This window comes from Camellia sinensis, chromosome 9 (genome assembly GCF_055761805.1).
Source record: "Camellia sinensis isolate YWXY chromosome 9, ASM5576180v1, whole genome shotgun sequence".
Lineage (NCBI taxonomy): Eukaryota > Viridiplantae > Streptophyta > Magnoliopsida > Ericales > Theaceae > Camellia > Camellia sinensis.
The window spans coordinates 91868092-91940180 of NC_138969.1; the positions used below are offsets into that span (position 1 = coordinate 91868092).

The 72089-nt window shown below is 37.5% G+C and overlaps 1 protein-coding gene across 2 annotated transcripts; it reads left to right on the forward strand.

Annotated features, from left to right (window-relative positions):
- Positions 1 to 29202: 29202 nt before the first annotated feature.
- Positions 29203 to 49453, forward strand: LOC114294317 (putative casein kinase II subunit beta-4). Of its 2 annotated transcripts, none has more exons than XM_082887289.1 (5): positions 29203 to 29797; positions 43215 to 43433; positions 47542 to 47651; positions 47761 to 47926; positions 48825 to 49453. In XM_082887289.1, exons 1-5 carry the CDS (start codon positions 29578 to 29580, stop codon positions 48953 to 48955), a joined length of 846 nt encoding a protein of 281 aa, XP_082743415.1. In that variant the 5' UTR covers positions 29203 to 29577; the 3' UTR covers positions 48956 to 49453. The 2 variants fall into 2 exon arrangements, with proteins under 2 accessions (XP_082743415.1, XP_082743416.1); XM_082887290.1 differs by having other exon boundaries at positions 29205 to 29797; positions 48105 to 49453.
- The last annotated feature ends 22636 nt before the right edge of the window (positions 49454 to 72089 follow it).

Sequence of the window (72089 nt, forward strand, 5' to 3'; positions counted from 1 at the left end):
TGCATCAACTTCGGCTAAAAATTGCGCATAATCATCCGAATCTGGTCTTTGTCTGTAGGCCTTAAGGTCATCATCGAAGCCTTGGCCCTCCATCTGGTCACGAATTCTGAGAAACTCTCTTTAGGCTCTTGCCTTGTTGTCTCGAGATCACGAGTTGTAATCTCGATTTGTGTATTGTATGAGTATTGCGTAATGAAGGCCTCGGCCATCTCGTCCCAGTTTCTCTTGACATCATCTTCTAATTTGGCATACCATATGGCCGCCACACCCAATAGGGTTCGGCCGAACAGAGACAGCTTCTGAAGTCTGCTGAGGCCCATTGGCCTTAAGATGTCTGAAAACAATCTCAAGTGCACCATGGGGTCCCCGGACCCATTAAATCGATCAATGTGCGGCATTTTGAATCTGTCAGGCAGCGTCACAACTGCGTCGGTATATCCATCTTCGATGTCAGGGATGGTCTTGACTCCTTGGGATCTCTTGAACAGCTTTTCGAGCTTGCTCAACTTCAATGCCGTGGGGTCTGTCTCGAACTCAAAGGGAGAGTCCGGTAGGTTGGTGGGTGTTTTGGATAATTGGGGTTGGATTTGGGGTAGGATCGGGGGTAGAGGTGGCCCCGTGGGAATGTCCGTATCATTCTGAACATTAGCTGTCTCCCCGGGGGTTGAAATTCCTGGCGGGAGAGGAACTTGCTGCGAAGCAGATGCTCCGGTTTGCTGCTGTAACCTCATGATTAACTCTGCTTGTTCATTCATAACCGTAGCCTGCTGCTTGGCGAACTCTGCCTGTCGGACAGCATCCTGCTGCATCATTTTCATACTCTCTTAGAGCTAGCGCACCATCTCCTCTAAATTGGCCATACTGTTCTACTCTGACTGAATTATCGGTATATGTTCCCTTTCTATGGGAGAAGCAGAATCCTGATCCCTACTATACACAGGTGGGGTAGACAAAGCCCTCTGTACTGACTGTTGAACTGATGCCCTCTGCCTAGCTGTCCTCCGTCTAGTAACCAGGGGTAGAGAGTGGTACACTGGTTGTTCGTCTACCAGATCCTCAGAACGATGGAGTCGACGACCTCTAATCCAGAGTGCTTGGGGAATATCTACTGGGTCAGAAGCAATTGTGCTCGACTACCTAGTAAAAAGATAAATAAAGCGTATAAATAAACAGACAATTGGACAGCATAACAACGTAAAATAAACACAACACACAGCTGGGTATCACAACAAATTGCCAACAAGCTGAATGCATTGTTCCTTAATCACTAATCACTGTTTCCAAATCGTTGCCCCTAAGTCTGAATCTGATAACCGTAGATGACTGATTCCCAAAAACACTGATGCCCGCAGGCCTGACACTCAAACTTGCGAACTGATATGTGTGTTCCCTGCATAGATACACTCACATAGCAAGTAAAGAGAGCCAAAACACCCCTATGGAGGGGTAGGGTTTTCCTGTCCTATTTTTGTCAGGAGCTAGGGTTTCACTATGCACGCAGCAGTTTTCAAACAACCTAACATCGGGTAAACAACCTGTCCTAGCTTGGAATAGTCACTATGGATTTCGATATGCACTAGGTCGAATGGTCGAAAAGGGTGCCCCGGTAAAACCGGGGTTTGTGTTCCCATACTGTCAGAGCCCACAATCGGTCAGCCTTATGGCATGCTTTGAAAAAGTCAAGCCTCCGGCAAACCGTTCAGGAATGGCAGATGGCAAACACGGTGTCCTAGGCGCACCAATGCACATGCAATGCAAAGAGACACATAAATGAAATCAAAACAGGATATCACGAGTTCGAGTCAAGCTCTCTAACTCCCCAGCAGAGTCGCCAGAAACTGTAGACGCGCCCTCGGGCCTCATGCTACAGTTCGGACTCAATTGGTGTCACGGTCTTGTATCTAATCTCGCAGAGTGCAATGCAAGACCGATGAATCATCAAAGAGTCCAAATCTGACAAATCGTTTTTGAAAACAAATGTTTTTTGAAAGAAGTGCCAAACATGGACTGCTTTGCCAGATACAGAGTCGCCACCTAAATATTTTTTATGGGGAATTTAGGAAACCCTAACTCGGTGCCAAAGGCCACGCGCCCGTCATCACCAAAGTTGCCTCGGCTCAGGAGCTTGGGTACGATTGGAGAAGGCCCGCTATGAGCACCCCCTCTCGCCTGATCCGAAGATCGGCCTCTACTAACCGTGATATCCGTTTTTGAAAACGTTATGTGTTCTTATTCCGGTTATTAGCCTAGAATTACTATGTTATGCGCACAGCAAACAAGTATAGACCAAATCGCCTAAATTGGAACAAAACATTTCGTGCTTGTTTCGAAAATGGTTTGCTACTCATAAGTAGGCTAAAATGCAGGTTTTGCCACCCTCAAGTGGGCTTTAGAAAAGATGGTTTTGCCACTATCTAGCGAGCTTAAAACTCACAGTTTTAATGCATTATTCCAATTTAGGTAATTCGGCCTCCACCCACAGGCACTCAAGCAGTTATATCACATAAGCAGCTAGCCTCATGGTAATCATGTTATTATGGCAACACTCACACGCATGCGGTATGCTAAAGCGTAAATGCTTACCTAGTACTCCGAGCCAAAACAAAAGCTAGTTAGTAATCAATGCATGATCCTAGCTCATGTTAAGATGGCTAATGCAACACATACAAGATGCAACTACAATAGGCTCGGCTATTCTAAGATGGCATGTGATGATGCTACAACTAACATGTATTCAACTTTGGAATTGAAATACAAATGCAGTTAGTATGATGCGCCGAGCCCGGTGCATGTAAGACAAATGTATGGATGCACGCATGCTATCATACTGTATGCTAATTGAAACATGCCCTAGGCTAACCATCGAAAGCTAGTAAATAAAAGGGAAGAAAGACGTGGGGTTGGGAGACATACACCACACTCACGCACACTTATTAGACAATTGCCCTCACTCGGAGGGTCCGAATAAATATTACAGTCCGAATAAATAATACTAAATTAATTATTACAGAATTTCTAATTAATTAACAAATTAAATGCAGAAAGAAGGTGGCCTCAACCCCGTCTCGAGGGGCGTGAATGATGCGTGCTTCACTCGTCTCGCCCGAAAACTCACTGCCATAGCACTACTGCCTCTGTTAACACTGCCTTGCTCCTCTGAGGACTGCCAAAGTCCAAGGGTATGCTCTTTGGATGCTAGGGGATACCACCAACCAAGTAGAAACACTACCGGCCGAAGGGGATGATCACCGGCCACTGAATAAGCTATCGGCCACAAATTCCTGGCCGGTCGGCACTGTATTTAGCCGACCGGCCAGGACTTCCTGCAGATCCTGCAGTTGACAGCAGCAGAGGGCAAGCAGTGTATGGCATGGAATTTTTAGGCAAATGTATGCATGGACACACTCCCTGTCATGTGATGGACTCAAGGGAGCATGGCCCTCGATCCTCGGGCTATCAATTATGCATTTTGATGCATGATGGCCTAAGAGACCAAGTTAGCAACTTAATGTAAATGCATGCAAACAAAACACATGAATGTCAACACCCTATCATGTTGAGGTCAAGGGGGGTCGGTGACCGAGGGTTGAGATGTGTTTCGTCACTTAGAGTACGAACACTCATCACCCCTCAAGTTTGGTTTGACACCCCAAACCAAACAATGCAATGTATGTATACAAACTTGGCTCAAAGATGCAACATGAGGCTAAGATGCAAAACATGACAAATGTGATGCAAGCTAAACATGCAAATGTACAATGCTAGGCATGTAAGATGCAATGCAATGCAATCAAACGTGTAAGCTAAGACATGAAATGCAACTAGCTAATAATATGTAAGCATGCAAGTATAATACAATGCAAACATGAAACCAATGCAACATGATCATGCAATGGTGGACCTAAGACACAGAGGGCAGCCCTCAACCCACTCCCAAAACAGTAACCAAAAATGCCAAAAAGGATGGATGAATGTTCACGCAAACATGCATACTAATAGGCCCAAAACAAGGAGTATTCTACTATAACTACCCCAAACACTCATGACATGCACTTTTCAATACAAATCAGAGTTTCAATATGTAAAATGAGCCCCCAAAATCCACTGGTATGGCAGCCTAAGTGACTTAAACAAAATGCATGCACCAAAGCTCATTTCTAGGCATAAAAGGACACATCCTCAAAACATGAAAGAGGTGATGAATGCAAGCATATAAGCATGGTTTGAGGACTGAAATGACATATAAAATGACTCCAAATCATTGAAACAACCCAACTAAAGCATGCTAGTGACTCACATGCTCAAGGCTCACAAGCCAAAATGCAAGGAGGCTACCCTAAACATGGCAAATATGATTAAATCAGTACCCCACAGACCTTAAACATGGTAAAATATGACCAAGGACTTCACAAAGCAAGGCCAAAATATTAGAGCATGGTGGTCTAATGGTATGATGCGCTTTTAGACAACATGGAGGAATGTAAAGCAAGTATAATATGCATGCAATGGGTCATTAATCCGACCAAGACAGAGGCAACATATGACCTAAACAACACCCAAAACATCTGATATGGAACAAAAAACAAACCAAACATGCATGTTACCCTTATGAGCCAAAACATGAACAAAATGAAAGACCAAGAGAGAGGGGTGTCCCTCCCCTATGTAGGACCTCAAACCCTCTTCTTCACCACTGGAAATCTACTAGATTTCAGTGGTGAGAAGGCTAATACACCAAAGAAATCAAAACTTAATAAAGGAAGCACAAAAAGGGGCCAAACAAGGCCTAAGAGGGGGAGGTCGACCCCCAATGACCAAGACAAGTAAGAGTCTAGTGCAAGATTGGGGAATCTAAAGTAAAAGAGTTACCCTTGAAGAACCCTTGATGAACAGCAAGTTCAGCCTTCTTCTTTTGATCAAAACCAGTCCAAGACCTCAAAAACAAACCCCCAAAGCCCCTCAAATTCGAAGTAAGGTGTAATGCTATGTGTTTTAGTGCAAAATTAAGAACAAACACACACTTTAGGCCCTCAAAGACACACAAAATGAAGAGAGATGAGGAGATATAGAGAGAGAGGATGATATATATCAGATATATATGTGTATAGCTCTGGTTTTTTGCTAAACCAAACAAAGGAGGAGGAGGGGCTCTTGTATAGGCAAGGTAATTGGTCAAAGCTTCTAAGGGAAGTTACTCAAAAGGGTCAAGGCTTACAAGGGAAGCCAAGCTAAGGGTGCAAGGCTTCTTGAGGAAGCTAGAACAGCTGGCAAGCTTCTTGAGGAAGCTTTGGCAAAGGGTCAAGCTTCCTCAAGAAGCTTTGACCAAAAGGGTGCAAAAAGGGAAAAACAGCCACAAACATGCCCCGGGGCAGGTTTGGTGCATTCCAGCTGGCACAGCTGGCATGCACCATGCCTGAAAAAGGTAAAAAGGTGCTACCGGCCAGAAAAGGAGGTCACCGGCCAAACAGATGTCCGACCGGCCATACTGAGTGCCGACTGGCCAATGGTATAATTCACCAATGGCCGGTAGCCTCAAAACATGGCCGATGGCCTCAAACCAAGGCCGGTGGGTGTCAAGGGTAGCTAACAAGCTACTTTCTACCCTCAGAAGCAAAAACACAAGTGTTTGGTGCAAAACCAAACACAGATCAGTCGAGTTGAGAGATCCTGAGGCAAGGCGCGTAGCCGAGACCTCCGGGAACTCAAAACGAAACACAAACATGAGTAATCATCGAGTGTTCGAGCGGTGACGTCCAAGTCTTGAGGACGGTCAAAAATAGGGTGTCTACAATAACATTGTTGCTCTTATGATGTTGTTGTGAATTGAACAAACCTTAGGGAAATTGAATTTGAAAACTCATGCATCATATGCATTATAATTTTCTCATGCGACTTTGCAATATTATGAATGTTCGGAGAAATGTCAAAGGGGGTAAATAGCGTATGAGTTTGAATTTGTGAGTCAGGTCTTGGTTTGAGTTGTGTGTCGTATTTGGTACCTACACAGGGAGTCAAGGTGCACAATTGCCCTGTCTTGTGCATATCGCCAAACGAATGTGGGAACGGTTTTAGGGTGTCCACGAGCCTACTATTTTTAGAGTCAGGGAATGTGAAAAACATGATTTTGGGTGTCCATGAGTCCACTGTTTCTAGAATCAGCAAATGTGGGATTATCTTATATGTGTGTGTGTGTGTGTATTTGTAGCATACGACTCTATATCGGGATGTCATAATGTATTTATACCCCATGTTTTGGACGAGAATTTGTTATTGACATTACGTAGTTTGGCATCATGGTTTTACAAACGAACAGACAAGGTTTTTTCTTATCTCTTGCATGGCATGATCATATGTATCTCAATTAATTATATAATTTGTTAATGGTATTTCCTACTGGGCGATTGCTCACCCTAAAACTAACAACCTTTCAAGGGATGATATGGACTTGCTACCTAAGTATTTGGTATTGAGATGTATTTTTGGATGAGAGCACAGAGGCTCTTTTGTGTGCTATGTGTTGCAGTGTTGAAGCCTTGAGCTATTCTTTTGTGATGGAGATTACAATCCTTTTTTCTTTTTCTTTTTTTGTATCCAAGGGTACTCCTTGAGAAGATATTTGCCTTGGGGCATTTATATTTTGTATTAAATCTTATCCAGTGAACTGTTATTATTATTTGAAAAATGTAACCGTACAATGATGTAAGCATATGAATGGTTCAAGGGGGAAGAGATAATTTTTGAGCCATGTAATAGATATTTAATGCTTTAACCTGATGCCATTAGTTATAATTATGGGAGCCAAAAAATATATATATATATATATCAGCTTATTGGGACTAACCCAAACAAGGCTTGACAATGGGCCCAGTCCAAACAAGCAAGCCCACCAAACAAATATCACATCCCCCATCTATATAAATAGAGGACATCCCAAGTAGTAAGGGATACCTCAACTCTCTCTGCCATACAGCACACAAACATTCTTCATTTTCCTCATCTTCTTTCTCTGAATCCAGTGACTAACTTTATCATCAGACTGTCTCTGACCGACAACCCCGGTTGGGTGGCGCTGACTATGTTCATCTTTGCAGATCTATAGAGGCAAAGCTCATCTCTGCGTTGGATCTCTATAATCCATGTGAGAGGATTTTCCTAGTCTCACAAATCAGCTTATTGGGACTAGCCCAAACAAGGCCTGACAATGGGCCCAGCCTAAACAAGCAAGCCCACCAAACATATATCACATCCCCCATCTATATAAATGAAGGACATCCCAAGGAGTAAGGGATACCTCAACTCTCTCTGTCATACAACACACAAACATTCTTGTAGACGCGCTCTCGGGAACTCCCCGACATCCGCGCTCGCGAGGGCGCAAATCTCGTTTTGTTCGAAGCTACTACTACAGTTCAGACTCAATGTCATGATTCTGAATCTAATCTCGCAAAGTGCAATGTAAGATCGATAAATCACCAAAGAGTCCAAATCCGGCAAATCGTTTTGAAAAACTGATTTTTATAAGGAAGTGCCAAACATGGACTGCTTTGCCAGATATAGAGTCGCCACCTAAATATTTTATTTTGGGGGAATTTAGGAAACCCTAACTCGTGCCTAAGGCCATATGTCCATCATCACCAAAGTTGCCTCTGTTCGGGAACTTGGATACAAGAGGGGAAGGTCATGCAATGAGCACCCCCACTCGCCTGATCAAAGATCGGCCTGTACTAAGCATGATATCTTGTTTTTGAAAACACATGTGCTCTTATTCTGGTTATTAAACCTAGAATTACTATGTGATGCGCACAACATACAAGTATAGACTAGATCGCCTAAGTTGGAACAAAACATTGGATATTTGTTTGTTTGAAAATAGTTTGAAGTTTGCTACTCGCAAGTAGGCTAAATCGAGGATTTCAATGAATTGTTCTAATTTAAGTAATCCAACCTTCACCCACAGGCATTTAGGCAGTTAAATCAGATAAGCAGTTAGCCTCATGGCAAGCATGCTTTCATGGCAATCAATAACACACATGTGGTATGCTAAAGCGTAAACACTCACAGTATACTCCGAGCCAAAACAAAGAACTAGTTAGTAATCAATGCATGATCCTAGTTCATGTTAAGATGGCTAATGCAACACATGCGAAAATGCATCTAAAATAGGCTCGGCTATTCTAAGATGGCATATGAAATGCAACAATTCGATACATGTATTCAACTTGGAATTGAAATACAATGCAGTTAGTATGATGCACCGAGCCTGGTGCATGCAAGACAGGCAAATGAATGCACGCATTTGAAGCATAAGGATGCTAATTGAAAAATATGCCCTAAAACTAACCATCGTAAGCGGTTAAGTAAAAGAGAGAAAGGCGTGGGGTTGAAAGACATGCACACACTCACGCACACTTATTACAAAATTCGCCCTCTCGATGGAGGGTCTGAATGAATAATACAAACCAACTAATTAACTAACTAACAAGCTAATTAATTATTACACAACCAAATTGAATAATAAGCAATCTACTTACTAATTATTACAACACTTAATTAATTAACAAATTAACTAATTAAATTACAAATTAAAGCTAACTAACAAGTAAAGCATTTAAAATATGTAGGCTAGGTCGCCTCAGCTCTTCCTTGAAGAAGTTGAAGATGCATGCTCGATTCCCGTCCCGAAAAGCTCTCCAAATGCTCTTTAGAGGCTCCGTCTGCAGGGTGTTCTTGAGAACTAGTTGCTGGATCTTACCAAAAACAAGCTGGGGAGTGTACCAGTGGCCTGCCGGCCATAAGGAGCTTCTGCCGACCACCCAGCCGGCCAAGAGTGCACACTGCCGGCCAAGGATGAGGGGGGTGCCAGCCAAGGATGAGAGGCTACCGACCACTAGTGTGCTGTGACACCAAGCTGCAACAGAGCACAAAACAAAGGAAATTGAGGGTCTCCCAAGGATATATACGCACTATGCCACCCCATATCACCTCAAAACATCAAGGGAGAAGCATAATCGGATCCAAGACCATCAATCACGCATCTCGATGCATGATGGTCAAATATCCAACTTCTGCAAATCAATGTATAATGAATGCACAAGAAACACATAAATGCCTAGAACTCTATCATGCATCGTCAAGAGCGTCGGTGACCGAGAATTGAGGCACGTTTCATCACTTGAAGTATGAAACATCCCTCGTTTTTCATGCTCGGATTAATACTTAATCCAAACAACAATGTAACACAAGCATGGCAAACATGCAATATGACTTAAGCATGCAATCATCTAACTACATGGCATACTTAATGCAATATGATATGATTAACTTAACAAAGCTAATGATATGCGGACAATGCTAATGCATGCATGCACAATGCAATGCTACAAGGACAAATTAGCAATGTTAGGGACACACATACTCAATGCAAGGAAAAATAACTTGGCATACACAATGCAAATAACTACGTGGCATGCACAACGCAATGTAGGATGGCATACTAAATGCAATGAACAATATGGCATACTCAATGCAATATACATAGCATACACAATGGACTTAAACCAAAAGGGTAGACCTCAGTCATGCCCCAAATCAGTGGCCATTAGTGTTGAAATGATGATATGAAAAGCATGAAAATGCAAGGTAAACATGCATGCCAATTGGCTCAAGGATCAAAGCACAGAGATGCGACTCCTAAAAACACTTAAAGAGTGACATGGCGGATATGTGACAGCACCATAAGTTCTGAAAACATGCATGGAATGGTGCCAAACCACTCTAGCGAGACAGACATAGCAAGCAAGAGAGCACAAAGCTCGAAACTAGCAAAGGGACTTAAGCCATGGCCATGCAAAGCAAGCCTCAAAGGGGAAAGGGCATCAAAAATAGTCCCAAGGTAGGTCGAGGTGAGTCTAAAAACATGCTTGAACCTAGCCATTACAAGCTAGAACAAAAGGCCGAAAACATGGAGCATGCAAGGCTACAAAGGGGTATTACACTACACCTATTAAAACCAAACATGGCATGACTTGGACAACATAAAACAGAGTTACATCATGTCAAAATAAGCCCAAAAACCTAATGAGATGGCATCCCAAAGACCTAAGCATAGAGGCATGCACAATGATCCATTCATGAGGCATAAAATACCGACTCTTCAAGGCATTGAAAGCATGACAAAGGCAAGTGTATGACCATGAAATATGCACTGATATAACATTTCAAATGATGCCAAAGCATGCAAACATCACAAGTATAGCATGGTAGGGGCCTCAAAACTCAAGACTAGCCAAAGCATTTGCACTATAGCTATACAAAACATGAGTGATATGACCATGGCAGCCCAAAATAGTTCTAGAACAGCCCGAAATATGAATAAAAATATGTTGGAGCATAGCTAAAATATGCTAGAATGATGAGCCAAAAAACATCATGCACACAAGGCTAGTAAGTAAGATTTTCACTACAAGTACATGAGCCACTCAAGAGACAACCAAACTAGCTTTAGATAGAGTTATGACATACCAAATTATGATAAAAAAAAACCCACTGAAATGGGGCCAATACATGCTAGCAAGAAATGCTACTTTGATGAGCTACAAATGGGATTACACTACACATACAAGATGCATGCACAAGGTGACCAAACCAGCCATGGATAGAGTTAAGGAAGGCCCTAAAAGTCACAAAAAAGCGCCTGAACTAGGCCTCGAAAGTATATAGATACATGCTCCTTTGATAGGCCAATAACTCAAGCAAACAAAACAAAAAGAGAGGGGGTCAACCCCCTCTGATTTTAGGCCTCAAAACCACATGCCTACTACTAAAAATCTACTGGATTTTAGTGGCTAAAATGCCAAACAAAGACTAACTCAAAGGCCTTAAAGCATAGCACAAAACAAGGCCAAACAAGGCATACAAGAGAGTAGAACGCCCTAAACAGCAAAGAGGCCTTAAACAATCATCAAAAGCACTTAAATACAGAACTTTTTTCAATTGAAAGCAAGGCCTAAAACAATATGCAAGGATGGCCAAAATGAGATACAAACAAAGGCTTAAAAGGGGAATATACTCACCCTTGAAATTCAACTTCGAAACCTCAGGGGCCAAAAACCAACTTTCAGAGCTCAAATAACACTACCAAAAACCTCAGCTCAAAGGTGGTGGTGTATCACTATGTGTTGTAGTGCAAAAGTGAAAGAAAAAATGGAATTTAGAGCACAAACAAACACAATATAGAGAGAGAAAATGAAAAATATATATAGAGAGAGAGATACAACTCTTCAAAATGTACTGACCCTCTGTAAGGGAGGGAGAGCCTCTCTTTATATAGAGGAAAACAATGCAAAGCTTGTTCAACAAGCTTGGAAAGGGCTTCATCCCTCCATACGGAGGAGTGATAAGTGAAAACCAGCTGGCTCAAAAGATCTGGCGTGAAATCTGCTGAGACAAAGGGTTCTGCCGGCCATCAGAGGTGGCCGGCAGTGCCTCATTGATGGCCAGCAGGCTTCATCAGTAGCAAGCAGGGAAGAATCCATGGCCGACAGTGCCAAACAGTGGCCGGCAGTGACCCATGAGAATCATGCTGAAAAGACCAACACATGGTCCAAAAATGGGGCAAAAAGGATACAGGGTTTGGAAAGCTCAAACTTGTGACGTTCTGCCGCGAAAGTCGAGTACTCGACGAGCAATCGAACTTGTAGTTGGATGTACCTGCAAGCACAACCAAGTCTTGAGGACGGTCAAAAATGGGGTGTCTACAATTCTTCATTTTCTTCATCTTCTTTCTCTGAATTCAGTGACTAACTTTATCATCGTCTTCGACTGACAACCCCGGTTGGGTGGCGCTAACTATGTTCATCTTTACAGATCTATAGGGGCAAAGCTCATCTCTTCGTTGAATCTCTATAATCCATACGAGAGGATTTTCCTAGTCTCACAATAATGTTCTTAGATTATCATTGTGAATTAAGGATGAAATACTGGGCGTTACAAGGGTGGCTAGCCATGTGCATGCTAAGACCTAGGATTTTTATTATTTTTTTGTACACTTACTTACATATATACGTGTGTAGATATTTTGTGGAAAAAAGAATATTATAATGGATTTTATATATAAAGAATGATTTGAGGCTAAAGTGAAATTTTAATAAAGTGAGAGGGCATGGGCACAATTAAAATATCTATTTCAAATATAGAATTAATAAAAAATAGTTAGGGAAAATAATTTGACTTGAGTTGCTTTGTTTTGAATTAAAAGGCGAGTAATCAAACGAAAATGGCAACATCGAAAACTAGGGTTTAGAGTAATAAATTTATAATTAGAGAGTTACATAATTAATATTAGAGTATTATAAATGATTACTAAGTTACCGAGTTCAATTAGGGTTTGTACGGGTTCATACGTGATGCATTTTCAATAAATGGGGAATTGAGGGCTTTTATTATAATAATTTGAAAGTGAGGGCCTTACTAGGATTTACAAAAGTTATGGGTCTCACACTTTGCCTACAACTTAGAGGAGTGTCTAGTGCTTCAAAGTCTAGGCAAGCTCAGAGTTTCCAGTCTAGGCAAAGTCTGGGGCAGTTTCAACAGCAAGCTCACTCGAGGCAGTCTTCTAGAGCTATTTATGGGGCCACTTCTATACAACTTGTGGACTAGGCCTATGCACCGAAGAAGCAGTAGCCCAGAGCCCACAGCGGCGTGTGTATGTTGTTAGCATGCTAGAGCAGTCTTCAAGGCCTTTAGTGGTGAGAGGTAATTTTATATTATTCAATCCTTAGGTTTGTTTGTCGATAGATATGAATGAATTTCTAATATTTAATTCTAGGACATGTGTGTTGATAGATTTGGGTGTATTTCATTCATTTATTTCATTAACTTTTGCATTTGCTTTGGGATTGGAGATTGACTTGCAAGAGTCTCCATTGTTGGTTGAATAACTAGTTGGGAGTAAAGTGGTGCTGGGGCAAGTATCCTCACCTCTTTTTTTATTTAATCCTTCTAGATATGGCTAGTTTTGACGTCATATTGAATATGGATTGGGTGGCCTGTATCATGCGATGATAGATTGTCATCATAGAAGAATATCGGTGTGTACTCTAGATTGAGATAGATTTTATTTTCTAGGTGATCGGGGTAATAGCTTATTTCCTCCATTATATGCCCTTAAGGGTCAAGGCGAGCTTAGTTTCCTATTTGCCATCACCTTAGCCAAGGAGGGTAGCATGGTTGGCGGTGTCTTTCTGAGAGTAGTTTGTGAGTATCTGAATGTTTTTCCAGAAGATCTTACAGAGTTACCTCCGTACCAAGAGATTGAATTCTCCATTGATAATGTGCTAGAGATAACATTGATTTCCATGGCACCGTATAAATTTGTGCCTATCGAGTTACGTGAGTTATAGATGCAGTTACATGAATTGTTAGATAAGGGCTTTATTCACCCTAGCATGTCGTCTTGGGGAGCACCGACTCTCTTTGAAAAGAAGAATGATGGGTCGTTACAGTTGTGCATTGATTATCGCAAGTTAAATTGGGTCACAGTTGAGAATAAATACCCATTATCTAGAATAGATGACTTGTTTGACTAACTCAATGTATAGACACCCTATTTTAATTGACCTTAAGATTTTGGGCACTTGCAAGCTTTCTGATAATGAAATAGTAACTACTTCATCCCTAGAAATATTTGAGGTTGTTATAAGTTGATGTACTACCCCATTTTGGTCGAAAATCATCTTTTTGCAAAAATGAGCATTTTACCCTTGAATTCATTTTTAGCCAAAAACCAACTCTCTGGTCTTGAGGGAGAGAGGGAAAGTCTATTTGCCCTTGATTAATGATATTTTCCAAATCCGTGACCCATTTTATCAAAAACGTTGATTAAGAGGCAATTCGGGCTTACTTAGGCTATAAGCAAGCCAAAAGGCATGAAACCTTGCACCTAGGCATGCAAATTGACACCCAAAGCACGTGTGCTCGCATGTGCATTGTGCGGCTATAGCTTGGTTGTATGCCCATACCTTCTTTGTGTAGCTGCACAAGCTAGGTACGTCACACCTTCTTCTGACGCCCATAATTCGAATTTTAGCAAGATTGTAAGTGCGATTTTGTAGGGAGGCGCAAAGAGAAAGTGATGCTCTACCCTAGGATGCCCCTTTGGCTTGTTCCCTAAGTCTTTTAAGCTTATAAATACAACTCCTTCCCCCTTCTTTGAAAAAGTCCAAGCTTTGAGAAATTTTATTGAGTTTTGAGTGAAAAAGAGTTGCCTTCTCTCCCCCAAACCGTAAGCTCCAAAAATAACACACCCCACAGCAACTTTAACAACTTAAAAATCACCAAAGGCTTGAAGAACTTGAACATAATCAGAACCTAAGTGTGAGGAAAGCTTGCAAGTAAGAAAACTTGCATTTTTTTTGTGTTTTCTACGGTTTATTGCAAACCAGCGGATAAACTCTCTTTTTCTTCATATTTCAATAGTCTTTAATCCATATTTCTTAGTATTTAATCATGTTAGGGTGTTAGTTCATCATATCATCATGTAGGTTGCAACACTTCGTATTCCTTAGACTAGTAGGATTGCTCTTGAAACTTTTATTATTGTACTTGGAGCTTCTTTGATTCATTCTAAAGTACTGATTAGGGTAGTATCATAATGGTAAAGTATGATTGAGCCAAAAATATTGATTCGGATAATTGTCTTATGAGCAGTTTTCACTCTTTTACCTTTTTCTCTTTCCATACTTTAAATTTGAATGTGAGGCTAGAGCCATTGGAAAGTTTGTTTCCGGGGCTTTGATTTAGATACAAGAACGACCCAAAATGGAGTCCAGACGAGGGAGTTATGCCCGTTTGAAATTTGAGTATCTATGTTGGAAGCAAGTTCGCTCGAGTGAACTTTTGACCGCTTAGTTACAGAGATTCTGGGAGATTTCTTTCGCCACTCGAGCCAAGCTTTGACCGCTTGAGCGGTCTATTTGAAGTCAGCCACTTTAAAGTCACGTTTTGGTCCAAACTTTTCATTCTTTCTTCCTATCTTCTCTCCCTCTCCTCCATACTTGAAACCCTAGACCTCTAAACCTTGATTTCATCTATTTTTCACCAAGAATCCACCATATATCTTGCATTAAAAGGTGAAGAACAAATGAAGATCAACATTTTGACTGATTGGATTGCGATTTCTTCGAAGTTTCTCTTTGGGTTTGTATCTTTTGGTCTTCATTCTTGAGGTAGGGGTACTTTTAACTTAGTCTATCTATGTTTTGGGATACATGTGTGGTATTTTCCTAGATATAATTACATATGAGTTGATTTTTGTGAATTAAAGTGGGTTTGATGAATGAAAAAAGGGTTATACCCCATGTTTTGGACAAATCATAGTATATTATAGTTGATTATTGTTATTGGTGATATAAAGTGCAAAGGAATGGAAAGCCCCAAATTCTGATTTAATAATGGGTTTGGACAAATTGACTCTTAAATCTTGAAATTTGGTGAATAATTTTGACAATGGTATTAAGATACAAGGTTTTTAATTTTTCTTGGATATATATTAAGTTTCATAGATGTTGAGATTGTGAAAATTATGAGATTGGAAAAATTCCTTAGTTGTTGATATTATTAAATGTGGTTATGAATTGGACAAACCTTAGGGAATTTCGATTTGAAAACTCATGCATCATGTGCATTATAATTTTATCTTGTGACCTTACAATCTTGTGGATGATTGAAAAATGTTGAAAAGGGGTAAATAGAGTATGAGTCTAGGTAGTTGAGTCGGATTTTGGAAAATGGTTGTGTATTGAGTTGGCACCCGTGCAGGGAGTTAAGGTGGCCAATTGCCCTGTCTTGAATTTATCACCGAACAAATACAGAAAAATATTTTTTAGGTGTCCACTAGTCCTGCTGTATTGTAGTCAATAAAAATGGAAAAACAAATAATTTTAGATGCCCATTCCTTATCGTATTTGTCACGACCCAAACCAGCCCTTATAGGTTTAGCGTCATGATCGACTAGTAATCATAGATTACCTACAGCATCCATACCAATAATCCATTTAATATAAAGTACGGGGCTTAGTGGAAGTATAATATGACATAAAAATTATCCATTGAACTGTGCGTATATGAAAAGAACTTCGTATCATAAGCAAAAATTCATTCTTTATGTACATACACCACAATAGTTCCAAACATCCACATCTTATAGTTATACAAAACCCCCAAGATATACACAAATACAGAACCATATAACAAGCAAAAAAAAGAGGTTCAACTAGCACAGCTCCACTTGAGCCTAGTTACTTCACTTGGAAGCTCCTCAAAAGGCTGACTCGGGTAAACTCGAGGCTCTCTTAACTCTGATGTTCAGCTTGCCCACCTACATATATATAAATAAATAGTGAGCCAGGGCCTAGTGAGCAATAACAGAATAAAAAAGCAACATGAATGAAGTTCGATAACATTGCCAAACCACTTCTCAATAATCAATTCTCGTTAATCATTAAGTTTCATCATCGATATCTTTCAATATCAAATTAAATGGCACATCCATGAAGCGATAATATTCCAATAACAATGGACCATAAAGGTCAAGCCAATGGACCACGAAGGGTCAATCCAATGGATCACAAAGGGTCAAACCAATGGACCACAAAGTGTCAAACCAATGAACCATGAAGGGTCAATCCAATGGACCACGAAGGGTCAAACAAAAGATCTCTGTGTTTCAATTAATCCAGTAGCCATGGTATTGTTACCCCCAAGCAAGGGTCTATAATCAATGGATGCCACAATACAGTTTCAAAAGCAAACTTCATTCATCGATAGAAAGTAACATTTTAATAAACCAGTCAATCAATTGCATACCGATTTCGGGAGTAATAACAATTTCAAAAATAAATATTACATGAACATATCTTTGTAAAGTTACTACTCACAGTGGTTTGTGTTGCCACTAAGCCTCAGACGTCTACCTAAACAAAACACATAACAAAGGGGGTGTTTGGTGGGGCTTTTTTTAGCCAACTTATGGCTTCTGGCTTTTAAAAAGTTATTTTAGACTGTTTGGTTAAACTTATTTCAAATAGCTTCTGATTCTAACAACTTATTTTAAATCAAAAAAGCTGATTATGAGAAGCTGCTCATCCCTTGCTTCTGATTATCAACTTCTGTTGTGGACATGTTAATTCAAGGTTATACTCTTAAATTTTTTTATTTTTTATTTTTTAAAAAATAGAAAAAGACCCAAATGGACTATAAAATATTATTATTATTTTTTATGAGAAATGTAGACAAATAGTGAATAATAAAAAATAAAAATTAATTGAAAAAACTACTTCACAGCTTATTTAACAAATACTACTCAGCAACTTAAATCTATAATCCAACAGCTATACCAAACAGATTAACAGCTTCTGATTAAAGTCATAATCTATAATCTGTTAAGCTATAATCTATAATCTATTTTAACAGGTACACCAAACAGCACCAAAAGCTACTTAAAGCACCATTTCATTTTAATTCAATTCCTCTCATTTGTCTCTAACTCATTCTATGATTATATGAGTCCAATTGCTGCTTAAGGATGTTAGAAATGACATGAGAATGCAAGTATGCATTTTAAAAAGTTAGTCAAAATTTGCTGAAAATAAGGTCCTCGCTCGAGTGTAACTTTCTTCGCTCAAGCAGGGGTTCAAAAATAAGGGTCATCGCTCGCGCTCAACTTCGGTCGCTCGAGCGGTCTGTAAACTCTGCAAAAGTACTAGTTACTTGAATTTTACGCTCAACGGTCGCTTGAACCAAAGACTAAATGAAAGTGGGTTCGCTCGAGCATGCACTTTATCGCTTGAGCTACCACGCAAATGTCTGCAAAAATGCTAGGACCATGAAATTTATGCTCGGGCAAAGGTTTCCTCGCTTAAGCCAATTGGTCGAATTCTGGAATTTCCAAAATTGTATTTGAAGTTCAAACTTGATATTCAAAGGTCCAAAACTTGTGTTTTTGGTACCAAAACTTGGAAAAACATTGTATAACATGAAAATACTTCCAATTTGAAACCATTTTCAAAATCATGCTCCAATTGTCCAAATTCAAGCCTATACTATCAAGTTAAAACCATGCATGTTATGAATTGAGTCATCTTCTTTCAAAACACTACAAAGTGATATGAAATGCATGAATCCAAGGACGATCTTCAAGTTCATGCCTTCTAAGCTTCATGTATGTATGAATTTCAAGAAATCTTACCTCAAAATGAAAGATCAAGCATGCATGTGCATAATTCAACTCAAATTCATCATATTCATGGTAATTCATGCTCAACCTACTCAAATTCAAGCAAATGATCCTATAATTCCATGAACTTAGTTTCTACATGACTCAATTCCAAGAATTTAGGATGAATTTCATACCTAATGTGTGAATTCAAGTGTATTATGGCTCCAATCTTCAAATCTTCCATAATTCTCTACAATACTCCTTGTTCTCTCTCTCTCTAAATATTGAGTTCTCCTTCCTTCTCTCTCAAAATCTAAGCTCAAAGTTGTATATATTGTGAGTTTAAGAGATGAATTAGGCTTATATAGGGTGTAATTAGCTTAGCCTAATTAAGCTTGCTTATGATTAATTAATCCTACTCAATTTTGATTAATATTAATTATTTTATTCTAATTATTTTGGTCCGAATCAAATTTTGACAAAAGTTGCCATAAAATTCTAAATATTCTAATTAGCATATCGGGCTAAACAATTTTGGCTTTTGAAGCCGTTCGGGCATTCAATTTTTGATTCTAAGTCATTAAGTGAACAGATATTCCATGTAATAATAGATAACTACAAAATTGAGCATATAATTACATAATTAAACACACAATCATGCAATTAAGCTTATTGAAACAATATAATATAGTAGTACGGAGGTCTAGGTGGTCACAATCTTTCACTCTTAGAAAGTTTGGTCCTCCAAACTTAAGTTATCTTCGAACTGAAACAAATGCAGATTCGTTGTTGCATCTCATCATTTTTTTCCCAAGTGGCCTATTTCCCATAATGTTCTTTCCACTCGACTTTCACCATAGGGATAGTTTTGTTTCTCAATTGCTTCACTTGCTGATCAATGATTTGCACGGGCCATTCTTCATAAATCATATTCTCGTCTAACGCAATCCAATAGTGATCAATCACATGGAACGGATCTCTAAGATACCCACGAAGCATGGATACATGGAAAATATTATGCATTTGTTCCATTCCAGGTGGCCAAGCAATACGGTAAACAATAGGACCCAACCTCTCAAGAATCTGAAACAGCCCAATGTAGCGAGGAGTCAATTTCCTATTTTTGCCAAATCTCGTTTGCCCTTTCACCGGTGTTACTTTGATAAATACATGATCCCCCACTTCATACTCTAAGTCTCTTCTTCGTTGATCTGCATAATTTTTCTGTCGGCTCTACGCAGTTTTGAGCCTTTGCTGAATGGTTTTGATCTTCTCAGTTGTTTCTTACACAAGTTCGGTTCCACAAATAGCCCTATCACCAAACTCTATCCAACAAATTGGCGATCTACATTTTTGCCGTATAGTGCCTCATATGGTGCCATATCGATGCTAGCATGAAAACTGTTTTTATAAGCAAACTCAGCCAATGGAAAATAAGATTTCCAACTACCCTAAACGTCCAGAACACACATACGAAGCATGTCTTCTAAGGTCTGAATAGTCCTCTCAGTTTGCCTATCAGTTTGTGGATGAAATGCAGTACTAAATCTTAATTTTGTTCCCATTGCATCCTATACACTATGCCAAAATCTAGAAACAAATTTAGAATCTCTATCTGATACAATAGACACTGGAATCCCATGCAGTCGAATAATCTCATCAATGTAGATAGTAGCTAGTTTATATGCAGTAAAAGAAGTCTTTATAGCAAGAAAATGAGCAAACTTAGTCAGTCTATCAACTATAACCCAAATAGAGTCCATACCTGTGAGGCCCCTAAAAATTTTACTTTCTTAAAAGTCTCTTACTTTTAAATTATTTCCTTGAAATCCCTCAGTTTCTTAATTAATTGCAACTGTAGGATCAAAATACATATGCTAACAAAACCCGCAAACCCTAATCAATTTCGGTAACTTAGAAATCATTTATAATACCCTAATACTAATTAATTGACTCCCTAAATATGAAATTAACACTTGAAAACTCTAGGTTTTTTCGGTCTTTATCACGTTCATCGGTTGATCGCGTTTTTATTTGAAACAAGAAATTCAAACCGAATTAGGCTCTCTAAACCCAATTTAATTTAATTATACACTAAAATAAATGTTCCAATTCATAAATTAAACCCAAAGCCCTCACTTTTTTCTTGAATCACATTTTGACCCAAACTAGTACCATTACATACATATATACATATATATACTTGTACCATTCTTAAATAAATAATTTTGTACACAAATATCTTCATATATATATATATATATAATCAACAAAAATCTCCCCAAATCTAGCACATGGCCAGCCATCACCCTCTCTAGGCTACAATCATAGGTACTCTAGAGACATTTCTTAAATCATGAAAAAAATATCATTGGTACCCCCAAATCAACGAAAGTTACTTTGTACTTGTAACTATCTTGGTTCTACTTAAGCCTAACCCTAACTAGATCATACCTTCATACATGATTAGGCTCCCTAATGATCCCTCATTTCATTACATTCCAACTAAATACATCTCAATTCTATTACATTTCCACCAATGGGCATTTTGGACCTTTTGCACCAATTTTCCTATAAAAACAACCCCTCCCTTAGCATTTTATATACAAGAACACACACATAAACACTTCATTCAGCTGAGAGGGAGAGAAGAGAAGAGGGTGAGCTTGGTGGAGGATAGGAGAGAAAAAAAGTTTGCTAGCAATTCAATCAACCTTCAAGGAAGCCACAACACAATCCTCTCTTTCATTTTTCTTTTTCAAATACATGTTATTAGAAGTTTAAAATGGTATTTTCAGATGTGTTCTAATGGTGTTTTTGTGTTAAAAAAATGAAATGAGTTGAGCCTTGTTCTACCCTTCTTGTATTTTTCCTTAATCGGTACAAAACTATCTTTTTCCATACCAATCTCTCAAAATTTCCAAAGGCACACCTTCAATATAAATTTTTGAGTTTCATATATACTATTTATCATGTTTTCATCACAAAAGAAGTGGAAAATTTCCCTTAGTTGGCCTCCTTTCTTACAAATTTTCTTATTTTGAGTATTGTGCATGAAAAATCTGTTTTACAGCCAACTTTTGAAACTTCTAGAAAAATGTATGAAAATCTTTTGGACCTAGGTTTTACATCAAAATCTTCCTTAAGGAGTTAGCTTTTGGTGAAAATTTGGTTTCATTGAAAAAGAGTGAGCGATTTGTAAGAAAACCTGATTTTCGTAACAGTCTCGAATCTGACAGCGGTGGAGTATTTCTTAAATAACTAAAAATCTCGAAAGGATATAAAACTTCTAAAATATTTTTTGAAAACTAGATAAAATTATCTACAAATGATAGGAGCTCAAGTTCAGGAAAAATATGAAATGGTCTTTTTAATTTTAATCTTTAAATGATACTGAATCTGGAAATTCTATTTCACATTGGTGTTTTGTGCTCTTGTCTTCATGGATGTGCTTATTAATATATGATTATGTCCTGCTATGATATTGCATTTATTATGGTTATGTTCCTTATCTTCTTTATTTGATGATGTTCATGCTTATGTGGATATTACTACCTTTTTAGGTTGTTCTAACTTTAATTTAAAACGTTTAACTCAATGGGAAACTTAATTAGGTTGGTATTGGGTTTTCAATCACTTAAATAATGAAGAGATGATAATGTATTAAGTATGGATTGAAGGAATGTGCTCCCTAATTGAAAGTTAAGTCTTGCGCAAGCAATTATCGCGTAAACCCTAGAATGAGATGGACGTATTCGAACTCTTGCAATGATTTGATTTGGTGAGATAAGGTTGGGTCCAGATGGGACATTTAGGATGATAAACTTTTTTTTTTGGAATGATAAGGTTGGATTCAGGGTGATAAAAACCTTTATCTTTTCGCCGTCCCTTTTGAGGCCTTGTAGTTGGCGCTATGCGGTATATAACCGTTGGTAGGCATCCTAGATAAGTTCTACAACAAAGCAGCGAAATGGGGGGTTTTGAATAGTCTGGTGTCCAATTCTCGTGATTGAGAGAATGAAATCTCTTTGGGAGATTTCTAGAATACTAACATATAACCTTGTAATCCTTGTTATTGACTTGAATATCATACTTCATTACTTGCTTACTATAAATTTGATAGTGTATTGGATTGGGAAAAAGGGATGGGGTATGTGTGTGTTTATTGGGCATTCAAAGCTTGGCATTTCATGCTAGGTATTGAAGACTATTAGACCGATCGAAGGTAAAGCTAAAGCATTTGAGGACGTACGGCTACCCTAGGAGGACTAGAAACTAGTTTGTACACATGTTGTGAGATTACAAGTGATAGATCCCATGTTATATTTAAGACTTGATTTTGTAATTATTATATATCTATACATATCTTTTATATTACCTATTCCTTATTTTCCGTCAACTCATGTAGACCTTGTATTAATACCTTGATAAGATTTATCGAAAAGGTAACTTTGCTATCTAAGGAGATTGGACTTTGAAGGGAGGCTAGTTTGACTCCACTGATCTTTCCTGGGATCTTACGTAGTTATTAATCAAAGGACTCATTAGTGACGTTTCCTATTTTGTAATCTTAGAAAAACCCTATATTTATTTGTTATTATAATCTCTGATGTTCCCGATTTTTGGGGCGTCAAAATACCTCTAGGTGTTCGAGGTAGGCCAACAACGAAATCCATGGTGATATGTTCTCATTTCCATTTCGGAATAGGAAGAGACTAAAGCAAGCCTGCTGATTTCTGATGCTCCACTTTCACTTGTTGCCATTGTAAGCATTTAGAATTGAAGTTAGCAATCTCTCTCTTCATGTTGGGCCACCAATACACTAACTTCAAGTCTTGGTACATTTTGGCATTTCTTGGATGCATAGCAAACACTGACTTGTGAGCTTCCTCTAAAATTTTCCTTTTCAAATCTGTATCATTTGGAATACACGATCACCCTTGAAATTTCAACACAAAATCTTCAATCGTAAACCCTGGTTTAGGCTTGGTGTCAAGTTCATCACAAATCTTCTTCAAAAACTCATCATTCATTTGCTTTTGTTTGATTTCTTCAATAATGGCAGGTTGTACAGACATTGCAGCTATCAAGCTATCTTGTTCAAAAGGCACCACTTAAGTTTCTAGTTTTTCAAACTCTAGTAGCAACTCTCTCTGATTTGTGAGTAAACAGGCAAGATTCCCCACATTCTTTCTACTAAGTGCATCTGCCACAGTATTGGCTTTGCCCGGATGATAGTGGATTTGTAAATCATAATCTTTGATTAATTCAAGCCATCGCCTTTGACGCATGTTCAACTTCTTTTGTGTGAAAAAGTATTTCAAGCTCTTATGATCTGTGTACACTTCACATTTGGCCCCATACAAATAATGACGCCATATCTTTAATGCAAACACAACTGTAGCAAGCTCTAGGTCGTGTGTATGGTAGTTCTTCTCATGTGGTCTCAATTGTTGAGAGGCATATGCAATCACCTTGCCATTCTGCATTCAGATACAACCTAAACCCTTATAAGATGCATCACTAAAGATTACAAAACTTTTAGTACTTGAGGGAATGGTAAGGATTGGAGCTGTGGTTAATCTTGTTTTCAACTCTTAAAAAGTTGTTTCTCTCTGATCCGTCCACTCAAATGGTTCCCCTTTTTAAGTCAACTGAGTCAATGGCATAGCAATTTTCGAGAAGTCTCTAACAAATCTTCGATAATAACTTGCTAATCCCATAAAATTGCGAACTTCTGACACATTAGTCAGGGTAGGCCAATTGATAATTGCTTCTACTTAATGAGGATCAACAGATATACCATCCTTATTAATGATGTGTCCTAAAAACACAATTTCATCAAGTCAAAATTCACACTTTTTGAATTTCCCATACAACTGTTTTTCTCTAAATGTTTGGAGAGTCATTCTCAAGTGTTGTTCATGATCATCTCTATTTTTCGAATATATGAGAATATCATCAAAAAACACGACAATAAATTCATCTAAGAAGGGTTTAAAAATTCTATTCATCAGATCCATGAATGCTACAGGCGCATTTGTAACTCCGAAAGGCATGACCAAAAACTCGTAATGTCCATACCTGGTTCGGAATGTAGTCTTTTCAACGTCTTTAGCTTAACCTTCAGTTGATGATACCCCGATCTCAAGTCAATTTTTGAAAATATTTGTGCCCCCTGCAACTGATCAAACAAGTCATCAATACGTGGCAAATGATATTTATTTTTCACTGTTACCTTGTTGAGTTCTCGGTAATCAATGCATAGTCAGAGAGTGCCATCTTTCTTCTTTACAAAAAGTACCGGTGTACCCTATAGTGATGTACTTAGTCTGACAATCCCTTTATCAAGCAATTTGTGCAACTGAACTTTCAATTCTTCCATTTCAGTAGTAGACATACGGTAGGGAGTTTTAGAAATTGATTGTGTACCCAGTATCACATCAATTGTAAATTCAATTTCTCTATCTACCAGTTGTCTAGGTAATTCATCCGGAAACACATCAGAAAAGTCTCTCACTACTGGTATACTATCTAGGGTGACATCCATAGTTTATGTGAGACCCCTAACTTTTGTAAACCTTATTAGGTCCTAAAATTTTGAGTTACTATAACAAAGCCTTTAATTCGTTGATTGCTCGTAACCTAGAGCCGAAAACGTATCACGGACGAACCCATACAAACCCTAATCGACCCTGTAAGCTTAGAAATCATTTATAACACTCTAATATTAATTATTTAACTCTCAAATTTTAGATCAATTGCTCTAAACCCTAACTTCTGATTTTTACAGTCTTCATTCAGTTATTTACCTTTAAATTCAAAGCAAGATAATACAAACCGAATTATTTTTCCTAAACACTAATTTATTAACTCTTCACTTGAAATAGATATTTTAATTGAGCCCAAGCCTCACATTTTTATTAAATCACAAATTGACCTCAAACAAGTACCATCATATATTTATATATACACTTGTACCCTAAATCCTTTTTTTAACATTATGTTTTACAATTTCCAAGATTTGTACACAAAATAAATAGGCAAATCTCCCCAAATCTCGAGGACATGACTAGCCATCATCATTATACTTTAGTACAAACAAATCTCTTGAATCTTAGAGCAATAATGACTTTGGTACCAATAAAGATTTGCTATGAGTATTTAAATTAGCCCTAAACCTAACTAGATCATAAGTAAATACATAAATAAGGTTCCAATACATGAGTTTAATTCCAAGCCCTCATTTCTTTTATTAATTTCAAGAATTACCCCCAAAAAAAATAGTACTATTAGTACCATCAATCAATTGAAGTCTATATATATACATACATTGAGAACTGTGCCCCTAATACCTAAAATCATTAAAATAATAGCCCCTTCACCCTTCCCTATGGCTAGCCTTCCTAGGAGAAAGTGAGAAACCAATTTCCAAGGACCACCATCATGAAATTCTAGGAAAACACCAACCTAGTGGCCTAGACCTAGGTTGCTAATTTCAAAAACTAGTTTCATTACAACTAAGTGTTCCCTACACCAATGAGCAAGCCTCCCAAATCCCTTATATTCCTTTAGAATTCAAACAAATCCTAAACTTTCCATCCATTTTCAACTAGTGGGCTTTTAGGACTTTTTGCATCAAAACTTGTCTATAAATACCAACACACCCCCCCTAGCTTGCAAGCACAAACACCACACCCACATACACACATTAGGTTAGAGAGAGGGAGGAGAGCAAGAAAGGCAAGTCCAGAGGAGAAGAAGGAGAAAGAAGAGAGCTTCTTGTGCAAAGCTTTGTAGGTAAGCCACAACACAACCTTCTCTTCCATTTTCCTTTTTTAATACATATTCCTAAGTGTTCTAAATAATGTTTTCAGATATGTTGTTACTGAGTTCTTATGTTAAAAATGATAAGGGTTGAGTATTGATTCCATCTCTCTTGTATTTCCTCCATTTTGGCACAAAACCATCTCTTTTTATACCAATCTCTCAACTTTCCAAGGGCACTCTTTCAAGAAAACTTTCTGAGTTAAATATATGTTAGTTAGCATGTTTTCTTCACAAAATAAACGAAAACTTTCCCTCGGTGGAACCCTTTTTTCTTGTTTTGGACATTCCACCTTAGAATCTGTTTTTGCAGCCCACTTCCAGAAATTCTAGAAAAATGTACAAAATTATTCTGGACCTCTATTTTATATCAAAACCTTCCTCAAGATGTTATCTTTCAACTAAAATTAGTTTCATCGAAAAACATCAAGTGGTTTGCAAGAAAATCAAATTTTCGTAACGGTCGACGGATCTGGACAGATTCTGGACAGCGCTGGAGTATTTTCTAAATAACTTAAAATCTGGAAAAGCAATCCCATTTCCGAAAAATGTTCTAGAAACTAGATCAAATTCTGTACGAACTATAGGAAGACCGAGTCCGGTGAGGGATCTGAAATAGTCCTTTCATTTTAATCTTTATGTGATATTAAAACTGGAAATTTTGTTATGCATGAATGTTTTATGCCTTTGTATTCATGAAAATGTTTAATTGATTATGATCATATCTTGGCATGATATTGTATGTGTTATGTTATCTTCTTCAACTTCTTTACCTTGTTGATGCATGCTTGTGTGGATATTTTATCTTGTTAAGTTGTCTAACCTTGATGTAAAACATTTAACTTCAACGGGAAACCTAATTGGGAGGGTATTGGGTTTTCGAGCACTTGAGTAATGAAAAGATGAGAATATGTGATATATGGTTTGTTGGGATGCGTTCCCTATTTGGAAGTTAAAGTCTTGCGCAAGCAGTTGTCGCGTAAACCCTGGAATGGAACGGACGTATTCGGACTCCTTGCGACGGTTTGAATGGTGAGATAAGGTTGGGTCCGGATGGGACATTCAGGATGATAAAACTTTTTCTGGAAGGATGAGGTTGGATTCAGGAGATAAAACTTTTTCTTTTCGCTATCCCTTTTGAGGCCCTGCGGTTGGCGCTACGCGGTATATAACCGTTGGTAGGCATCCGAGGTTAGTTCTGCAACAAAGCAGCAAAAGGGGGAGTTCCGAATAGTCTGGTGTCCAATTCTTGTGGTTGGGAGGACGAAATCTCTTTGGGGGATTTCTAGTTTACTAACATCTAACTTGTAACCCTTTGTTTATTTGGTTGAGTATCATGCTTTACTATTTGATGTTATATTTGTGATTGTGTATTGGACTGGGAAAAAGGGATGGGGTGTGTGTGTGTTTACTGGGCATTCAAAGCTCACGGCGTGTCATGCCAGGTGCCGAAGAGGAGCTTATAGCTGGAGACGACAAACCTGAAACCTTCGAAGACTTTTGGCCATCTTAGGAAAGTTAGGAATCCCTTTTGATATTTTGTAAGGCTCCTGTGAAGATTTAAATTTTCCTTTTGGGATGTAATGTAATGGAACAAGCCTTTGGAATTAAGAATATTCGAGGTTGTTATGTACTTATGTTCTATATATTTATATGTATGAACCTTATCGTTGCTTATGAGACCTTGTGTCAATACCTTTTAAGATCTGTCAAAAGGGTAGTGCGCTGCCTAAGAAAGCCGGACTTAGAAGGGAGGCTAATTTGACTCATTCGGCAATCTGGGATCTTACTTGGTTATTGACCATAGGACTCACTAGTGACTCTCCCTTGACTGCAACCAATAGTGTAGATTCGGGGCGTCACAGTTTATGCAGTCATTACACAACACAAGTACCCTTGACATCCCTTCTTAAGTAATTTACAAGCTTTCATTGCAGAAATCAAATAAGGTGGAGGTACTACTCCATTACCCACAAATACAATTTCATCATGTCTTGGAGGTCTAAATAAAACTCGTTTCATTACACAATCAATAGTTGCATAATATTTAGACAATCAGTTCATTCCCAAAATTACATCAAAATAAAACTCGTTTCGTTACACACTTTAGCGTCTGACACTAACCCACACCACTAGTGCATAGTTTAGCAGCTCCATTTCATAGCATAAATGCACACAAGCCCACTAACTGATAACATTTGACACTAACAATGTATTTAACTTGTGCATTGTGGATGCTCTAAGGGACTTGCTGTTCCTCTACCAATGGGAGGTAGTTGTAGATCTACAACATTGGTGAACACGTCTACTCATTCCTTTTAAAAGTGCAATTGCAGACAGAACAAATAAGGACAATGAAGGAGAATAAGGCAAGACTACATATATAAGGTAACCCTTTTCTTCCTTGAAAGTGATCGGGTTTTAATTCCAATCTCTCTACATACATTGGCCTTGTTTGACAAAGGCTTTTTTTTTTTTTTTTTTTTAGGGTTAAAATTTACAAAAAGACAAAATAGGCTAAAATTGCCAATAAGATAAAATATCACATCAAACTCATAATCATTTCACTTTTTTTTCTCAAAAATATCATATTAAACTATAAAAAAAAATCATTCTTATTCTCAAACATAACTATTTTAGCCTACTAAAATAACCAAAAATTAAAATAGCATACTAGAATAACCAACTTTCCAAACGAGGCCATCCTCTCAACATTTGCTCTCTTCATTCTCTCTAAGTTTCTGACTTTAACATTTGAGTGATTTTTTGATCAAACCTTTGTCGGGCAGCTCTCATAGTGTTCTTTGTTTTGTAGAACTAAATTGCTAGACAACCTTTTTCAACCATTGAACACTCTATTCTATAGCAAAAATTACACCCGCATATTTATGATAATTTGAAAACGGGTGGTTTCTCTTCAGTCCATATTAGACTGTATGGTGTTGTTGGGCCACCATGGGACAACCACGGAACCTTATTCATTGGATGGTTTGGATCATCGATGCAGGTTTCATAGCGGGTAACTAAAATACTAATTTTTCGTTAACTTTATTTAACGAAAATAAATATATGAATTAGATTGAAACTAAATTAAAATGTTAAAATTTAAATTAATAAAATAAAAAATTTATAATTTATTTTGTTGTATGATTCAAACTTTTACTTTTTAATTTTTTTTTTTTTTCAAGAAGAAATGAAAAAAAAAGAAAGACAGAAAATTAAAAAAACGAGAGAGAGAGAGAGAGAGAGAGAGAGAGAGAGAGGGACAGAGAGCGCGCGCGCCTAGAGGAACTCGTGTTCTCTTCCTCTAGACGAAACCCAGGTTTTAACCATTCTATCGAAATCTACACTCTACTTTTCTCAATCTTCCATGCAAATCTAATCCTTCTTTGTTCCGATTTCTCTTCACTCTCCAAAATCTAGGGTTTTCATAGACCCTACTAACGCAATGTTCGATCAGAAGCTTCAAATTCTCGAACCAGAACTCTAATTCTCAAAATAATATATATATATATATATTCATAGATACAGCGAATATGTATAGAGATCGAGGAGGAGGCGGAGGTGGATCTTGGAAGTCGGAGATCGTTGGTGAGCCGTTGGATCGGAAGCGTATGAACGACGCGTTAGATAAGCAGCTGCAAAAATCGCCACCGTTGACTTCGAGGGGCTTGAACAGTAACAACAACAGCAAGGACAAAGAGAGAGTGTCTCTGCCGTCCACTTGTACATCTGCTAAGAACAAATGCTCTGATGGTTGGTTGGTTGTGTTTTCTTATTATTTTCCATTTTCTACTTATATTAGTGAATCATGATTATGAGTTTTATGGTAATATGTTTTGTTGAGATATGTAGGATAGTCTGTGTGTTTATGCATGTATTGTGTTTAAATGCTTTGTTGGATATGAAACACTCCAATGGACTGACAAACTCAGATTTAAAGTATACATTTGAGTAAAGCTTCAGTAAATGGCAAAGTTGTAAATTTGGTATTGTAAACTTGGAATACAAATTTGAATCTCCCTTGATTTGGGTAAAACTCAAATTGATATAAGTTTTGAGTGAGGAGTTGAGAAATTTTGTTGTGTGATTTTTAGTCAAATATAGATTTGATATATGTTTTGAGTCAAGGGTTGGGGATGCCCTTAGAAGTTTGTGATTCTTTATAGGTTTGGTGGGTTATAGGATGAGGGTGATTAATGTTTGGGTGCAAAGTCATTGGCTATTTTATTTTATTGATGGTAATGGGAATGAAGAAACTTGGTGAAGAACTGTCCATTTGCTCCCTAACCCCTGCTATGCATGGAATTAATATTATCTAAAAGGTGTAGAATGAAGAATTCAGTAATGCTTGAGATTTATTTTGTGGGTCTTGGTATAATTGCCCGTGGGGCATAAGAAAAAAAGATTAAAAAAAGGGAAGAACACAACATTTTCAATGATTTTAAAGAACTTTTTATTGGTTTCAAAACTCTTTTTAACCTTTTCTCCATTTCTAAATTACTTTTCTTCCTAATCTTGATACTAAACAATGTCTAAGGGACACTTGTTAGTATTTACCTTCTTTTTATTTTTATTTTTAAAACCATAGAAAATTTTAATAAGTGTATGCATCTCATACTAGTTAGTAGAAAGAAAGACAACTAAATGACAACTTACCTTAGTATTATTAAAGGCGATAGGCGCATTGACGCTCCAAGATTTCTCGAGGCCCAGGTGCAAGCTTATTAAGGCGAGGTGTGGGCTTCATCGAGTCGAGGTGCGGGCTTCATTGAAGCGAGGCTCATGTTGACAATTGTTTTTTTAACCATTGTTTTCTAGATATCCGTCTAGCCCATCCAATATTTTTAAACATAACATATGATTTTCAATCTCCCTCTATTTATGTGATAAAGCTCACATCTAAGAGTATCTTCAATCATTCATCAGATATTTCATCAAATTTGAGTGAAAGTTTGATTTGATACGATGCACTCCGACTCTTCAATCAAATCTGTCTGGTCGTCTGTCTAGAGTAAATTTTCATCAAATTCATCCAAAAACTAGTTGTCTGGGGGGATGTCTGGGCAGACGTCTGGCCCAACAGTCACCTACAAATTTGATGAAAGGATAAATGCTCCCTTCATTTGATGAAAAAAGTACTGCTTCCTTCATTTGATACCAAATTGATGAAACTGTTAGAGTACCATTTTCATCAGTTTTTCATCAAATTTAAATTTGATAAAAAATCTAATGAAGGATTGGAGATGGCCTAAAAAGTATTTTTTAATTTATTTTTATTTTTATGAAATACTAACTGTGATGTGGACTAAGGCCTCATTTGAGGATTACATATTTTAACCAAAGAGCCAAAAAATCACTATAAGTTGTCACATCACTCTCTCTGCTTTTCTACATATCTTTCATAAAAATTCAAAAAGTTACTAAAATAGCCTGTTACCAAAAGCACCCTAAGATTCATATAAACCTTTCCTTTTGAAACTATGAAATATCTCTTTTAAAACGTTTTTTGTTGAGTTGAAATTCTAGATTCTAAGTTGTATACGTGGGAGCATACAATTGCTTTGACCAGTTTGCCCCTTATATTTTATCTTGTTCCCCTCAAACTGAACCTCCATAGGACAAATACCTCTATAAAATGACTTACAGATTGTATGTAAAGCTTTATAGGTCTAGATTCATTGCATGTAGAGCTATATAAACAAGGCAAATCAATCTTAAAGTTCCATGTAACTTTTTTTTTTTTTTTCTCTGCGTGTTCATATGAAATATATAATCCAATTGTTGCAACTTGGCCAAAGAAATGGCAAAAACAAGGATGTTGCATTCATGAAAAAGAAAGAATATATTTGATATATCCACCTAGTTTATCAACTTACTGAAAATCCCTCTCTGCCAAATATAATTGATTTCTCTCTCTTTTTAAATATTGTTTGTTTTTGCCAAATGTTAGATCACTTGCAAGTGAAACTAATGAATTCCCTGTCACTGTAGGGTTCCATGAATGGTCAACTTGCTTATTTGCCTTAGTAATGGATATATTAACTAAATACATTCACGGTGATGTCTCATGTTGTATGTTGTTCATTGATGATATCATTATGGAAGATTCAATGCAACTAAGGAAGGAATTGACACTAAATTAGAAATTTGGAAAGGAGCACTTCAGTCAAAAAGGGTTTGAAATTAGTAGAAAAAAAAGTGAATGTATGGAATGTAACTTTAGCAATAGTAGAAGTGGAAAATAATGGAGAAGTGAAGATTGAAAATTAGGAGATAATAAATATTGAACATTTTTTTATTACCTAGATTCGATTATTAATAAGGATGGTGAGTTTGGAGATGATCTGATTCTTAGAATCAAAATAGGGTGGCAAGTGGAGGAGTGTGTTTGGCATATTATGTGATCAACGAAATACCAATAAAATTGAAAGGAAAATTTTATAGAACATCTGTAAGGCTAGTGATGCTTCACGGACAGTGTTGAGCAATTAAGAAACATGTGCATAAAATGAGTGTAGTTCAGATTAGAATGTTCAACTGGATGTGTGATAAGACTAGAAAAGCTAAAATTATAAATGATTATGTTCGTGAAATGGTTTGTAGTAGCACCTAGTGAAGATAATTTGAGAGAAAACACGTTAAGATGGTTTGGTTATGTACAACGAAGACATATAGATGCAATGGAAAGGAAGAGTGATAGGATCACCATAAATAGTGATTTTAGGGGGAGGAGAAGACCTAGGGTGACATGGGATGCAATAGTGATTGTAGGATATATTAGTTTTTTGGGTTTAAGGGTGATATCCTCAAATTAATTGTATGATTTATTTTTAATTTTTGTTGGGTTTTCATTTAGATTTGTAGAGTTTCAAGGTGAACTAGAACTCTTTTTTCCGTATTTACATTTTTTATGGTACTGAGTTTTTGTAGATGAATAGTTTTGAGTTTCTTTTTTGTGTCTAAGGTATGATCTCTTTAAATTTATGCGATTATGTAGATCTGTAGAGTATATTGTTTATCCATAAGATTCTTGTGCAGTTGAGCCATAAGTGATCTTAAAAGAACCTTTACAAGTTTAGTGGCCATCCTTCAATGCAACTATACAAAAAGCAAACAATTGCCAATCCAACAATTACTTTTAGCTTGGCATGGTTAATCACCTCCTCAACTGTAGTCTGTATATGTTTCAGTTGCCCGGAATCCAATAGGTATGAGGTTTGTCTCTTCTCTCATTTGCCCGGTTCATAGGCTTAGGTTGGCCTTTGACCATCAAGTTTACATTCCTGGGGTGGGTCCAAGGGACCCTGCCTAGGCTAAGTTCTCGGTTTAAAAAAAAATTATCTATGTTTCTGTATCACTCTTTTAAGGGGAATGATTCATGCAATTGAACCCTCTTATTTTATTTAGTTATTTTTTAACTTTAACCATATCATAATGGAACCTAAATGACATAGAAGGATTCATGCAATTGAACCCCAAAAAACTCAATGATACCTGGATACAGGAGTACTAAATGGTTCGAAACAACCCCTGCCAACAGATTGTAATTGGTCACAAACTTGATTTATTTATTTTTTATTTTTTTTTATAAGCTATCTTGCACTTAGGTTCATTATGTTTTTCACGAAATAAAACTAATATGCACTGCAGGATAGCAGTGCAATTTTGGTGGGTGAAACCTGATCTTGCATTATTTTGCTTTGTTAGGGTCCTGATGTTTTGGAACACACAATTGCTGGAAGTAGTCTAAAGTGTATACCCAACCCAAGGTTTATCAAACCCACTAGATTGTATAATATTGATTGGTTGTGTAATACTCTAGGTGAAATAGTCATTGATGGATCTTGAATACCAGAGTAAGTGGTCACACCAGAAACCATATCAACTATTAACCTTTGGCTTTACTTGTTTCTTTGAAGGTTGAGTTGCTGTAGTTGGTAACAATCTTATGTTGTATAATTACTCAACCACCTGTGAGTCTTAAATTGGCGGTATACTTGCTTTGTTCTCATTGAAGTTCATATTGCTTGCTTTATTACGTATATAGATAAAATGTCATCAGATGCAATTAGAGATGCGTTCAACTGATTCTAGTGACTCAGATAATGACTTGTTGGACTTGTTAATGTTAATGGTGAGCGAACTAACCGGATACAACATCTTCCTTGAAAAGCAGCAACAAAGAATATCTAAATTAGCGGGTTATGAATGCAGTTACCTCTTAGTCCATGGATATTCGGAAACAAAATATGATCTCCGCAGGGATGTTTCTACTTTCGTGAGTCTTGCTGATGAATTGAAAAAGAGATAACTTATTTAGCTTGAAGAAAACCATTTATCAGTGGAGGAATTGTTGGCAATATTCATTGTGGGTTATAGCACTAGGCATAGTGTGTTGGTTGACAGGCTTGCACATCCATTTAGCTTGTTCATTGTGGGTCACAGCACTAGGCATAGAGTGGTGGCTGATAGGTTCCAACATCCAGCAAGCCATTCTGTTCAACTGTAATTTTTGCCCAAAAGAGATTGCAATTAAAGAAAACAGTTTTCAGCACAGATAAATGATAAAAAAAGAAAGAAAAAAAAATTAATCCAATTAAGGTAGCCAAGTCAATAACTCTAAATGAGTGCTTCCAGCAGCTAATCAGAGTCAGAGGCAATGATCAACCTAACAGGAATTGTATCAAACACTGATTAGCGGCTGTGCCAACGTGTGACAGGCAACTTACCGTTATACCGATGGAAGACTTGTACATCTTGCTTACTGGAAGATCATTACATATTTCTTACCAAAAGAAGCAGAAACCAAATTATTATATACTCATCACCAAACGCATATTCACCGTATTTAGAAATTCTACACCAAATGGATTTTCTTGTGTTTTTGTTTTTGGGTTTAGCTACCAAAAACAATTTCCTATCAACTTGATTGCATGCTAACTTTGAAATAATACCACTCACCAGTGGCTCTTAAGAAAGGGGGTGACTTTGAAAGACGCAACCTACACAAGTACAATACAAGCATTCAATAAAATATGGTCTGAGGCGATGTAATACTTCTCTTTTTGGTTCTAATTCGAGTGTCTGCTAGCTTAAGTTCAATTCATTCCGTTGACCACACTCTTTTTAGTTAATTTTCAAGTGTTGTTTAAGTTCATTTCATATTTTGATTAGGTGAAATGAGGCCCGGTGAGTCGAAAAGGTGAAAAAGGAGCACAACAGATCAAATGCTCTGTTGGCCGCACGTGTGGGGCCTCTGGGCATGTGCGGATTACTGCAGTCCCCTCGAAGGTCTGGCCGCACGTCGGGCTGCACCTGTGGAGGTCCACGACTGGTTTTTCGATCCAACTTCAAATGGGCATATCTCCCTTATTTGGACTCAGTTTTGGTGCAATTCTTGAGTCTAAATTGAAGCTCTAGAAGTCTAGTTTCTAATGATGGTGGTCTCACACCCAAATTTCAAATATACATAGAGATATGATTAAATTAATGAAGGTTGCTCAGTTTCTTAACCATTTCATGCTAATTTCTTTCCTAATTTTGTTCCTTTTTATTTCTTCCTAGTTCCTTCAATTCAAAACATTGAAACATGATACTTTTCAATACGAAACATATGAAATTGTTGTAGGATACTTAGTTTCAAGATTCTAAACAACACTCTTTCATTAAATCATGCAAAATGGTGGATTTCACCCAAATCTTTCCTATCCTAGCTTCTATTCCATTTTCCTTCCATCTCTTCCATTTAATCTTTATTCAAACTCAACCAAAGTCTTTTTTTGTTTTTTTTTTTTTTTTTTTTTTTTGGGATTAAAATATGTATTATGTGAAAGTGGGTTGAAAACCTTACCTTGTGGTGGCTTTTGCTTAATTTTTGGACTAAGATTGAAGCTCCCATTTTGTTGTTGTCCTTCTTCTTCTATCTCATCTATCTCCTCTACAAATTTTCTGAGAATTCCAGCAACTTTTTCCATCTTTATCTCTATTTTTCTATGTTTTGTTTGGCATGGAGACACTTGTCTCCCTTAGGTAAATCCAAACCCTTGAGGTGTATGCTTCACCTATGCGCCTGCTTGTCCTATCTTTTGTTAATCTCTTCCATTACTTTAATTAATCAAGGCTAGTTCTAATTAATCAAGTTTAGTTGTTAATCATCATTAACATAACTAATCCTAATTAAGGCCTCATTTTGCAAGTGCTTGTTTAGCCTAAAAGCTAAAAAGTTATTAAAAAAACCAAAAAGCCTATAACCTATACCAAAAAGTCAAAGATTCTCTTTTCTCTCTATTTTTTGCACGTCTTTTTATAAAAAATCAAAAAATCATTCCAAACATACTAGTTTTTTTTACCTCATATTTTAATCAAAAAACCAAAAAGTTACTAAAATAGTCTGCTTCCAAACGAGGCCTAAGGATAATTAATCACACTTAATTGCCGTTAATCCCGATTAAGTTTTGGTACATTGTATGAAAAAACTCTACGCATTAGACCAAAGTCATTAAGCATCTTGATTAAGCTTTAGGATTTCTTATAGTGCTTCAATTCACGTTCAAAATCATTTCCTTGACTCCTAATGTTCTTTAAGTATTTGTGTTCTTAAATTCTTTATTGAAACATGCTCTTTGCTTCTAAATTCTCTATTCTTAACACATACACTTATTAAGTTCTCTAGCTGTTGTATTAATAGTTAAAAATAAAAGAAATTTGAGGGAAAGAAGAAGATGATGGAATAGAGAATAAGAGAGACTGTTGCATTAAGAAGGGACGAAACCTAATCAATTGGTTTGTCCTCTCTAACTAGGTATATTTATACTAATAAGTAACAAGTAGACAATCCTTGATAAAATGTCTGTCAATCTCAACGTGCTTAGTTCTAACTAGATTATGGGCAATGTTAATAGCAACCTTATTATCACAATCAATCTCATATGCTCACTACTTATCAATTCCAAATCAGTCAATAAAACTTAAAGTCACATAAGTTCACAATTGCCATTTGCCATGCCTCGATATTCTGCTTCTGCACTCGATCTGGCTACAATTGCTTGCTTTTTACTTCGCGAAGTCACTAGATTCCCTCCACAAAGGTACAATAACCTAAAGTAGACATCTTGTCATCAACTGCACCAGCCCAATCTGCATTAGTGAAGGCCTCCAACCTCAAGTGACCATGATTAGAGAACAAGATCCATTTTCCTGGTGCTGATTTTAGATACCTCAAGATTTAGTTAACTGCATCCAAATGACCTGTTTGACGATCATGCATGAATTAGCTTACCACACCCATAGCATATGCAATATCTAGCCTAGTATGAGAAAGGTATATTAATCTCCACACAAGTCTTGATATTTTCCTTTGTCAATACAATCTCCATCACTACTGCTAAGTTTGTGATTGGCCTCAATAGGAGAATCTGCCGGTCTACACCTCAACACCCTTACTTCCGCAAGTAGGTCTAAGATGTACTCTCTGTGTGAGACAAACATGCCCTTTGATCTAGCAATCTCAATCCCGAGGAAGTACTGTAAAGACGCAAGGTTTTTAATTTCAAATTCCTTGGAAAGTCGAGCTTTGATTCTTTAACTGAAAGACCTTCCCATTAGTCGTTGGGGAGGAAAAACCAGGAGGAACATCCGTATACACTTCTTCTAGATCACCATGGAAGAAAGCATTTTGTACATCCAATTGTTGCAATGGCCACCCAAGATTTACTGCACACAAAAGTAGGACACGGATAGAATTCATCTTAGCCATTGGAGCAAAGGTTTCCTAATAGTCAATGCCATAAGTCTGAGTAAACCCTTTAGCAACAAGTCTTGCCTTATATCTCTCAATGGTTCCATCTGTTTTCTGCTTAATGGTGAACACCCATTTGCAACCCACAGGTCCTTTTCTCGATGGTAGAGAAACTAACTCACAAGTGCCATTCTTACTCAGAGCTCTCATCTCCTCTGCCATGACTTCTTTCCACTTAGGATCATTGAATGCTTCGTTCCGGCCCTGCAGAATAGATATAGAGGACAATGACGAAACAAATGCATGGTATGATGGAGATAAGAAGTCATATGACACAAAATTAGATATAGGATGTTGAATACAAGTTTTAACTCCTTTCCTAATAGCAATAGGAAATTGAGATCATCAACAGGAATGGGAGTAGTGGCCAAGGACTCATTACCTGAAAGGTCCACAGAGGGATTAGTAACTGGATCTGGATATGGCTGATAGGCATGGCAGCACATGAGACGACTGTTCTTTTTGTCGTCGAGAGTAAGTCTTGAGATCTAATCCATCCAACCTATTAGACTCCCCCTGAACACACTCAGTTTGCATCTCTCCCTCACCACAAATGGTAACATCAATAGGATCAGAAGAAACAATCTCTTCCATAGAAACCTCTTTCTGAAGAGATTGACTTGAAAAAAAGGATTCAGACTCACAAAAGGTAACATCCATAGTAACATAGAATTTATGTGAGTGAGGATCATAACACTTATAGCCTTTTTGGGTAGGGGAATAACCAAGGAAAAACACAGCATACAACCTTAGGATTCAGTTTGCTCCGAGTGATGCGAAAGGAATGAACAAAACAGATACAACCAAACACTTTAGGAGGAAGAGAGATAGGAGACACAGAAGTGCAGGGCAGAAGGTCGAAGGGGCATTGAAACTGAAGAACACTAGAAGGCATTCGGTTAATAAGATAAGCAGTGATGAGGACAGCATCACCCCAGAATGGTTTAGCAACCTGCATTGTGAACATAAGAGCACGAGCAACATCAAAAGGATAACAGTCTTTCCGTTTTGCAACACCATTTTGTTCGGGGTAACCAACACAACTGGTTTGATAAAGGATACCATGGTCTTCGAGGCACGCCCGAAATGCGCCATCAATATATTCAATGCCATTGTCACACCAAAGTACTTTAATAAGAGTGGCAAATTGAGTATGAACCATCTTATGGAATGTTTTAAAACAAGAGAAAACTTCACTTTTGGTACGAAGCATGTAAATCCAAGTAATACGAGAATAACAGTCAATAAAAGTGACAAGCCAACGATAACCAGACACAGACATAACACGAGAGAGGGATCCCATACATCAAAATGAATAACCATAAAGGGACACAAGTTTCTTTTATTAATGGAAGGATAACAAAAACGTTTATGTTTTGCAAATTCACAAGCATCACAATGAAAAGTATGCCTATGACAATCCTTAACTAAACTAGGGAGAAGTTTGCCTAAAACAAAAATAGGGGGTGCCTTAAACGCTGATGCCACTGATGTAAAAGAGAAAGTCCAAGAGTGCCAGTAGTTTAAAAAGCTTGTCTCGTGGAAAAGTCTTTAGCATCCAAAAAATATAAGCCCTCACGTGCTTTATCACTGTTAATCATTCTCCCCGTATCTAGCTATTGAAAGACACAATGAGAAGGATAGAAAGTTATGGAACAATTTAAAATGGTAAGACCACTAACAGAGAGTAAGTTAGTAGAGAAAATTAGGACATGTATAGCAGATGATACAGACATAAAAGGAGAACAATGAATAGAGTTTGTCCTAGAGACACAGGATAAAAACCCATCTGCAATTCTCACGTTATCCTTGCCGGAACAAAGGGAGTAAGAGTGAAAAAGGTGAGACAAACCTGTCATGTGATCTGTAGCACCATAATCAATAATCTAAGGAAATGATGAGGATCAGAAGCAAAGTTGGAGGAAGGAGGGTCAATAATCAATAATCAATAATATAAGGAATACCTGTGGAAGCAAAGTTGGAGGAAGGAGGATCAGAAGCAGTAGCCAGGAGAAGAATCAAGCCAAGCCATCAGACGCCGGAGAGTGTGTAACTCGTCTTGGGAAAGTGCTACAGGATCACTCGAAGTAGTGGTAGACGACTGAGAGATGTGCATGAGAGCGAACAATACCACCACGGTTATCTCGACCACCACCTTATCCTTGACTAGGACGACCATACAACTTCCAACAATGGTCCCGATCATGACGTTCTTTCTCGCAGTAATCACAAATAATCTAATCATTAGAGGAGCCTTTTTCCCCAGACTTGGACTGACCCAATTTCCCATCAGTAGGTGTAGAAGAAACAGCCAAAGCAAAGCAATCTTGAAGAGGCTGATGAACCATAGCACTCCGACTACTTTCTTCTTGTAGAACATAAACTTAAGTCTTACGCACGACAAGAAATAGATCACGACCAAGAACCTGAATACGAATTGGATCGTACTCCATGTTAAGACCAACAGGGAAGTCATGCACATGCTCTTTGGACACCATCTGCTAAAACTTAGTAGCATCTTGGGAACACACAGTCTGGAAATTTTGATAATAGTCAAGTTCCTGCCACAAGCCACTCAACTTTGAATAGTACTTAGCGAGAGATCTATCTTTTTTATCAAAATCCCGAATCTTTTTCCGCAGTTCATAGGCCTAAGCATCATTACTCCGTTAGGAATACATCTGATGTGTAGCATTCCAAATCTCATGAGCAGTGTCCATCAAAATAAAGGGCTAATATGGGAATGGATAGAATTTAGCAACTAGGTCATAATGAGGGCATTCACCTTATTCCATTTGTCATGGGTTGGGCTATCCTTCGTGGGAGCCTGAATAATGCCTTTGATGTATCCCAACAAGCCACGGGCACTAATAGCCAACTGAAAAGAACGGGACCACACCAAGGAATTGGTACCATCCAATTTAACAGAGGTAAGTTGAAGAGAAGAGTTGTCACCAAGCGTCACACTAAGGCCCAAATTTTTAGTCTCACTACTTGCAGGAAGCACACCCTTTGCAGCCATGAGTTAAGACCACACAACCAGATGGAAAATTGAGATGAAGGGAACATCCCAAAAATAGTAAATCTCCACCAAACGAAACTGTAAGCAGCAGAACAACCCAAAACTAGTGGGAACAACACACCCGACAGAACTAGAAGACCCAACAACCGCCGAAAAATACCTCAAAAGTGGGAAACGAAGCCAAGGGATGCACCAAACAGGCTAGGGAAGGGAGCCCAAGCCATAGATCAAGCACAAATAGGCTTGAAGGGCGATTACGAAAAAACGATCCATAATTCTAAAAAACAAAGAAAAAATCGAAAAAAAGGCAAATAATATCACAAAAAAATTTGATTTTTTTGGGGGTACTCTCCAGCCCTAGTTGAGCATGCTGGGAATTTTTTTATTTTTTTAACATGTTCAAACAACAGAAGAAAAACATGAAAACAAAGAAAACACAAAGGGTTTCTGTGCTCTGATACTAAGTTAAAAATAAAAGAAGAAATTTAAGAGAGAAAGAAGAAGATGATGGAATAGAGAATAAGAGAGATTGATGAATTAAGGAGGCACAAAACCTAATCAATTGGTTTGTCCTCTCTAACTAGGTATATTTATACTAATAAGTAACAAGTAGACAATTACACAACTACCCTGTTAACATTAATCTTCTAAGTTGTGATCCTAATAAATTATATTACTATTTCTAATGTAATGTAAGGTAATTAAGTTAGGGTAAGTATTCGATCGTGTCACATAAAAATGTTTACAGTGTGGTACATACTTGCTTTGTAAATTCAAGAGGTGACTACTTCTTAACTCTTAATAGTTGACAAGAAAATTCATCTTAACTATTCATGTCTAAGCTTTACATTAATTATTTTGTGTAATGAGATAACTAATTTGACTCAAGGTATTAAAAGATGAAATTAATATGGCTATGGCACGTAACCCCAAGGGGTTGACCTTGTGGCAAGGCCTTAGGTCTTGGGGGTATGCTCCCTCCAAGGTTCAGGGATCAAAACCTCTTAGGTACTAACAATTTCTTGGGGCCATCAGATTATGGAAAAACTCTTGAATTAATCATGGTGCACTTGCGGGAAACCCCTTGTTGAGTGCTTGTACACCCCTGGGGATTAGTCAGGCTTTGATTGGGACACTCCAATGCCAAAAAATAAAAAAATATGGCTATGGCACGTGGTGTTATTTGGGGTGTTACATCAATGGTTGGTTTGAACTAGGTTTTTGCTCTCTCCAATTTGGATACACCCCAGTTTATCGGTGCGATCCAAAATTGTGGTTGAACAAGTTGTTTCACGGTATGTATTGTGCCAAATTGGATATTTAATTGGTTTTTCGTTGTACTAGATTGATAAAACTTTGTTTTGCTGGGCCGGGTTATGGAAATTCTGTGATCACTTGCCTTTTTGGCCGTCAATCACTTCTATTTGTCCCTTCACTAGACGCGCTTCAACTCAATGAGCCTAATAGGGTTAAGGAGCTGGTGTGCCCAACAAGAATACATTATTCAATAAATTGGGCACCCAAAGTTGCTAGGTTGAGTCTGATTAAATGCACCTTATCCAGTTTTCCAAACCAACTTTGTGTCAGTTTTTACCATCCCGCCGCCTTTTGTTGTTGAGTGATTGGAGGAGTTGTTGCGTGATTTCCTTTAGGGGGTATAGTAGATGAGTTTAAATATTATTTGGCGGATGCAGTGTGTACATTGTTGAGAGAGGGGAGCTTGGGCATTTGCAAATTTGCTATTCTTAATCAAGCTTTAGTTTGGAATGTGTGTTACCTGGGATGGGACGATAAGGGAATTGATTTGTACTTGGAGAGCAGCTTGAGTGAGAGGATGAGGAAGAAGGCATAGTATTTGGTCCCCTTGGCTTTGATGTAGTTAGTTTGGGGAGAAAGGAATAGAATAACTTTTGATGGAGAAGAAGCACCAATTTTTAGATTAGAGAGTAGACTTTTGTGTCTTTTGTATAGTTGGTTTGTAGGAGGTGGTTAATCTATCATTGAACCACTTTTTGTGCTCTGTAGAATCTTTTGAATATGTTTTTGACATACAGCTGTGATATGTTTTCTTTTGTATATGGGCTGCACCCCTTAGTGCCTCTTGAATATAATCTTTTTAGTTACAAAAAAAAAAAAAAAAGGTTAAAAATGGCGAATAAATTGGAATAATATAAGATTTCCTGAACCTCTTGCCTTCTGTTCTTTTTTGCCACAACTAGGAAAAAATAGTTCTTGCAATCTGTTTATACATATAATGCACAAATGCTCCCCTAAGAAATACACATAATTGTAATACATGTAATCACTCTCAGTTCAGTGAAATTAATGTGCTCATGTTTGCTATATTGCAGAGGAATCTGAGACGGACAGTGAGGAATCTGATGTTAGTGGTTCTGATGGGGATGACACATCTTGGATTTCTTGGTTTTGCAATTTGCGAGGAAATGAATTTTTTTGTGAAGTTGATGATGAATACATCCAAGATGATTTTAATCTTTGTGGGTTAAGCAGCCTAGTTCCATATTATGATTATGCGTTGGATCTAATTCTAGATGTTGAATCCTCTCATGGTAAGTATTTCAATATGTTCAAGTCAAATTACTTTCAAACTACGTACGTCCAGAGTATAGTTTTTGGCAGATATGAATACTACAGTTCAGTTTCCTCTTTGATATTATATATATATATATATTTAGATCTAACCAATTTTATGACAGATAATTAGAGCAAGCTACTTGGGGATTTAGAGTATTAATGATCTCTTTTCTATAACTGCATCTTCTATACTTGCAATCTAATAAGCATGGAGACTTTTATGTAGGCATGTAGTGTTGGTCAATTGTGTTGGACACAACATTCTGCGGATTCTCTTAAAAGAATGTCCGACACTTCTTCAATGTTTCTTAATTAAAAATTTAAATTCATACTATCGGACACTTTACATACAGTTTAACAACACTTCTTGAACTCTCCGAACATGACGTGATGTATCTGTTCATAGTAACAATGTTTTGCATAATTGGGAATTCAACTCATGCACTCTAAAAACGTTTTGAATCATTTATAAGATGAATACACATTATGTGTATTTGAATGTTCTACAACCATTTTTGCATTTTTTCGGATGCAATTGTTATGTTAAATTATGGAATATATGTCTTTAATTTTAATTAGTGTTATATTACTTTTATTTTTATTTTTATTACCTTTGAATAAACTATTCATGTATTTGATATATAATAAATTTATAAAAATATAAAATTTTAACAGGTCCTAGGTGTATTGTGTCCTACATCTTTTGAAAATTGACGTGTCAACATTTCTTTGCTGTGTTACTTGTCCTCCATGTCTATGCTCCATAGTTTGAAATTTTGAAATATCATTGTGATCTATCATCTATGTGATTCCTCAAAGAGATGCATTGCATACAAGATTTATCGTATGGTTTTATGTGATGAAACAACTATTTGACTGTTAATTCAACTATTTGTATACTTCCGGCTTAAAGGTTGTGCCCTTTCAGCATGTCAAGTTGAATAAATATATTCTACTTATCAAAAGTTATATTAAGTAATATATTGAAGTTGATATATTCTACTTATCAAAAGTTATATTTATGTAAATTAAGTAAATATATTATACTCCCTTGTAGTTTGGGCCATGTGTTGATTACCCCTTATTGTTTTGAAATTACCACATAACCCCCATGTGGTTTGTGGATTAAAACGCATGCTAACTTCTGGTAACAGAACATGCAAATTGACCTTTATGCCGTCGTCTTCTTTCTCTTCTTTCTTTTGAATTAAACTTGCACACACACACACACACACACACACACACACACATATAGATATATACACACATATTTTCTTTCTCCTGCCAACTCAAACAATTTCAACTTCAAAAAATTTTGGCTGATGCGAAACACTAGAAAACCCAGCATTTTTCACATATTACATTATATATATACATATATATACTATGTATATGAACAAATAACAGTGTTACCAAAACAAAACTGAAAAATCGCCACCATCAATCTATTCAATTCAACCACCATTACCAATTGTAATGGATAAAAAGTGTATATAATTTAATCTTATTAAAAATTAAAAATATATACATCTATATATATAACTGTGCAAAGAGATACAAATATATATACACTTAAATACATATATATATAGACACACACATACAATAACAAATGGCCAATGATATTAATGGAGAAGGAATCTGAATTATAAAATGAATTGTTGCATTTGCTTTGGACCAATAGCATGTGTTTTGCGAACTTGTAGCGTTCATGCAAATCAAGGGGCTATGCTCTGTGCAGCGAAGTTATGTGTTGCAAATCTGCAAATCAGTGAGAGGAGACGGGACATAGTGGTGAGGAAGGAGAGAGGCGGTGGGGTGGGAGGTGTGGGGGGAGAGTGGCAGTGGCAGGCAAGGTTAGGGAAGTGTGGTACAGTGGGTTGGAGTTGAGGAATAGAAAGAGAATAATAGAGAGAGAATGAGGAAGAAGAATGGCATACTTTTGCAAATTTGAAGATGTGCAAGGGGTATTTTGGTCTTAAAATAAAACCTACTCTCTTCATGGGCGTGTGGAACTCACAGCCAGTTAACTTGAATGGAAAAGTGGACGGTGCACTTTGGTCCACAAACCACGTGAGGGTTATGTGATCATTTCTAAATGTTAGGGAGGTAAACCACATATGACTTAAATCACAGGGAGGTAAAGTAAAGTTTGCCCTATATTATAATTGACTATTTTCTTAAAATACTCACAAATTTTCAGGATAACCAATCACTACCAAGACCTTCTCTTGGGCTTATTAGATTCCTTGACCAAGGGGAAATTGAAATTTAGTTTTGATGGATGTCTTGGCTGTAGGCATCTTTTTTCTTTTTAATACAGTTTTTGACGAACCACAATGCTTGCCCTTCCTAAGTCATGTTGGAATCAGATGGCTATCTCTCTTGAAAGGCCTCAAATAACCAGTGCTGGTGAGGCAGTTTTGCTGTTTGTTTGAAGGTGATTTTAATTGTGCGGTGGGGTAGGTGAAGTCAAAGGTTTTGGTTCATGGTATTGTGCTCAACTCATGGGGGAATTCTTGATTTTTTCTATTCAAAGCCATTGTTGGGGTTATTGGGAGCCCACAAATGCATAGCGAGACTAACCCAATCCATCAAGGGGAAATTCTAGAGTTCAGATGCATAACTTTAGGGCCCAACATACATTGTTTGAACTCATACTCACTTAGAAGCTTAAACCCCATAGTGGAGAGTCCATCTAATGTGTATTAAGACCTACTTCTTTTACTCCTCTTATTCTTTTACTGTTTGTCCGATGTGGGGCTCAACCTTCACACATGCTCTCTAACAATCTTCCCCTCATGTGTGACCCAAACATCGGGCCTCACCTTGTTCGCCCCCGAGTCTGATCCATCATTCGTAGGTTCACCATTGACCGTACTCACTCCCCCTTAATCCTGATCTATAAACTCTCCAACACCTAGTCTGACCAAGGTCACTTGCACACACTCCATTATGAGCCACCATACTCCATCGAGAGCCACCTTGCTCTAGTCTAACCTTATCACGTGCACCAGGAATTTTCTTGCTCAATCGAGGGTCTCTATGCAAGCCTAAGCCCACTGACATCGATGCTTCAAGAGAGTCCATCCATAGATTGTTAGTCATCGGTTTTGATACCTCTTTTGGGATTTTTTGCACATCTCTCGAGCGCAAATAGAAGCACACCATGCACACACCAAAGAGAAAGACAATGACACAGATTTATGTGGTTCGGCACAAACCTGCGTACGTCCATGGCCGGGAGAAAATTCCACTACATCAATGGAAGAGTACAAACCCACTCCATCCTCTCTACAAGCCTAACCTTCTCTGGTTTTGCATACTATTAGAATTACATAGGCGATTTGCAGGCAAACCTAAGAAAGCTTAGTCCCATACAATTAGGTCTGGTTTGGCAATTGGCTTTTTAGTAAGTCCTTGGCTAAAATGTGAGGTGAAAAAAACTAATGTGTTTGGGAATGACTTTTTGGCTTTTTATAAAAAGAAGTGCAAAAAGTAGAGTAGATGGGAAGGAATTTTTGACTCTTCGACTTTTTTAGAGAATTTTCTAACTTTTAGGCTAAAATCTCATGTTCCCAAATGAGGCATTAGTAAAACCCTACACATATTAGATTCCTAGTGGATTCATGTCTCAACCAACCCTAATCCAAATGCATGTAAAAAAACAACTAATTATATGGGTCCACAGAATTCAAGACACACACCCAACACACATAACATCATTGCATAACCTTTTAGATTACTCATGGGATTTCATGTGTTTGCTGGTTAATTATAGCTCTAAATGCAAGTGAATATCTTCTCCAGGCTGCTCTAAGTTGCAAGATATTATTGCTTGGATTATAGAATTTAGATTTATTTATTTTTTAAAAATTTCCTTGAGAAACTATTATACCTGTACATTTACGCAATGGATATTACTCTGCCCGGAGTAAGGATGTGGCATGAACCTTGTAATCAAATGATTTCATGGCATCTTCAAAAGTGGACTATTATTTTTTATTTTTTAATCGATGGACTATATGTGTTGTGTGGGAATTTTTTATAAGCAGTTTCTTACCCCGGTATGGACATTCACAGGTGACTCATTTACTGAAGAACAGAATGAATTGGTTGAATCAGCAGCAGAAATGCTGTACGGTTTGATACACGTTCGATACATATTGACTAGCAAGGGAATGGCAACAATGGTAAGTTTCTAAGCTAAGTTGTTTCTACTTTTCCTTCATTTATTTATTATTTATTGTTTTTTTTTATTTCTCATTGTCATTGTTAAGATGTCATCATGATAATCTACAGCTAGACAAATACAAAAACTTCGACTTTGGGAGATGCCCGAGGGTTTACTGTTGTGGACAACCCTGCCTTCCAGTAGGTCAATCAGATATTCCGCATTCGAGTACTGTAAAAATTTACTGTCCCAAATGCGAAGATATTTACTACCCTCGATCCAAGTATCAAGGCAGTATCCTTGCATTTCACCAATTTTTTTTTTGTTGTGCTTTTGGCTGTTTATGTTTCCTTTTTCCATTCCACATCTTTTGTTTTGTTTTGTTTTGGTGTCTATTGCTGCATTTTTATAGGGATGTATTCTCTGTTGCTTGTTATGTTTTCCCAATCAGTATTACGTTCTTATGGTTCAGATTTAATAGGGAAAGATGAGTAAGTGGAAGGTGGTTAGTTTGGGTCTGCCATATTCTAGGCCCATTAAGAGATCAGAAAGGTTCTTCTTAAAGGCCAGCCAAAAAGTCAAGCATTTTGTCAAGGCATGATTACTTCTTCTTTTTTGTTTTTGTTTTTGTTTTTGTTTTTTGGTTTTCCATTTCTGAACTTCTATCTGAATGAATAGATCAGAATAAGGTGGATGCTACTGAACCTGCTGACACTAATGATAGTATTTTCCTTTATGTTCTTAGCATATATAGGTTTCTTCTAAGAAACAGACGCACACAACACATGTACACATCATTATGGCATCGAAATAACTTTGGATTATTATATATTTTTTATATATCTTATATATATGAATATCTTCAAAGATAATAAAAAAAATTAAACATAAGACTAATTTCAGAAGACAAGGATTAATACGTGTAAATTTCATTTCTTTTAATCATGTATCCCAAAGTTATTTTGTTCAAATTGTATTGTGTTTCGTTCATGTCTTAACAATAGACACGTGCCCTCGAAGTATCCAAAGCGTGTTCAAACCTGAACACATTTTAAAAATAATAGACACCTTTGGATGTGTGACTAACATGTGCTTTGAAGTGTTCGATGAGTATTTGTGTCCTACATGGATACACCACCATCTTAGAAGTGTTTGTACTTCTTGTATAATGGATTTCCTTCACTTTGCCAAGATATTGATGGAGCTTGTTTTGGAACCACATTTCCTCACCTGTTTTTTATTACATACGGGCATCTCAAACCACAAAAGGCAACACAGAGTTATGTTCCAAGAGTATTCGGCTTCAAGGTCCACAACCCATGACGCCAGACGGCTAGAAATCCCAGCTGATGGAGATCTCAATTTTGTACCACTGGCGGTTCTCACTTTATTTCTCTCGATATACCAGGGGTTCTAACAATGAGGTAAGGTGCAGTAGTTCCAAAATATATGAAAAGTGATTAATTGATGAAAAATCAAATCTGGCCTATCTGTCAAGTAAACTTCTCTTTAAATATATCCATGAATTTAACCGACCATGTATAATCTGATTTGTTTTTTAAAGTCAAGAATGGTTTATCTTTATTTTCATTTTTTTTTTTTTTTCATGTTCGAATACTGGTAAGGTAGGATATTGATTCAAGGCTATGGTTTTGCCCCTGTTTGGAGGCTGTGTTTCTCCATGTAATCTGGTGAGGCCATTTGGTTTCGAAGGTAGAGATTAAAGTCATATAGTTAGAAAATTTTAAGCCTTTCGTGTTAGGCACAGCTGTATTCTTCGACTTTTGGTGGTTGCTTCTCATAATATTGTTGTTGTATGCATGTCATGTTCTTCGTGTGTTGTTCCGCACCAATGTGTTGGTTGCATTGACATTCATTATAGGCCAATTTAAGTTGTGATGTGTAAATTCATGTTGTGTTTGGTAGTCTCATACACTTGTGTTTCAAGCCTTCGTTGAAAACTCAATAATATATTACACCTTGTGTTACTTAAAAACCAAGAAAAAAGGCTGTCAATTAAGGCTGCAAATGAGCCAGGCTTTGCATTATTCAAGCTTGCTCATTTGTTTCTCGAGCTTGAAAATCAAGCTTGACTTTGGCTAGAAAATTAGTCTTGCTTGACCTCAGCTCGTACTCAATACACGATGATAAGATAAAACTTTCAATTGAATCTATTTAGTCTTTAAACTATATAAGATAAAATCTATATGGTCTTTAAACTATCTATTGAATTTATTTAGTCCTTAAAGTATTTAAATTCAAGCATTTAAGTCTCTAAAGAAGTTATTTAAAATAAAATAAAAGGCCACAAGTTTAGAAAAACTCAAAAAAGACCCTATTGAAGTTTTACGCTCTTAATTACAGAAATAAGAACTGAAATGAATTATAGTTTGGCATATATCTTTGAATTAGAAAATCAATTAATAATATTAAATTTTCTTTTATCTATTGGTTTTGAACAGTCCATAGTAACTTATAGCCACATAATTGCAGTAAATCTCGTAAAACTGTTCTTTGGAATTCCACACTTGCCTTTTCTAAAGCTATTCCCGTTTGTTTCGAGTGATAGAGGAAGGAATTAGATTAGAATAGGTGTGGCACCCACTATAATGGTGTTTGTTTGCAAAATAGGGAAGGGGATTCATAGTCTTTTAGGCCACGTTTGTTTGACGGATTAGGTTGGATGAGATTATGAGTACGGTGGAATTGAATGAGGAGCTCAGTAATGTGGTGGTGTTAAGTTGGAAATGTAAGATAAAGTGTGTTTGTTTGTGTAGTAGTGTGGCAGTATTAATTGATTGGGATTAAATCTATGAAATTTCATAATTACCCTTCTTCCATTATTGTAGTCATATAGGCTAACAGGTAAAATAGTCTTTTATCCATTAATCCCATGGGATTGGATATAATTTCATGTCTTTTCAAGCTTTGCTAGTCCCTCCATAGTGTAGGATTATTTTTGTTTTGTAGATTAGGTTGGATGAGATTACGAGTACGGTGAGATTAAGTGAGGAGATTATTATTGTGGTAGTATTAGATTGAGAATGTAAGATAAAGTGTGTTTGTTTGTGTACTAGTGTGGTTGTATTAATTAGTTAGAACTAAAATCTATGAAATTTTCTAAAAGTCCTTGTATAAAAAATCACTTTGTTATTTTTATAAAATGAGAGTAGTCCCAATCCCAAGAGATTGTATTGTGAATCCCGTCTCCCCATGGGATTACGAATCCTACAGTTTGGGGTGTTAACAATCCATGATTTTTGTAATACAATCCCACCATTTGAGAGACATAACAAGCATGGCCCAAGAGGATTACTAATTCCCCTACACATTTCTTGACCAAGCATGGCATGAATGTGACCTATCTAACTCACACTCCAATCCTCCTCTCAAACCTTCAATAAAACATGACCTTATGATAGGCCTTGGAGGAGGGAATCATCAGAGGCCTCTAACGATTGAGTTTCAAAATTAGTAAGGGGATTAGTTTGGAAAAATATTATTTTGTCCATGTGTTGTGTATTTGTGTAGCCTTTTTTTTTTTTTTTTTGGGGGGGGGGGGGGGGGGGTATATTATGTCATTATATATCTATATATATATATATATATATTAAAATATATCAAAAACACTAAAGGGTATTTATGGTATTTCATATAGATAATCCCTTCACTAAAATATATCACAAACAAATATAATTTTTCTTAGTTCTCTCATTATCCTCACACTAACAGTTCCTCACTAACATCCCTTGCATTAACGATCTCACCTAACCTATCTGTGAAAACGAACGGATGCAACAATTCTTTGGCTATAAGTTACTATGGACTGTCCAAAAATAATAGATAAAAAAGAATTTAATCTAATTAACTGATTTTCTAATTTAGAAATATATGCTAAATTATTATTTATTTCAGTTCTTATTTCTGTAATTTAGAACATAAAACTTCAATAGGGTCTTTTTTGGATTTTTCTAAACTTGTAGCCTTTTATTTTATTGGGTAAATTATGTAAATGGTCCTTATAGTTTACACGATGTGTCAATTTGGTCCTTATTATTTTAATTTGTTCGATTTTGCCTTTTAATGTAACAGATTGTGTCATTTTAGTCCAATAAATAACAGTTATTAAGTTTGGTAGACGGAAAGTTTACACAATATGTTAATTTGGTCCATATAGTTTACACAATGTGTTAATTTGGTCCCAGTTGTTTTAATTTGTTTGATTTTGACAGGGATCAAATTGACACATAGTTTAACTTTCTGCCCATCAAGCTTAAAAACCGTTGTTTATTGGATTAAAATGACACAATTTGTTAGATTAAGAGGCAAAATCGAGCAAATTGAAACAATAGAGACTAAATTGACACATCGTGTAAATTACAGAAACTATTTGTATAATTTACCCTATTTTATTTTAAATAACTTCTTTAGGGTCTTGATTGCTTAGATTTACATACTTTAGAGACTAAATAGATAGTTCAGGGACTATATAGATTTTACATTATATAGTTTAGGGATTAAGTAGATTTAATTAAAAATCTAGGGATTATATGGATAATTTGTCAATAGTTTAGGGTAGAAAGTGAAGTTAAAAAATAAAATGCCTAATTAAGTATATCTCATTAATTAAATAATTGTATAACCAAACAAGAGGCTTGAGAACAAAACACACACACACCCCCACCATTTGAGAGACATAACAAACATGGTAATTTTCTCATGGTAGAAAGAGAAAATTATGACTTTTTTTAAATTAATTTTCTTATACTACTCATCTTAACATTGTAACTAACTTTTGAATTTTTACTAATATATATATATATAATTTATCCATGCAAGAGATTATTAAGATTTCAAAATTTTCTCTTACAAAATTTTCATTTTAATAAAATGTTTGAAAAAAAACAAAAAAAACAAACTTTTTCTTTACTCTTTATTTATTTATTTTTTAAAAAATCAAATAGAGCCACGGATAAGTATCATGAATATACATGGCAACATGAAAGGGCTTATATTTTGTGAAAATAATGAGAATGACCATACTTTTTGTGGGTCTCATTGTGTTGGCATCTATGTTTTGATGATGATGATGATTATTATGATTGTGCTTTCATTTAAATTATAAATCAACTTTGTATTTGAATTTTAAATTCAATTCTTAAATTTGTGACGAAAAAAAGAAAAGAAAAGTGAGAGAGACTTTTAATTCAATTATTTTTTCTTTTATTTCTATTTCACTTCACAAATTTAGTTTCTAAACATAACCAAATGACTTTTCTTTCTTTCTTTTTCTTTTTTTCTTTTTTTCTTTTTTTTTTTTTTGTGGGGAATATGCTCTAGGTTAAGAATTTATAAGTAAAACAAGTTTCCATCTCTGATGTTCAACGACAATGCTACGTAGCTCAAATTTTGTGGCTCAAAAGTGGCTCAAATGGTCAAAACGACGTCGTTTTGAGTACAGAACAACATAAAAATGGCCAAAACGACGTCGTTTTGACCATTTGAGCCACAAAATTTGAGCTTCGAGTCATTTTTCGATGTTCAATGTGTTCATAGTACCTTTTAACATGGGTATATATATAATAAGCGCAAAGATGTGAGATGCAGATGTCTCACCGGGGATAAAGTTCGAAGTACACAAAGTCAAACAGAGAATAGTACACGGTATTTTTTCTGTTGCAGGTATTGAAGGATAATTTCTCTAAATTAATTTTGTAAAATAATGATATTAAATAAAATAGATTCTGAAAATAAATTTTATATGGTTTAATAAAATTGTATATATATATATAACAAAATACTGAAGAAGAATAAGAAGGTTTAGAAAATAGACTGTGTAATTAGGAGAAGCATGTTAAAGATGCTGTCTTAAAAGTCATTATGCGTTCTTTCCGTACATGTTCTAATGATCACAAACGACTCCAAGATACTATCCAAAACTTACAAGGATCTGACACAATGAACAGTTGCATTAGATGGATTTTGCCAAGTCTGTATCGGTTGCCCAGGAATATAAAATATAGAAAAATACAACAGAAATGTGTGTGTGTGTGTGTGTGTGAGTGAGAGAGAGAGAGAGAGAGAGAATAAATCAAAATACGTTGTGTATATTTTGCCTGAGTTAGAGTCCTATATATAAAGATTCTTTGATGTCTGTTAGGAATAGACACACCCATTGCTTTTGAATTCAAACATTATTTGAATTATAAATAAATATGACTATTTGAAAAAGAAATAAAAAAATAAAAAAATAATATAATAAGATAAAAAAATAATAAATAAATACAAATAAAGTTTTGAAACTTTTAAAAATAGGAAATCTCCAATAATCCCACAAGATTCAAAATTATGTAAAAATATCAAATAAATACATAAATAATAATGATAATATGAGAAACCCTAAAACCATATAATGGGTGTAGGTGTTTTTCAAACTTGAACCTCACTTAGTATTAACAGTTTCATTCTAAAAGAATTTTAGTGAACCAAGTCTTGAACTAAATTCCTTTTATCAGAATTCAACATGTCACACATATGGTATGATACATAACTGTGGCGCGGGTTAGCACTATTAGTAGCCATGTGCTCAATCTTGATTCTCATGATAGTTTTAGGGAACAACCCTACTTCCACAGTGACGGTGTCACGACGCTCTCACTTAGGTGAATCCTCCAAAGACAGAAGTGATGGATGTCTATCTTGCGAGAATATACCCTCCTTGGATTCATTTAGAGTAAGTACTCTTCCTCAACCATCACATTTGCATCAACATTAATATCTTACGGATGAACAAGAGAACACATACAATAAATTTAATAAAAGTCTCCTTATTTAAAGTGTTGAAATATGAGTCATGTTATAAAGATTGGTTCTACCCATTGAACTTCTTTTGTGGGATCTCCAATCACAAAAGTCGGGTTAAGTCCTTAGTTGACTCTCTATGGGCTTAGACCTATTCCCCTCGATAAATCTAAGACTACATTCTTAGAAAAACTTTTTGTTAATTGATTAGAAATATTCTTTTCAAATTTCACAGAGTTCAAAGATACAACATTTTTATTCACCAAGCATCTTATCGATTTGTACTTTACTTGCATATGCGTATTCATCTTTTTATTAGTATGCGCTTGTCTCAATGTATGGAAATAGCAGGTATAGGATTTTTCACTAATGGAATATCAAGGAGCAAATTTTTAATCCACTCAGTTTCAATACACGTAGTATCTAAATCTATAAGTTTTAATTCTGTTGTACTTCTAGAGATAACGATTTGTTTTTTAGAACCCTAAGATATTGCTGCTCCACCTAACATAGATATATATCCAATAGTGGACTTTGACATCTAGACTATCTAAAATCCAATTAGCATCACGATAACCCTCAGCCACATTAGGAAGACCACTAAAGCAAAGTGAATAATCTAAAGTTCCTCTTAAATATCTAAAAATTCTTTCCACGGCAACCCAATGATCTTTACTAGGATTGTGAGTGTGTCTACTTAATCTCTCAATGGCATAAGCAATATCATGTCTAGTCTTATTAGCAATATAGAGAAGTGATCCAATTATTTGAGAATATCTTGATATACAGGTGCACCATTATTTTTCTTTAAATTTATGCCAGGATCATAAGGGGTTGATACAGGTTTGAGATCATAATAATCAAACCTTTCTAGGATTCCATATTGATTTGATGTAATACCATTGCTTCTTTTTTTTTCCCCCTCTAATTTCATACCCAAAATTATATAAGTTTCTCCCAAATCTTTCATATCAAATTTTGAAAACAAATAATATTTCATATTTTTAATTATCTCTAAATTTGTTCCAAATAATAAGATATCATCAACATATAAACACAAAATAATACATTCTCCATTATCTTCTTTAAAATATATACACCTATCATGTTCATGGATCTTAAAATCACATTTTAAAATTACCTTATCAAACTTTTCACCATACAAAGATTTAACTAATTTGCAAACTTTATGTTTTTGTTCTTTAACCACAAAACCTTCAAGGTTGCTCCGTATAATTCTCTTCATCTAAATCTTCATTCAAAAATGCAGTTTTAACATTTATTTGATGAACTTTTAAATTATAAATGGATACTAGAGCAATTAAGATTCTAATGGTAGTAATCCTAGAAACATGTGAATATATGTCAAAATAATCTATTCATTTCTTTTGTGTAAATCCCTTGACTACTAATCTTGCCTTTTATTTATATATGCTTCCATCAGGTTTTAATTTCTTTCTAAATACCAGTTTGCAACCGATGGCTTTACTCCTAGGAGGTAGATTAGTTAATTCTCAAGTATTATTTTGAAATATTGATTCAATCTCACTATTAATGACTTCCTTCCAAAAATGGGCATCTAAGGATGACATAGCTTTTATAGAATTATTTGGCTCTCCTTCAACTAAAAAAGTATAAAAATCATCTTCAAAGTTTTTCTCTATGCTAGTTCTCTTACTCCTTCTAGGTTTTATGTCTAGATGTTCAGAATCATCTCTACTAGCACTAGCAATAGATGTTCTATCTACAACTTGATTTGAAATCCTAGTTTTATATGGAAAAATATCTTCAAAAAATGCTGTGACACCCCGAACGTTTAATTAAGTATCACATAAATATTTAGAATTATATATATAATTATGGTTGCTTGTGATGATAGGGTATTAAATAAATAAACATATAAATCTAATTTGGCATTGGATTATAGGATTAATTGGGAATTATTATTTGGGAGCAAATTAACACATTTATGGAATTGTAATATTAATTGGGTCAAACTAAAGACAGTAAATAAATAATAACTTAACACCAAAATAAATAAATAAATGAATAAAAAGAAAAGAAAATGAAAATGAAAAAAATCTATAAGCTGGTTGCCCAGCAAAGTTTGCAAACTTCGGCCCAAAAGAAGAAAAAAACAAAAAAAAAAACAAAAAAAGAGAAAAAGGCCCAAGTATGTTAAGGCCCAAGTATGAAGATTTATATTTATCTCTAACAGATTCAAATCTTATCTTAAATCTGCAATTAAGAACTCCACCTCCTAGCCTCATTATGCCTCCTGAGAGAAGAGGGGGTACGTGGCACTCCAGTGAGGCTTGGCTCACTGTATAAATAGGGGCAAAGGTGATGAGCTAAGAGAGGAGGAAACGAAAGAACAAAAAGAAAGAATGGAAACCGAGAAAGAGAGAGGTACGTAAGTGAGAATAAGGAATTGATAGTAGGAAAGTTCTGATAGTAAAGTAAGGCTAAGGGTTATAATTAAGGTGAGTTATATTATACCTTGCTTTACCATTATATGTTTTACGAATGTTTTGAGTTACCATAGCTTATTTTATACAAGTTATATTTATTAAGTTATATAAATAAAAGTCATGTTTATAAATATTTCAGTTACGTGGGTTACTTTCTAAACTCTATTTACTTAAAAAGGAAACCCATGGATATGTTTGTTTAAATTTTAGTATATATTTGACTATAACCTTATAAACAATTATGTTTTGTAAGTACCACCACGGGAGTCTCATGCCTTGGGGGACTTAAATAACCATTGGCATCTATTTGACCACTTTGTAGTCCTCTGTTTGTCATGGATCCATCGACTTCTGTTCTGACTGTCACTTCTGTGACCTCCGTTTTGTTCTTTTTTATACCGTGGTTATTATTATTTATTTACATGATTTCTGTATTCTGCCACTTTAAATAAACTGTCATTTTAAATTAAATTATGCAAATATTTTAGCCTACCTAATTATCCATGGTTATTTTGTATTCCCTATACTCTTGGCATAATATTTCTCACTCTGCTGTGTGCTTATAGTTGTTATCCTTTCAGGTGACGAGATGTAAAGGAAACCCATAACCCCACAAAATGGAACCTGCACATGGACTGATGTTGAATCACTATTTTATCTTTCTTTCTTTTTTATATTTCCGCTCCCTTTTGTTTCTATTCGGGGCTGGTCACTGAATAATAAAATAATGAAAGCCCTAAAAATGTATTTCATCTTTCTTAAATAGTAAAATGAAGCAAAATTTCTGTTTAATTATTTTTATTTCCACTTGCGCATCTTAATTTGCTACGAATAAGAACAAGTTAGTAAGTCACGATTCCAACTCTAAGCCCCTGGGGTTGGGTCGTGACAAAGGTGGTATCAGAGCAATAGTTTTAAAATATATATATATATAAATAAATCTTAAAAAAAAAATAAAAATAATAATCATATAGCCAAGAAAAATATATATATATATATAGTAAAATAAATAAAATAAAATAAAATAAAATAGTAATAATAAATATTTACCTATGACGATAGTTTTCCTGTGTAAAATCTCACGTTTATTCTGGTGTTGTAGGGATGTCAGAGATTTACCTTGATGATGCTTTTTGGAATGACCTTCAGGCCATCAATTTAGAGGAAATCTTAACTGAACACCCTGCCCCTGCCCCCACCCCCACCCCCGCCTCACCTAAGGGTTGGGGAGATTCTGAAGAAATAGTCAGGGAATTGCACCCAGGCCTTGGCCGGTTAATGGGTCGGCCTATTTATATCCAGGTTGACCCTACCGATGTCCCATACTTATTATGGAGGCACGGCCTTGTCCATACACGCAGACGTTTTCTCGGACCATCTCGCGTCCTTGGCGTCGCCCCGGGTCACGACCGCCCGCATTATATTATAGGCCCTCTACCCTCAGAGTTTGCAGCCAAGAGAGGGAACGTGTACCCCGAGGATTATATTGTCACCACAGTCCCTAACCCACTGGAGATCATTAATATTCCAAATGTTGACTTCGAAAATGATCTGTCATATGTTGAGACACCTGTTTGGATCGTCGACCGAGTATTTGTGGGTCATATACGGTCTATCCCCATTTTCACGGTCCAGGTAGCATGGATGTGTTTTGGTGTAGTCCAGTTCGGGTGGGAGTTTGAGCTTTTTATGTAGCACTTTTCCCCTGGTTTTTCGGCCCATCTGACCCACCACTCTAGATCTGGCTAGTAGAAAATCTTTTGTATGTTGATCCTGATGTGTTCTAATCCCTTTTTGTTGACTTTTGTTTTTGTTTATCACAGGAGTGGGACACTAACATATTCTAACTAATGTAATATGAATTGTAAAAAAATAAAAATAAAATAATGAATAAAAATGTGTAATGTTGGCAGTTCATATAAATATAACTTATGCTACATATATATATTGCGTTGAGAATATAATGCCTCGTTTATTACTTGTAGAATGGCTAATGGTAATGGAAGTAAGTCATCAGTTAGTGGCACTGAATCAATGGAAAGGGTAATGGAAAGAGCGGTTACTAGCTTTTTGCAAGCTTTACAAACTATCATCAACAATGGGACGCCGAAACGGCGAAAAGGGCCGGTTGCCATAAAACAGTTCCAGGATCTGAAACCCACTACATTTACCAGCAGCCCAGACCCAATGATAGCAGGCGCTTGGGTTAAAGACATGGAAAAGATTTTTCGTGCCCTACCCTGCACCGAGAGACAAAAGGTAACTTTTACCACTTTCACTTTCAAAGACAATGCACAGGAATGGTGGCTTCTCACTCTGGCCAAAGAAGAAATTACGACTTGGGCAAGATTCTTAGAAGTATTCTACGAAAAATATTTTCCGGATTCATTGCAGGAACAGAAGGCATCCTAATTCATACATCTTAAGCAAGGAACCATGATGGTGGCCGAATATGAGAGCAAGTTCACACAACTCGCTCGGTTTGCAACATACGTCATCCTCACTGAAACTCGAAAAGCAAGAAAATTTGAAGCAGGATTGGATGCTGGAATAAAAGACAGACTTGAGGTCTTGAAATTGCCAACCTATGCAGAAGTGGTGGACCGGGCGTACATAGCAGAAAAGGGAATTAAAGCCTCACGTTCCGGAGAACCAAGCTTCAAGAAGCGATTCTGGGAAAGGGATAACAGAAGACCCGGTGTTGCACCTCATAAAAAGGTGAGCATGGGCACAACCAGCTCCGGCCACCAAGGTTCGACCAATCCCCGAGGTGGCACTATTCCAACTTGCCCTACTTGTGGGAGGGCTCATTGGGGACAATGCCATCGGGACACGAGAGCATGTTTTAGATGCGGACAGTTTGGCCACTTGCTAAGGGATTGTCCAAAGATGGTTAACCCTAAAGCCAACCCCTCTGGCCCAGTCAGGAGAACCGCGGGACCGGGAGGAGAAAAGAATGATCAAAACCGCCAAGGTCGGGCTTTTGCCTTGGTACGTGGAAAATCAAAAATTACCGAAAATGTGGTGTCAGGTACACTTTCTGTCTATGGTCTTTTAGCTCATGTCCTTATTGACTCTGGGTCAACTCATTCTTTTGTCGCACTACACTTTGCTGCCAAGTTAACATCAACACCCGAACCATTAGGATATACATTGTCTGTGTCTTTTCCTTCTGGTAAATCTACCTGTAGTACTGATGTGTACAAATCCTGTGTTATGTTCCTAAAAGGAAAAACCTTATATGTAGACTTGATTCCCATCCACATTGGAAACTTTGATGTAATCTTAGGCATGGATTGGTTGGCTGCCAACCACGCCTCTATCGATTGTAAAGCCAAAAAGGTATCCCTCAAGTTACCAAACCAACCCGAACTTGTCTTTGATGGGGCTGATGTTTCTAACCCTTCCTGTATTATATCCTCCATGGCGGCCCAACGACTTCTAAGAAAGGGTTGTGGTAGTTATATTTGTTATGTGATTGATACACAAAAAGAGGCCCCCATCGTTAATGCAATTCCTGTAATTCAAGAATTCCTGGATGTCTTTCTTGAAGATCTACCCGGTATTCCAGTTGATCGGGAAATCGAATTCACCATTGAAACCTAACCTGGTACGCAGCCTATATCAAAAGCTCCTTACCATATGTCGATGACAGAATTGAAAGAGTTGAAGACTCAACTCCAAGAACTCTTGGACAAAGGTTTCATTCGGCCTAGTACCTCACCCTAGGGAGCTCCAGTATTGTTCGTGAAGAAAAAGGATGGCACAATGAGATTATGTATCGATTACCGGGAGCTGAATAAGGTTACCATCAAGAATCGATACCCTCTGCCGCGAATCGATGACTTGTTCGATCAACTTCAAGGTGCGCAAGTATTTTCCAAAATTGACTTACGTTCTGGCTACCATCAGCTAAAAGTTAAAACGGAAAGCATTGAAAATACTGCCTTCAGAACCCGTTACGGGCACTACGAATTTTTCGTCATGTCTTTTGGCGTCACAAATACCCCAGCAGCCTTCATGGACCTCATGAACAGAGTGTTCAAACCCTATCTTGATGAGTTCGTCATCGTCTTCATTGACGACATCCTCATATACTCCAAGTCACCAGAAGCTCATGAGCGGCACTTGCGAATGGTTCTACAAACACTACGTGATCATAAACTCTACGCGAAGTTGAAGAAATGCGAATTATGGAACACTAGTGTACACTTTCTCGGTCATGTCATTAACAAAGATGGCATTGCGGTTGACCCCCAAAAAGTTACAGCAATCGTGGACTGGCCGCGACCTACTAATGTGTCGGAAATCCGAAGTTTCTTGGGTCTAGCTAGCTATTATCGACGCTTCGTGCAAGATTTCTCAAAGATAGCATCACCCTTGACCCAGCTAACTCAGAAAAACACACCCTTTGAATAGACCGATAAACAGGAGTGTTGCTTTCAAGAATTAAAAGGTCGACTTGTGTCAGCCCCTATACTAGCACTCCCTACCGGAGTAGATGGGTTCGTAATCTATAGTGATGCCTCATACAATGGGTTGGGTTGCGTTCTCATGCAAGACAGAAAAGTCATTGCTTATGCGTCACGACAATTGAAGAATCACGAGAAGAACTACCCGACTCACGATTTGGAATTGGCTGCGGTGATCTTTGCTCTCAAAATCTGGCGTCATTATCTCTACAATATAACTTGCAAAATTTATACTGACCACAAGAGTCTAAAATATGTATTCACACAGAAGGAACTGAATATGAGGCAACGACGGTGGTTGGAATTTATAAAAGACTACGATATAGAGATTCATCACCATCCGGGCAAAGCTAATGTGGTGGCAGACGCACTGAGCCGAAAGACGACGAGAAGTTTGGCATGTACTCTCATTTTTCGCAAGATCAATTGGTTGCTCGCCAATGTAACCGTGGAGCCTACATTGTTTGGAGAAATTAAAGCACGCTAATGGGAAGATAGACTCTTAAAGAAAAGGTACGAGGAACAAGGAAACAAGCCTGATCCTGATTTTATTATAAGCAATGGGATACTGAAATTTCGAAATCGAATTTGCATACCCGACATCCCATAACTCAAGAAGAAGATACTGGAGGAAGCTCATAACTCGAGATTTGCAGTCCACCCTGGCAACACAAAGATGTATCATGATCTGAAGAAACACTACTAGTGGATCGGAATGAAAAGAGATATAGCAAGCCATGTTTCCAAATGTCTGCATTGTCAGCGTGTTAAAGCAGAACATCAGAGACCTGCAAGGCTGCTTCAACCACACTCTATTCCTGAATAGAAATAGGAACACATTGCTATGGACTTCGTGGTCGGGCTACCACAGTCTTTTTCAAAGAATGATGCAATATGGGTTATAGTAGACCGATTAACAAAATCAGCACATTTTCTACCAATCAAAATCATGTACCTCTGAATAAGTTTGCCACTTTATATATCAAGGAGATTATTCGGTTACATGGTATCCCAGTATCGATCGTGTCTGACCGAGACCCTCGTTTCGTGTCTCACTTCTGGAATAAATTGCAAGAAGCTTTTGGGAACTACACTGAAGTTCAGCACGACCTATCATCCACAAACTGATAGGCAATCCGAAAGAACAATCCAGACATTGGAAGACATGTTATGTGTATGTGTGTTGGACCTCAAAGGTAATTGGGATGAGCACCTACCTTTGGTGGAATTCGCCTATAACAACAGCTATCAGGCAAGAATTGGAATGGCGCCGTACGAAGCTCTGTATGGAAGGAGATGTCGATCACCTCTATGCTGGACGGAGGTCGAGGGATAGGAAATTGTTAGGCCCCGAAATCGTACAAATCACCAGTGAGAAAATCTAACTCATCCAACAGCGGATTCGCACTACTCAGAGCCGCCAGAAAAGTTATACAGATACTCGGAGACGAGACTTGGAATTTCAAGTGGAAGATCATGTGTTTCTCAAAATCTCACCAACAAGAGGAGTGATCCGATTCGGACAGCGCGGAAAGCTAAACCCACGTTACATCGGGCCATTCGAGATACTGGAAAGAATTGGTCCTGTAGCCTATCGCCTTGCACTACCTCCTGAGCTATCTAATATCCACAACGTGTTTCACGTTTTAATGCTCCGACGGTATCTCCGAGATCCAGAACATGTCATCGACTATGAGAACTTGGAAGTTCAAGAGGATCTCACCTACGAAGAACAACTAGTGCAGATTCTCGATAATCATAATCAAGTTCTCCGAAATAAGACCATACCGCTGGTAAAGGTCTTATGGCGAAATCATCGCATCGAAGAAGCTACGTAGGAAACCGAATGTAACAACCCTCGTACTGTTTACTGATTTATGACCGATTGATTACCGTTAATCACCGATTACTGTTAAACGAAGCTGATAATGACTGATAACTAACTGATAATCGAACTGAATGAAATACTGAACCGACTGACTGAAGTTGAAACTGAATTGACTGAGTATATGTTAGTTAATTGCATTCTATCTGTTTGATTGTATGATTATCTGTTCATGCTTATATGTTTAAACTGCTAATTGAAGGCCTTATCGGCGGCCGAACTGGGAATTGATTAATGTTTTATGATCTTCGTAATTAATGTGATTTTATGGTGTATTTACCTGAAAACTGATTAGGTATGATTAAATTAGATTAAATTAAGCTAATTAAAGAGTTGGACTTAATTACCATTTTGCCACCCTTAGTGGCCCACTCAATATAACATATTTGAGCCTCAATATACACTTAGGCAACATTTTGCTCAGCCATTTTCTTGCTCTAGCCGACCAAGAGAGGGAGAGAGTGAGAGAACTTGGAATTCATCTTGAAGAATTGCTTGGATTGAAGTGTAGATTCCACATTGAGCTTCCCTATCCTAAATACAAGACTTAAGGTAGCTCCATTGTCTTCTTGTTCATGTTTTGAGTGGATTCTTGCATGGTTCATGTCATATTGATGGAGTTTAGAGCCAATCATGGGTTAGATGTTGAATTGAAGCTTGATTGTTGCATGCATGTTGCCATTCTTGAGTTTTGAGGTTGTAAGTTCATGTTTCCTCACATGCATGTTCATAATTTTGTAATGGTCCATGATTTCATCATGTTTTGAAAAGAATTGGCTCTTTAGAACATCAAATCGAAGCTTCAAAGTGGTTTGAATTCATGCATGTTGCATGTTCATATTGTTCTTGAAAATGGTTTGAAATTGAGTTTGAATTAAACACCCTTGGGTTTTGATTTCTCAAATTGAGCTTTAAAACATGTTGTGCTATGTGTTTATAAATGTTTTCCAGAAAATGAGCCCAAGAGGATCGGTTTTGATGCATTTTAGCTTGAGTTTGAGCTTGGAGGTGCAATCTGGAATTCCCAGATTTCGCACTTCCGCTCGAGCGGGGAAATTTACGCTCGAGCGTGGAATCCGAGCAACCAGCATCTCTCTGCACTTTTTGCAGTCCGCTCGAGCAGAGTATTGGGCGCTCGAGCGGAGTCATGTCTCAAGCTCGAGCGGGCGTCGAGCGGAGATTTCACCCATCCAGTACTTTTACAGTACGCTCGAGCGGGAAAGTTTGCGCTCGAGCGTGTACCTTTGTTTGCCTGTACGCTCGAGCGGGGAAACCTGAGCTCGAGCGGGACTCTGTTTTTCTGAAAATCCTGAAAATGCTTTTAAATGTGCATTTTTGCATCCTCATCCCATCCTAGGTATTCTTAGGCCTAGTTTAAGACATCTAGATGAGGATATCGTTGTAGAACACACCAAGGCAAATTAGGGATTAAGTTATTATATTTCCCAACTGTATAGCTTAGTGTGTGTTCAACCTGTGAACTGTGTAGGGTTGGCAACTGGGGAGACACGCTCTAGCATACTGTAGCCCAGAACTCTGTGAGTAACGATTGTGTAAAGATATGTTCAACTGATATCTTTTGAATACTGAACTGAACTGTTTACTGAACTGGTATTACTGAATGAATGTATGTCCTTTATTTCTGAACTGTACTGTGGCATCCTTAGTACCTACGGTTTACTGTTACTGTTACTGTTACAGAGATCTCTGTCGGTTCCCTCGTGGAACCACTACTGTTTACTGACTGATGGCCATCATTACTGTTCGGTCTTTTAAGACCTACTGTTACTGTTATGCTAATGGATGTACCACATATGACTGTTTACTGTACTGAACAACTGAATGACTGATTGAAATGAACTGTTTTCATACTGTAAGGACATTCATTCTAAACCCCTTTACGCATTATGTTATTCACTGGGCTTTAGCTCACTGCTTATATATATATGTAGGCGTACAGGCACCAGATCGGAGCTAGGAGCGTCAGGGTTACTCCAGTTTTGTCAAGCCAGCCTTTGTGCCTCACTGCGAGGTTCCGAGTTGCCATGCTTTGGCATGGGGGTGTTTTGTTTGTTTTCCCCCGCCTGTCTTCTGTACTGTCTAACTGCTCTGTATAGACTGACTGTTTACCGTACTGTTACCAAGGGATTAGGTCCCTGTACTGTGTGACTGTAAACCTTGTATAGACCGTACTGTTTTGTACAGACGGAATGTTTTCTGTACCGCTATCTAGGGTTGAGTCCCTAGATTGAATGAATGTCAATATTGTACATACTGTTCTGTACTGTTTATGTATAAATGCATGGAAAATCTTTTGCATACAGACTGTCACAGCTCATTGGACATTGTTTAATTACTGTATTGGCTTCCGCCAGGCCCTGTACTCTGTTTTACTGTATTACTGTTAAGCAGGCCTTCGGTAATCTCGGATTACTGGCCGGTTACGGTGCTAAACCCATAGGGCCGGGTTTGGGTCGTGACAGAGTGGTATCAGAGCGATACTTATCACGAGTTATACCGCACACACGTGTCCAAATGAGCTATGGGGTGTCCTAGAAAAGTTATTAGGGCATCTCATGAACTTGAAAAGTGTGTGGTTATGTTATGACTGAAGATCTGCTAATGTGTTAAACTGGTAAACAAATGACTGCTTATGTTTAAAACTGTTATAACTGCTTATAGTGAAATGGACAATGCAAATGAACCTGAGTCCTCATCTACTGAGGCAAGAATGGAAAGAATGGAAAGAATGATAGAACTGATAACTGCTAGACTTGAACAACAACAGAACCAACCGCCCCCACCTCCTCCTCCGGTTCGGCCGGAACCTAATGCGAATGTGGATGATGGGGATATTATTGCTCTCACCCATAAATTCAGCAAGATGAAACCGCCATCCTTTCAGGGAGGCCTTGAACCGTTAAAGGCTGAAGCTTGGGTGCTTGAAACAGAAAAACTATTTGAAGTGTTTCCGTGCTCAGAAGCAAATAAAGTATTGTTAGCTACCTTCACCCTACAAGAAGAGGCTAGAAGGTGGTGGATGTTGATCCGTGACTCAAATACTGTTATGACATGGGCTCAGTTCAAGGAGTCCTTCTTTGAAAAGTATTTCCCTCAGTGTGTTAGGGATAGGAAAGTGACTGAATTTGAACAGTTGAAGCAGGGCACAATGTCCGTTGCAGAATATGAAACCAAATTTACTGAACTTGCCCGTTATGCACCGCATATGGTGGATACTGAGTATAAGAAGGCCAGAAAATTTGAAGGTGGCCTTAATGTGGCAATACTTGACCGGATAAATGTTTTGAAGTTACCGACTTTTGTGGGTGTTCTCGACCGGGCATTGATGGCCGAGTCGAACATTGCAGCGGTGAAACAATCTGAAACACCAACAACTGAATGGCATGGAAAAAGGCAGGGTTTCAAATTCAAGAAAGGCAAGCACAACCCAGCCAACAAGAAACAGAATACGGGGACAACAACTAGCCCCAGTCAAGGGAGTGGATTCATACCACCCTGTCCTGAGTGTGGCAAGAAGCACAAGGGGGTCTGCTATAGAATATCTGGAGCCTGTTACAGGTGTGGCAAGGTGGGCCACATGGTTAAAGACTGCCCCTCTACTCCTCAGGGCAATAGCAAAGCTGCAGCCAGCGGCGCAGCATCAAACGCTCCACCAAAACCGAACCCTAAAGCTGCCGGGAAAGAGCCTGTGAGGCAAGGCCGAGTGTTCACACTAGTACCGGGAGATGTGCAGAATACCGAGACCGTTGTGTCAGGTATTCTCTCTATCTGTACTCAAAATGCATATGTACTGATTGATTCGGGGTCTACACATTCTTATGTATCGCATGCTTTCTCACGGAAATTGAATAGACCCTTAGAACCTATGAACTATCTGCTAGCCGTATCATCACCCGTAGGAGGGTCCATGACATGTGCTTATATGTACCCTGCATGTGAAATCATTGTTGGGGATGGATTGGTTACAAAAATATCATGCCACCATTGACTGTGTGACCAAGCAAGTTGTTTTCCGTCCACCTGGTTTGCCTGAATTTGTGTTTAATGGGAATGGAGTAGTACCTCCTCCGTATTTGATTTCATCTGTGAAGGCTGTTAAACTAATTAGAAAGGGATGTAAAGGATATCTGTGTTCTGTACTGACTGTGTCTACTGATAATAGTGATAAAACTGATGTGAATTGTATTCCTATAGTCAGAGAATTCCCAGACGTTTTTCCAGAAAATTTGCCAGGGGATTTGATTGACAGGGAGATCGAATTCACCGTGGATGTGATTCCCGGAACACAGCCAGTTTCGAAAGCTCCTTACAGAATGGCCCCAACTGAACTGAAAGAATTGAAAGTACAACTGCAGGAACTGCTGGATAAGAAGTTTATCAGACCTAGCACTTCGCCATGGGGTGCTCCTGTTTTGTTTGTAAAGAAGAAAGATGGCTCACTGAGACTGTGCATTGACTACCGTGAATTGAACAAGGTAACTGTAAAGAATAAATACCCATTACCACGTATTGATGACCTGTTTGATCAGTTACAGGGTGCTAAAGTATTTTCCAAGATTGATCTCAGATCCGGATACCATCAATTGAAGGTTAAACCGGAAGACATTGATAAAACTGCTTTTAGAACAAGGTATGGACACTACGAATTTTTGGTTATGCCTTTTGGAGTCACGAATGCCCCTGCTGCCTTTATGGACCTTATGAACAGAATTTTTAAACCATACCTTGATGACTTTATCGTTGTATTTATCGATGACATATTGATTTACTCCAAAAGTGTAGAACAACATGAACATCATCTGAGACTTGTCCTGCAAACCTTAAGAGAACAGAAACTGTATGCTAAACTGTCTAAATGTGAATTTTGGCTTGACCATGTTATGTTTTTGGGGCATGTTGTTAGCAAAGATGGAATTTCTGTTGATCCACAGAAAATTGAAGCTGTAGTGAACTGGCCTAGACCAACAAATGTGACTGAAGTCCGAAGCTTTTTGGGATTGGCTGGATATTACAGAAGATTTGTCAAAGATTTCTCCAAAATTGCCCTACCATTGACTCAGTTAACTCAAAAGGGGACATCATTTAACTGGACTGATCAAAGAGAATCTGCTTTCCAGGAGTTGAAAACTCGACTTGTGACTGCACCAGTTCTTACCTTACCTTCAGGTACGGATGGTTATACTGTATTTAGTGATGCTTCTCATAAGGGTCTGGGGTGTGTTTTAATGCAGAATGGGAAAGTTATTGCTTATGCTTCCCGACAACTGAGACCACATGAAAAGAACTACCCAACCCATGATCTGGAACTTGCTGCAGTAGTATTTGCACTGAAAATCTGGCGTCACTATCTGTATGGGGTGACATGTGAAGTGTACACCGACCACAAGAGCTTAAAGTATTTCTTCACACAGAAAGAACTGAACATGAGACAGCGGAGATGGCTGGAACTGATTAAAGATTATGACCTACAGATACTGTATCATCCGGGAAAAGCCAATACCGTTGCCGATGCATTGAGCCGGAAATCGATCGGAAACTTAGCATGTTTGCTTACCGGACAGAAAGAGTTGCTTTGTGACCTTGAAAAATCTGAAATAGAAATTGTTTTGAGAGAACGAGGTGGAACCTTAGCTGTTATTTCTGCTCAACCAGCACTGATTGAAGAGATTAAAGAGAAACAGCAACTGGATGATTTCTTGAAGAAGATCATCGAGGAAAGAGAATCTAAACCGAGACCGGGATTCAAATTCGAGAACAATGTACTGAAATTTCAAGAAAGACTGTGTGTACCAAATGATACTGAACTGAAAAGAAGAGTCCTGCAAGAAGGCCACAATTCGAAATTGTCTATCCACCCGGGGAATACGAAAATGTACCAAGATCTGAAACAGAATTTCTGGTGGCCGGGAATGAAGAAAGAAATTGCTGATTTTGTATCCAAATGTCTTCATTGCCAACAGGTCAAAGCTGAACATCAACGACCTGCCGGACTATTGCAACCCCTACCCATACCAGAGTGGAAATGGGAGCATATCACGATGGATTTTATCGTTGGATTACCTCGCTCCAGAAAAGGTATGGATTCCATTTGGGTTATTGTTGATAGACTAACCAAATCTGCTCACTTCTTACCTGTCAAGACAATCTATAATGCGGACAAATTGGCTGTTATCTATATTGATGAAATTGTTAGACTGCATGGAGTGCCTGTGTCTATTGTTTCTGACAGGGATTCGAAGTTTACATCGAGGTTTTGGCAGAGTCTACAGACTGCATTGGGTACTGAATTGAGGCTGAGTAGTGCCTATCATCCTCAGACAGATGGCCAATCTGAAAGGACCATCCAAACTCTGGAGGATCTACTGAGAATGTGTGTCCTTGATTTTCAGGGAGACTGGGAAAGCCATTTGCCCTTAGCTGAATTCGCCTACAACAACAGCTACCATTCGAGTATTGGTATGGCGCCTTTTGAGGCATTGTATGGCAGAAAATGTAGATCTCCAATTTGCTGGGCAGAAGTTGGAGATGGGCCTTTGCTTGGGCCCGAGATTGTATATGAAACAACTGAAAAAGTGAAACTGATACAGCAAAGACTGAAAACTGCACAGAGTAGACAGAAAAGTTATGCAGATGTCAGAAGACGGGACAGAGAGTATGAAGTGGGTGATCACGTTTTTGTGAAAGTGACACCAATGAAAGGCCAGACTCGTTTTGGAGTCAAAGGCAAGTTAGCACCGAGATACGTCGGACCATATGAGATCATTGAGAAAATCAATCCGGTGGCGTATCAAGTTGCGCTCCCTCCTGAAATGGAGCATATGCATAACGTCTTCCACATCTCTATGTTGAGAGACTACCTTCGGGATCCTTTCCATGTAATAGAGCCTACTCGTGTAGTGCTGAGTGATGACTACACTTACGAGGAACGGCCTATACAGATTGTTAACAGACGGATCAAGAAACTGAGGAACAAAGAGATCCCGCTAGTGAAAGTTGACTGGCAGAACCATGGTGGTGTGTATGCCACTTGGGAAAGGGAAGATGACATGGCCAAACGATATCCTGAACTGTTTCCACTGAATCCTGTTTTCTTCCAGAATGAAGGTAACTCGAGTTTAGAGGACTAAACTCTTTATAAGGAGGGGAGACTGTAACAACCCTCGTACTGTTTACTGATTTATGACCGATTGATTACCGTTAATCACCGATTACTGTTAAACGAAGCTGATAATGACTGATAACTAACTGATAATCGAACTGAATGAAATACTGAACCGACTGACTGAAGTTGAAACTGAATTGACTGAGTATATGTTAGTTAATTGCATTCTATCTGTTTGATTGTATGATTATCTGTTCATGCTTATATGTTTAAACTGCTAATTGAAGGCCTTATCGGCGGCCGAACTGGGAATTGATTAATGTTTTATGATCTTCGTAATTAATGTGATTTTATGGTGTATTTACCTGAAAACTGATTAGGTATGATTAAATTAGATTAAATTAAGCTAATTAAAGAGTTGGACTTAATTACCATTTTGCCACCCTTAGTGGCCCACTCAATATAACATATTTGAGCCTCAATATACACTTAGGCAACATTTTGCTCAGCCATTTTCTTGCTCTAGCCGACCAAGAGAGGGAGAGAGTGAGAGAACTTGGAATTCATCTTGAAGAATTGCTTGGATTGAAGTGTAGATTCCACATTGAGCTTCCCTATCCTAAATACAAGACTTAAGGTAGCTCCATTGTCTTCTTGTTCATGTTTTGAGTGGATTCTTGCATGGTTCATGTCATATTGATGGAGTTTAGAGCCAATCATGGGTTAGATGTTGAATTGAAGCTTGATTGTTGCATGCATGTTGCCATTCTTGAGTTTTGAGGTTGTAAGTTCATGTTTCCTCACATGCATGTTCATAATTTTGTAATGGTCCATGATTTCATCATGTTTTGAAAAGAATTGGCTCTTTAGAACATCAAATCGAAGCTTCAAAGTGGTTTGAATTCATGCATGTTGCATGTTCATATTGTTCTTGAAAATGGTTTGAAATTGAGTTTGAATTAAACACCCTTGGGCTTTGATTTCTCAAATTGAGCTTTAAAACATGTTGTGCTATGTGTTTATAAATGTTTTCCAGAAAATGAGCCCAAGAGGATCGGTTTTGATGCATTTTAGCTTGAGTTTGAGCTTGGAGGTGCAATCTGGAATTCCCAGATTTCGCACTTCCGCTCGAGCGGGGAAATTTACGCTCGAGCGTGGAATCCGAGCAACCAGCATCTCTCTGCACTTTTTGCAGTCCGCTCGAGCAGAGTATTGGGCGCTCGAGCGGAGTCATGTCTCAAGCTCGAGCGGGCGTCGAGCGGAGATTTCACCCATCCAGTACTTTTACAGTACGCTCGAGCGGGAAAGTTTGCGCTCGAGCGTGTACCTTTGTTTGCCTGTACGCTCGAGCGGGGAAACCTGAGCTCGAGCGGGACTCTGTTTTTCTGAAAATCCTGAAAATGCTTTTAAATGTGCATTTTTGCATCCTCATCCCATCCTAGGTATTCTTAGGCCTAGTTTAAGACATCTAGATGAGGATATCGTTGTAGAACACACCAAGGCAAATTAGGGATTAAGTTATTATATTTCCCAACTGTATAGCTTAGTGTGTGTTCAACCTGTGAACTGTGTAGGGTTGGCAACTGGGGAGACACGCTCTAGCATACTGTAGCCCAGAACTCTGTGAGTAACGATTGTGTAAAGATATGTTCAACTGATATCTTTTGAATACTGAACTGAACTGTTTACTGAACTGGTATTACTG

Excerpts from the sequence above, each read along its gene's own strand:
- LOC114294317 (XM_082887289.1), top strand. The coding sequence starts at position 29,578 with ATGTATAGAGATCGAGGAGGAGGCGGAGGTGGATCTTGGAAGTCGGAG. Across the intron at positions 43,434-47,541 it reads AGATGTTGAATCCTCTCATG|GTGACTCATTTACTGAAGAA; the intron begins GTAAGTATTTCA and ends GGACATTCACAG. Across the intron at positions 47,652-47,760 it reads GCAAGGGAATGGCAACAATG|CTAGACAAATACAAAAACTT; the intron begins GTAAGTTTCTAA and ends GATAATCTACAG.